Raw genomic sequence first — 72,089 nt, forward strand, 5'->3', positions numbered from 1 at the left:
ATCTCTTGATCTTTACCTGTGATATCCAGACAAAGAATCAAACGGAGGAAAGCGGAGCACTTTTCTCGCTTTGTCGCAGAGTTTACTGTAAGCGTAGGATCAGATCTCAAATTCCAAAGGGACAAGCCACCAATAAACAAACAAGCAAGTCAACAGAAACACGTTTGACAGAGAGAATAACTCACTGTGGTAGCTGACTGCAGTGGCCTTATTGTGGTCTGGCTTTTATCTGTAAGGCAACACAGAGACAGCATCAGAGGGCCTTTGGTCTGCAGTGCATACAGCGGATCAAACCAGCCTTATCTGCAGGCATTACTTGCCGGTGTTTGTCTTACCTTAACTTCCCGTAGTTCCCTTTACAGTGAGCTTAGTCCACTTTATCACTGCAAAGGATTTAGCCATATGCCACTATGTATTCAAGATTAACATTATTTGTGCATTTGCAAAAGTTCACAGTTTGACTCACTTGCACATCAATTCCCAGCATATGCACATAGCTCCATAGCCATTTCCTCAAAGGGTTCCACGTCTGACACTGGCCTTTCACGTCTCGCATGGTACAATTAAATGGCAATGGTCTCAATGGAAAAATAAAGAGGGCAGTATATATGTACTGTATGTATACTGCAAGCACTGACTATATCATTAAAGTATTTTTTTCATTGAATCAAAGCTGTTTTAATCAATATCTAAATACTGACCATGGATAAAATGACTACATAATATGAAATGAAATGATAACCCCACAGAAAAGAATCATCCAATTCTGTAGTTCCCCTGAGCTCTGAGGGACATTTTAGTGTCTTTCAGCTCATTGTCCAGCTACCCAACCCACAAATTTACTGTTTCGGTTCAGATCTCCTCAGCATTGTTTCCAGATGCAGCCGGTACCTGTCCAACACCGAACGGCAGACAAATAAAGTTAGCAACTTACATTTGCGAGGTGGATGACTCAAAACGATTGTTAATGTTGCTCTGTGTTTGCTGCATGTGTAGACAGGCAACTGTTTACTAACTGGCTTACCATATCAACTTTATTAGGTGATGATGTGTTAGCGTTATGCTTTCAGTTTATTCTGTTGCCCCAAGTGGTCCAAATATCTTGTTTTTGAAATAGAAATTCAATTTAATTGATCAATGCACATGTGGGCGTAATGCAAAAAACTGCTGGTTGTGTACAGCATTTTTGACTGGCTTTCTCTGTACTAAAATGTGGTGCAATAAATCCCCTGATCCTCAGATACAGCTACAGGATACAGGAGATGTTCTTCTTGTGTTTCTGAGTAACCACTTAAGGTGTGTTTGCTGCCCCCAGCAGCACATTTAACAACCAGCGGTTGTTAAACATGTTAATTCACATGGAAATCTGGCACCTGTATTATTAAAATGCCTGAATCTCACTAAAATGCACCACTACCCACAAGTGCCGCTCAATCAACTAGGAGTATTGAATGATACATGAAATTTACATACATGAAACGTAAATGACAAATCAGTGCAGAACACAGAATCCAAATGAAATATAAAGTATGAAATAAGTTTGAAATTGATTTGAAATGAAAGTGATGCATTGACTGACACTGACACTGACATGAAAATATGAAAGTATTTAATATCATACACCTTTTATAACATTGATGTTATTGTACTGTCGATTCAGCTCACTTCAAATTGAAATCATAAAAAATCATGTCAGACTAAATTTATTCCGCCAATAAAATGTAGGTACAATAAATTTATATGTCAGCCTTATTGCCTTCAGGGCAAACTGCTGCCTCAACCTGCCTTGCTGTTCAAGACTTTCCAACGTTTAGATTCAGAACATGCTATTTGGGGCGGTGTTTCTCCAAACTTCGTTATATTACAGCACCATGAATGCGTGCATTTTCAGCCACAAAGGACCCAGTGGGAATCAACTCGTAAATTTGGCTCTGTCATTGCACATCACATTTTTTTAATTATGCTGATTTTCCATCAGATAGAGCGTGTTCACGCTATGCTTGCAGGTAAAAGAAATTGGAGTAATGTCTGTTCAAAAGCACAATATGAGGTACCAGGGCTTACTGAGATAATATTATGATTGGCCAAGTTAAAGCTTTGGCTTTTAGAGGAGCCCACTATTAAATGAGCCTTGCATCAGATCAAGGAGGTCTGAAGGGCTGTAACAGGATCCTTCTGTTCAGTTGAGCTTCACTACATGACTCATACACACTTTAGACAAGAGTTCAGCATAGGTGTGTGTTGAGGGGAAAAGGTGGGTCTAAGTTCCAGTCAGATTCTATTTATGTTCATTTCAGCAATCCTAAAGAACAAGAGACACCAGATAATTGAACATAATGTTTATTTCTCACCTTATTCGCTGCAGTCCGTCCGGGAACCAGACAAAGTGACAGACAATATGACAGACAGACAGGCAGATGGTCGGAGGGGGAGATGTGAGATGAGCCGCAGTGACTGACATCCATCCAGCCCTGTTCGCGCCACATGTCACAGTCGTTCCCTCTCAGCCAGGCAGAAAAGCTCCACTCTTGTCTCTGCAGGCTGTGAGCGGCCAAACGCTGCACTTTTCCTCCTCATGAACAGGCCTCTGAACCCAAACCCTTTGGCCGAGTGCGAGAGAGGTATTAGGGCCCGTGTCAAAACAGCTTACAGCCAGACAGCATGCTTTAAAAGGCTCGGGCCTATTCATGGAGTCATTCAAAGTGACAGCACCCTGAGCCTCGTGCTCTCTGACAACCCTGTGCACTGGAGTGAGGAGGCCTGGTGCTTGGCTAATGTTGGGAACATGGCGTAGCTCTTTGTTAACGTTGGCAGCTGAGGCAAGGTTCTTGAAAACAGGAGTTTTCCTTTAGGAGAAAAGCTCAGCACATGCTGCTGGCAGCGTTCACATACATGGAGAAAGCCAGGTATCAACCGTGCTTTGGTTGAGGTCTCATTCTGCTTAAACTGTTTACTTGAACACGGCTGAGTTGAGTCTCTGTGTTGTCTTGGAGAAACCAGTCACTTGCCACATCCTCAAGTGAGCAACAGTGGGTTAATTCTAACAGAGGAAAGAACTAATCATCGTGGTCATGTGTGCAGGCTTGCTGTTTGCCACCATGTCGTTTGTTGATATCAAACTGTATGCAAAACCCTTTGAGACAGAACAGACGAAACCTGACAGAGCAAGATGTTTCCACGCCACTGTAACGCTTTTAACATCAGAGTAGACCTTAATCACAGTTCTCATAAACAGAGCATGTGCCTAACCCGGTTAACCAAGTTATGATGTGCACATACAGAGCACTGGCTCAACTTCAAGCTACCAAGTGAAGAAAAGCTTTTGCGTGTATTTATAGACACTGCTGGCAGCTCTCTCTTCCAAGAAGGTATTTCTATAGGTGCTGCATGTGCACTTCTATATTATAGGATTACGGCCAACAAGTTTATCATATTCCTCAGGGGAGAGCAGGGTAGTCTATGGGTTTAGAGGGCTGACTGTGATCATCAGGTGAACCATCAAAGGTAGAGATATCCAAACTTTTATGTACTAGTAGGTATTATGTGAAAGTGATCTCTCAAATCCCAAGGAAAGAGGCAAGGAGAAAAGGCAAAGAAATATTTCTTCATCAACAGCCTTCTTTTCTATTCATGAATATTCCCACCTGCGTTTCCTCCATTTGTCAGTATCCTGTGTCTCTGACCCTTGACCTGTTTGTCTGCTTGTAATGCTGCTAAACAAGGTGTTGAAGCTTCTTTGACGAGTCACTCTGGTCAGTGTGAACGAATGAAATGAGGCAACAAAGGTACCTGACAAGTAAGTTTCAGTGTGACATTACTGCTATGTATGGCAGAAAGGATCCAATATCGCTCGCTGCTGAGCCAGAGACAGATTGTCCTAGCAAGCTAAATAAACAGTAGTTTAATCTGTCTTCTTCCTGCGAGCTGACAAAGTTAGTCATGGATGAAATTGAGGCTTTTGACAGGTAGGCTTTCAAGATGAAACACTGATAGCGAGAACTTTAGAAGGAAACTCTGACATGTGAGGTTTCCGTCAGACAAATGGTGCAGAGCTTCAGGTGGTCATACTGAATTCAGAATTCTAATATTTTTTGACTTATTTTGAAAGACCCAGTTTCAAAGCCATATTGACGTACTGGGTCCATGCCACAAACATGTCTATATTCATAGCAGGAAATGTTGGTCAGATAATATCTATGTAAGGCTATTGACACACATCCCAGAGTACGAGCTGCAGCAGGTGTCAGGGGAGCTGCACAGGGCCGCCCAGGCGAGCAGCAGGCTTGTCTTATCAGACAAGGCCTCATGCTGTCAGCACAGCGAGTGTTGAGTGTGCTGCATAACACTGACATCATCCAGACGCCCACCAACTCCAAGACAGAACGGACTTCTAGTTGTCTCCTGTATGCCATGCTGCCTGAGTGCACGCTGTGATTGAAGGTCAGGTTTGACAGACGGACAGAAAGATGTACGGACAATATTTTTAAGGGACTGTACAATAATTATTAGCCGAATTAGGCTTTTCACTTTGTAAAAAAGAAAAAAAAAAAAAACCCCAAAGCTCTCAGGAATGTTAACAATGTTTTCTATCTCCTTGATTCATTTTTAATGACATGGTCCATAATAACTATTATTTATTAATAAATCATTGGATTAAAGCATAATGAATTTAAGGCTGTATACCCAAATTTAAATTTAAGAACAGTAATTTTCACAAAAATCAAGATGCACATTAATATGGTATCCAATCTTCCGCAATTATGGCCAACATAATGAAATGAGGGATTCTGTTCACCCCAAATTCCATCAGTTGTCTGAAGCTGTAAAAAAAGGCAAACTTGAGTGAGACGCCTGGACAGTGGCTCTAGCTCTGGTTTCTGAGTATAATATTTCAACCCGGTATCACAGTCCACTGTGTCAGTGTCACATTTTGCCTCTCCTTACTTTGAAAAGAACAGGCTCTCATTCCACAGTCAAGTGAGCGAGCAGAAATGGTCAGACTTTCAAAATAAAGCTTGCTGAGAAACATTTAAGGTGACAGCTGCAGTTTGGTTTGGTTAAAGGACTTCCTTAGGTTTAGGAAAGGATCACGGTTCGCGTTAAAAGAACTCTCCTGACTGATCGTCCAGATGGACTTTGTCGTCCTTTGCACTAAGCTTGTCCTTCGCTTCCACCATTATCACCCCCTGCTGGTACTGCGCCTTCAAACACGCATATACTTTTCGAGCCTAATTGCAGCAAAACAGGATACTGACACGTTATCCTCTTGTGGGTCTGCACGTCGAGTCCACACTTTGGCACTGTGCCCTGATTCCAAATAAAAATAAACGTATGTATCTCACATGGGAAGACTGAGATAAAAAATGAATCTGAGGTCAAAATAAATATCAAACTGGCCAAAAATGTATATTCCCCTCCCTTGAGCAAAAAGTACAATAACCTCCACCTTTTCTGATATGAATGTACATTATGAATGAATATTAATCGGTAGGTCGTAGCATATTCAAGCATTGTGGATTAGTGGCTGTAATTAATCTTCATGATACATTTCCAGAGTTGCATATTAGCTTCCACTGCTCACTGGGGGTTATTCTCCATTTTGTTTACTTTTAAATTTTTTTTTTTTTTTTTACTTTCTTATCCCTGTTTTTAAGTCCATTCTTTCTCTTTTTTACGTGAAGAACTCACTTGGGGCGTGTGATTTCTTTGTTGGGTGGATTTTAAACCCGACTCGTATAATTATCTAGCAGTGTTGAGTAACATACCAACAAGCAGCAAAGATTTGGTTCGTTCTCAGTGTTGTTTCACAAGACACTGTCATTTGGAGGCCTAGCGGAAGGAAACAGCATGTTACAAGCTAAATTCCAATGCTGAGGATGAGATACCAGGCGGACTCGCTGCATGGCACAGTACAACATGTGTGCTTCCCATCTGGTATGCATGCTCACTGTAATCAGCATAGGAGCGTACACTGTGTTTCGAGGGCTCAACCTCTTATTTGGACAGTTATCTGAGGAAGTGGGTTTCAGCTGCACATCTGAAGGATCCTCTGCCCGCTCCGTGCCTCAAGTGTTGCTACCTGTTTCAAACCAGATGGCTTTAAGTTAGAACAGCAGCAAAGGCACGTTGAGTGTGAGCTCTGTGCAGTATCTGATACTGTTCAGGGTGGGGGGAGGGGGGAGGGGTGACATGATGGGCAGCCCAGAGAAACCAGTATAGAGCATTTGTGCCAGTATCAGTTTCCTGATTTTATTTGATATTATCACAAAAACTCATGTAAATACCAAAAGCAACAATGAGTTAATCCTAAAAGTACTGTGTTTGTCATCAGAGCTTGATGCAGTAACTTAAACAGAACTTATTTGAAGCATCAGTGAGCTACACTGTTGCTCTGGGTGACCTGCTCCTTCATTACAGTGAACACGGACTCTGTGGTTTATTTTGATTCAGTCCTACATACACTGTGGTGGCGTAGTAAATACTCAGTTAAACCAATTATGATGGCAATTATAGAAGGCATGTCGTATGAAAATGTTTAAAACATGATAACAATCATTTCAGATGTTTTATGACTTGAGACCATGATTACATGGTATGGAGAGCAAACAGCATACACTATACAGTAATGGCACTAGACTGGAATGAAGTACAACATAAATCAGAAACAGTCAAGACAGCCCCTAATTTACATACGATAAAGTTATCTTAAACATACGGTGGATGACTGGTTTAAATAGTAGTTTGACAAGTAGCTTTCTCCTATTTTTAATTATGTTTGCTTTAACCCATTCAAACAAACATTTGTCTTTCCAAAGATTGAATACTTTCTGATTCCTATCCAAACCTTAGCTTTCAGTGACCCTGAGTATTCTGCTTTTGCTAGCTTCCAAGTTGCACAGAGCCGTCCTGTAATTTCTGTTTTCATGCATGAGCTTTCTAATTCTAATTCAACTTAAAATGCTAACATGCTTTGGAACTACAGTATGATGGTGGACAGCGTGTAGAATTCTGTTCACAGTGTGTGGTGGACTGTCTATCTGCATTTGAAAAGGTTTAGGGGAAATGTTCTTAACAGGTATTTTTCATCTCCAGGTGTAAATGATCCTCAATATCTGTACTTGATGTTGTTTGTCATTGGGTGTATGCAGTGTTGATGAACAGGGAGGAAGTATTATCACTGTATCTGTTGATGATTCTTTATGTTAAAGAAATACCTTTAATATACAGAATCATTTGTATTTTTTTTTTTTTTAAAATGGCTCGTCCTCTTGTAAGCTGCAGTGAAAGCTGCTTCACTTGCCTTTATGAGCCAATAGCTCAACTTAAAAGACTTTGATTAAAACAGTACATGTTTCATGGCACAGTTTTAGAGACCTGTGAACAATTAAATGTTGTTAAATGAAATTAAAAAAATTCTTTCAACAGAACATGCCATCAGCTTCTTCAGCACTGAAAGGACTGGAACCATCCCTCCCTGCTGCACGTGTTGTAAATCACTCTTGTGGAGAAGCTATGATGGAAAATGCAATCTCTTAATATCCAATGAAGTGTAAGTGAGGGGAATTATGGGTTGATGGGAGTTGGAGGACAATGCTCCCTGTGGCATGGGTTTGCAGGGAATGAACTGTCAAAGCCATCAGGATTAACTTCAGCCTTGTCTGCTGTCTGTCTGTGTGTCATCAAGCTGGCAGATTTGACAAATTGACTGACAGATAGATGCAGGTCTGCGGGCCACACACACACACACACACACACACACACACACACACACACACACACAAGCATATAAACACTGAGCAGAAGGAAAGTTGCAGGAGAAAATGAAAATACAGAAAGAACAGTGCTACTGCTGTCTTTTCTTTTCCTTACTTTTCTGTTAACCTCTCGCCCCCTCCAGTGGAAAGTAACTAAATACATTTACTCAAGTACTGTAATTAAGTACAGGTTTGAGGTACTTTTACTTAACTTGAATATTTCCATTTTATGCATGTTCATGTTTCTACTCCAACTTTCATTTAAATATTTGAGTAAAATTATCAAATGTTTCAAAAATGAATAAAGATTTGTGTAGCAGAACTTTGATTTTTCTTTTTTGTAGCCCATCAATCATCATCATCACATGACCCTTCAGATTCATCATGTGACTCCAAGGAGGGGGAATCATTGGGAACCAATGGAATAACAAACCTAGCTGTATATAAAGTAGTTAAAATTACTAAAAATCCACTAACACTTTTTTTTTGATACTTCAAGTACATTCAGCTGAGTGTTTCATGTAGGATTTTGAATACGTGACTTTTACTTGTAATGTATTTTTACAAATGTGATATCCACACTCTTCGGATCTCTCATTCTTGACTTTCAGTCTAACTTTCCGTCTTAAGCCTGTCGGCCTATAAGCCACCTCACAGACATGTGATAAGACAGTGTAATGAGCTCATCTTTAGATTACATGCTGTGTAAATGACTTGAATGAATCCCAAAACTAACAAGAGACCCCTAAACCTTTGCCCAGTCTAAGGGCCCCTGTTGATATGCGAGGGTCGGGCCCCTAGAGACAGCCTAAGTCTATAGCATCCAGTGTCATTGTTCACCGGCCCTGACGAATCAGGACAGGTGGAGACATTTTTTGGTCTTTGTCCCCCCCCGACCCCCCCGCCCCGACACCATTCTGAAACCAGATCGGGGAAGTCGAGTCATGCACCACCATTCTTCACAACTCAATACTACCATTGCTTGAAGCCCTGTTGCTCAGCAACCAAATGTTTTGCCACTGCGCTTTTATTTTGGCCTTTTTCTGTCTGCCCCACACCCCCACCCTCCACACACACTCATTCATACACACTCAAGTATCTGAGGAATTGCATCACTGAAATGCATTCAAGATCTCCCATGGATCATCATAAGGCTCATAATACGTCCCATTTTCTCTTTTTTTTTTCTTCCCTCCATCTGCAGGGGAGATTATCATGGACTCCGCTCCATTCACTTTCTGTCTGTCTTTCAGTCCTCTGCTCCTTTCTTCATCTTCTTTTTTTTCTCCTGCTTTCCTCCCTCTTGATCTGCACCCCAGCCATTGATCACAAGGCGTGCCCGACCAGCCACACTTGTTGATCGACAGGTCTGAGAGCTGCGGCTGTGCAGTGGGAGGGAGGGATCGAAGCCACTTGGTAAGAAACTCAGAGGCTGCGCGATAAAAGAGCAATTCCTCAATCTGCATCTCAGCAAGTTTGAAATGAGTTGAAAGGAGACATGATGAGATGAGAGGACATGAGCTCGCTCAAATAGCCTCCCAGCCTATAAATAGTCTGAGCCTGCCTCTCAGACAGCGCTTCAAACGCAGCAGGCCTGCGCTAATGATAAAGACAAATATGGGCTAGACCGAGGCATTACTGATTCTATCCATCACGCCTCGGGAGAAGCCACGATGGGAGGGCGTGTTGATAGCTCGCTTTGCCTTCTGCAAGGAAATCAAAAGAGCCGAAGGATCCTGAAATTCAATTCCAAAGAGCAAACCGCAAGCTGTCTTCCACTCGTGACAACAGCTCCTGTTTACTCAGTGGCAAACACAGGTGGAGAGCTCTGAGGAGAACACGGCTCCCTTTTCTTCTCCAGCCTTTTCTTTCCTCTTTCAATGGACTGGACACAAAACGAATGCCACACACTGATGCTCGCACACACACAACCAGCCGCTATAGGTGAAAATACTCACAGCTATTCATCGCTGAAGTAATTTTTTGAACTGCGGAGAGATCTCAAAGGAATGAGGACAGGTGGATGATGACACGTCTTTCAGTGACGCTCGCTTTTAACAAGGCTAAACAATATGGATGGAGAGGGTAAAAAAAAAGAAGAGAAAAAATGACTGAATGAAGATGTATGTGAGTGTGTATGAGCCAAACAAATGTCTGGATGTGCTTGACAAATAAAGTACATATAGCCTGGTTAGTTTAAAGGGATGATCACATGTGTTTTACACAAGAAAACTTCTATCTTTAACACAATTATATGACTCAAGGTTGGATTTGTTTGCATTTGGGTGGACTGAATTGCAAGTTACCTTTAAGGGCAGAAACAGGTTTCCCCTGTATGTCCTTTCATAATATGATGTCATGAAAAGGAACCAAACTGTGTAACTTTGATATACTTTGTAACTGCACCAAACAGCATTGACCATGGGCATCTCAGTAGCTCACCTGGTAGATCACATACCATCTATCAAGAGTTCTTATCGTGGCGGTCGATTCCAGCCCGGGCTGTTTGCTGCATGTCATCCCCTGTCCCTCCCCACTGTCCTCCTTCAGCTGTCACTCTCATAGTAAAGAAGAGATGCTCCAAAAAGGGAATCTTTAAAAAAGAAATTCTGGCCAATACCTCAAAGTCTTGATGCATGCTTTTCAAATAAAAAGGAAGAAAAAATGTATTTCGCTGGTTTTATCTATGAATAGTCCATTACACTATTCTGTACATAAAGTATTTTGTCCATAAACCTGTTTGTTCATAAGTAAAAGTATATGTTTATGATGAAGGACAGTTTGTTCTCTAACATCAGTTTTGATTGTGATATAGATCCTACATTGAACGCCACAACTACATTAATGTTCCCCAGTATTTAAAGATACTTTTTAAAAACACAAACATAGCTATTATTTAGCTGTAACTGTAAAGCCTAACATCATCGTCTTCCTTTGTACTTTCATATAAGTACCCAATAAGTATTTTAATGATACACCGTACATACTAAATAATTAGACTGTAATTTGTGGCTGTGATCGAAAGTGTTACCCTAGTTTCCACTGCGGGCCAAGTTGTGCCTGCTCAGCCCTTCAGACTTGGAAGAAAAGACCGTCTGTGCCTGGATGGAGGGGTATCAGGATGGAGCGATGGAGAGATGTTGTTGTGGAGGGAGGATGAGGTCAGAGGGAAACGGATCCATCCATTAGGGGGTATAATGAGAGGGAGCAGCTGCCTGCCGCTGGGTCAGACAGCACACAGATGTGAGGGAGCCTCAGGGCCCGACAGAGCCGAGGGGGAACACTGGAGTCTCAGTGCCATGACCTCATTCTCAGAGTCAGGGCTCCCACTAACACCAGCACCACTCCCAGCAATGCTAAGCCCTCCGCTGGCTGAAGCCGGAGATCATCCATGCCCTAAACTCACCTGAATGTTCTGTGTGGAGAACAGTCTGGGCTTTTGTGCTCCCGTGTTGCTCAGCTAAACTCTGGCCGACCTGGAGGGCGCAGCATGCCAAAGACTGATCTCAGCATCACCTCCGCTGCCGGCACTCGCAGCAGAATCAAATATTCTCATGGGTGGGTGAATTTTTTAAGCTTCGGTTGTGTTAAATGAGGTGCAGAGTACATTAAGTCCTCCATATATTTTTCTTCATGTGAGGAGGTCAACAGAAATGCCAGCTGGTGTCATTTTCACTTCTGGACATTTTGTCCTGAAGTTTGTTGCACAAATTCTGCTGCTAGAGGTCAAATCGATAATCTAGGATTTCAGTGCTTTGCTAACTTTAACTCTACCTTTGTCTATGTTTACACATTGATCCTATTGGTATGTTATATAGTTAACTGCATGTAACTTTATGCTATAAAGTTGCATTTTTCGAGCACAACATGCTTTTTATGTCTATATCTTGAGCACATTCGTGCTGAGTTTTGGAGCCAGATTTCAGTGTGGGAATGGCAGCAGGATGACTGTATTGTTCCCTTGGCAGAAGCCAGGAGATGTACCCTGCCTGTGAAAAAATGATGAGGCAGAAAGAGAGAAAGTGTGAGAAACTGATGTCCACAATGAAAGGGGAGAAACAAAGACGACAGAGCCAGGCTAGCTGTTTCCCCCTCCTTCCAGCCTTTGTGCTAAGCTAAGCTAACCTTCCTGCCTGTAACTTTGTATTTAATGTACCAATGTGAGAATGGTATCAATTTTGTCATCTAACTCCCAGCAAGAAAGCAAATACTGTTAGCATGATTCCCCCAAAATGTCAAAGCAAACCTTTAACAAGAAGCAGCCTGCCACTGGTTTCGTCATTACACATACGACTGACTGCTACATTCTGACACTGATTTTGCGTGTGCATAAAATCATGCATAGAACTTCTACAATATTTCCAGATAATGTAATGGTGCAGCCACAGTGTATCGTATGGCATCAATAAAGATTTGGAACAAGCTGATACATAGTATATTTCTGATACTGCCAGATGCTTCAAGAGAAATAAAAAGGGATGTTAAGGTATTAGTATTATGATTTTTACTTCCTGTTGTATTGTGAGCACCACCCATACCCACCATAATGTATGCGGGAGCACACATAGAGTGTGTAACATACGAAGTGTATGTACAAACACACTTGCCCATGTTAGTTTCTGCAGATTCTGTATGGTATAGTCGGAACACACTCGTGCAACTCACAAAAACATCTGTTATACACACACAGAGATACATGAAAGAGTCATAGATGATGATATACATGCATACATGCACACAAACACCTCTGTAAAACATACTGACTCATACCCCTCAGATCCCTCACTGCGGCTAGTGCTGTACGCTCAGGTGACAACACTCTTGACACACACACGCACACACACACACACATACACACACACACACACTGAAGAAGGAACAGTGATTCTTGGAGGTGTTGACACATGCAACCATTTCAGATGACTATTCGTCTGACTCTCAGTGGTGACTTCAGTGTTGTTCCTTCTGTTGATACAGGCAGCCCCCCCACCCCACCCCACCACCCTCTCTCTCTCCCTCTCTCTCTGTGGAGTGACATCCAGCTTAGCCACTCAAGTGCTCTTGCTTTGTAATGCTTGTTCTCTTGTAGCTGCAGTGTTCTCCAAACAAAACTTTCCTTGGAGGAGTGCGGCACTGTTTTAATACTTTCGGCACTGTTTTAGTACTTTCTCTCTGACATAGGAGGATGGAGGTACACATAAATCCTCATCTGCATTCTGTCTCCTCACATGTGGCACCTGCTTTTAATCTGGTGAATAAAATGTTCATTCTGGTACATCCTGTGTTTTATATTGAATATATAAAGACATCCACCAATTTTATGCCTTTATGCTGCCTGCCACAAAAACATTCTCTTCAGATATTTTTTGGTTTACGTTGCTTTTTGCATGTATTTTTGTGATTCTTCTTTATATATTCTTTATTCCGTACTTTGTTATTATTATTAGTTGCTATTATCAGCTAGATTCACAGTTTTTATCCTGTACTGTAGTACATTTCTTCAGGGGAGACTTACAACATGCTTGTTTTTTGCAGCATGATTACAGTCAGCCGTGGATGCGCGCGTATACGATCCACTTTTATGCCCTGAAAATACACAGGTATGTTGTTACTGCAAGCGATTGATATGTAGTTGCGTGGCAACGTTACCATTCAGAGCGACACAAGCAAGAAACACAAGCTGGCCTAAAAGAAAGCCAGAGAGCACTGTTTGGGTCATTGAATACCTCTGTGTTTACCCTAAGCCTTGTGTGGGATTGACGCTTCGATCCCCACCTCCTCCTGGGACTTTTTCCACCATGACATGTGTGATGGGGAAACTTAAGCCTCAGCAGATCTCCCAAACAGGAATTTTCACTTCTCCTCTTTATAATCCCATAACCCCCACTGCCTTAAAACTGCTGTGTGCATGTGTGTGAGTGTGCATGTGTGTGACAGGTCTAAGTCTTCTCCAAACAGTGAACCAGTACAGCCTACTGCTCAGTATAAGCACCCAACAATGAAGAGCAGGCGGCCAGCCAATCAGCACGGGGCTGAGCAATGATTGGACATGCTGCTTTATGACCTTTCAGGTGAATCACACAAAGACTGAAGAATATTTACTGAATAGCGATGGAAAGCACCTCCATTGCTGCTCTTGGCTGGCATGAATCAAATGCTAACGCAGAATAAACATGTTTCTTTTCTAAGAACTTTATCATCGTCTGCCTATGAAGAGCCCGCACACAGGGGTCATTCATCTGGGATCATCTGTGGGAGTGCTAAAATAAACCACTGCAAAAAAACATATATATATATATCCAATTTTAGCTTGGCAATAACTTGTTCTGTTTTTTGTTTTTTAGCGCAAAATGACCTTGTTAATTCAAATCAAATCAAGGCTCTTTTACTAATTTATCTATCTGAAAAATCATTACCTTCTTTTTTAAACAACTGGTGTTTGTACATATATTTTGTAGCGTGCAGGTCACTCAGGTGGGTATGTACTCCATCTTACCATACAGGTTTATGTGCAGAGAGCGTGGTAACGTTGCACCGTAATCAAACGGAGTGGAGTTATTTTGCTGCACACAGCCATTTATCTCAGGTTCAGGGACCTTGAAAAGACAACTGTGATTTGGCAGCAGTGCGAGCAAATCCATCTCTGACATCTGCCCGGACTGGCAAGAGTTTACACACCAGCTCAAGTACAAAAGCATACATCACAAACACTACAGAGAACGGCAGAGGAAAGCTCAGTTTTCTCTCCAGAACAACATTATTGGACACGGAAGAGAGCAGCTCGGTGATGTAATGAGCGTGCATTAAGCTCTTACAGTTGTATTTAATTCCTTTAAGGTCACCACTGAAGGCGCTCTCGGCTTTACGGTGAAAGATAACTGACAGATCAGGCCGCAGGAGGCAGAGAGAACATGAGGAGGAAAACAAGCTGTTTACCTCACACACACACACACACACACACACACACACAAACACATACACATTTTTACTGACATGTTGCCACTTCCTTTCCCCGTCATCACTGTATCTGTGAATGACCAAAACAGAAGAGAGGGGCTATTTTTAAATTCTTTCTGGCAATATGTCATTTAAATCAAATCACTGTGTTGGACTTTAAAAACATGTTGCCCACCTGTTGCAGGAAGTGGAAATTACACAGCAGGTCAGAAAGCAGATTGGTTGTTTTATTAGAATGTCTGCTGACAAAAGATCCCCACTGTCATTTAAGAGAAACATGTGTTTTTCAAGCAAATGAAATGCTTTTTTCTATTATTGTTATTTCATATCAGTGTTATTTTGTGCTTAATTAAAAAAGAAAAGCTCTTACACATCACAGTCATCTTTCTTTGGGAGTACTTTACACAGACATATGTGGGGAAAAAAAAGGAGTATAAAGGCTTTTGTCAGCTTGAGTCCCATAAATTGCCTCAAGTGATGTCACTTGAGTTACACTGTGGGTAAAGCAGTTTGAACAAGAAAGAAGAACCGGTGGAATAAAAGAGGACGTTGGTGAAAACAATGTAAGAAACAGTTCAATTTAAAATTATGTGATGTATATCATGGCTTGCCAATTTATCCAAGGATTTGATTTGATTTTAATTTTACTTTTTTTTTTTTTTTTTCATTTAAATTTACTGGCATGAGTATTTTGACAACTGACTCAAACAACTGTCTCTGGGTCTGTGCAACTTGCTGTCCTGACCTGAAAGTGTAGTGCTTTGGCATCTATCAAATATCATTCATATCATATCAAACCATTCCCCTTGAAAATTTGCTCACTTGCCGATTTCCAGCAGCGGGGCTTCAACTTCTACTTTTTTAGTCTTGGGTGAGATTTTGCACAAGTGAAATTTGCACACAAGTGGAGCAAAATAAATAAAGCAGCCTCAATCAGTGAAGGTGTTGATTATGCTAATAATCTAATCTTCACATTCAACAGGTTGAAAGAACCAATTTACAGTGTGTGATTTACTTTTGCTATACCCGACTTAACACACTTGTACAAGCAAGTCTCAAAACAAAAAGAAGGATGGTCCTGAGCACAGAATCATCTTCATCATCTGTGCAATCATTCATCTTCACATGTCAAAGCACACAGATGACACAGATCAACACAAACCTTTTCACTCAGATCTGAGGTAGTAAAAGTCCTTTCTGCACTGATCAATGGACAAATTAATATATTGAGAAAGGATTACAAGGCTTTCAGGTCAAAAACAACATCTCCTACAGTGCTTCAGAAGCGCCAGCTGGAGTGGAATGCCAACCTGCCATTACCAGGAGATTACCTGTAATCTCTTATTACTTAAAACAGGGTGGAGAAGCTTCCATGCGAGGCATCTTCAAAAATCAAATTGTGCTGTCATCCTGGCTTAAGACTCAGTTTATGCACAGACTCATATTTGTAGAGGAACATGCCTGCATTTGTACACTGGACTACTTAATAGACAGAGCCTGAAACAACCACACAGACATGATTTAGACTCAGCTCAGACTTTAGTGTCAACAGAACTCAAAATGAACTCCTGTTGTCTTTTGGGATAATAGCAGTCTCTCGCTGAGGGATCAGTTCATAAAGACCTCATGATCATCAAAGTGTTAAACAGTATTTATGCAAACACGGCAAACTGCCTGGAGAAGTTTACAGCGCAAATCCATGCACATTTATGAGCAGGAGCATACTGCCAACTGTGCCACAAAAACAGAGGCCGGGAACATGTAAAAACAGAACAGGGGGAACGTGAAAATATTGGTTGGTGAAGCTCTCTCTCTATCTCTCTCTATCTCTATCTCTCTCTCTCCTGGATAATTGCTGTTTTGTCTTGACTGCATGTGCTGTTATTTATTTGCACAGGAACTGAGACAGTTTCCCTCAGGGCGAGAGATGTTTTTTTGGCTAGGAGTCTTCCTGGTGTAAGAGAAACAATGGTATTATTTCCAGCAGACTTGACAAAAAAACCCCTCATAAATAGCTTATAAAAATCAAAATGTCACCAAAATATTAAAAGCTGTGCCATCAGATTAACTGACACCATACGAGGTCATTTAACGGGTAGTAGCTGCAGGGGGAGGACAGGTCGTTCTGCGTGAAATGCCCTTCAACGTCCATGGCTACTTTCTGGATTGAGGCCTGGTATTTTGAACTCAAACACAAAGCGGTGCCTGCAGACATCAGCCACAGCTTGAAACGTGGGCTTGAAGCGTTTCATGTGGTTGGAGAGGTCACATCTAACTTTCACTCAGCTCAATCCCCATTAAATTAAAGGCCTGAAAGGGGGAAGGAGAGGAGACACAAGGAGGCAGAGAGAGGAGTGAGAGCACAGGAGGAAAAAGGAAGAGGGTGGAAACAGGTCTGTCATAAATTAGAGCAAGCTGACAAGTATTTTGAATAGATGTTGATATGACAGCCTTGAACAATGATATAAACCTGTGTCGCAACAAGAGGAAAGATGAGATATGTGCAGCCTGTTACAGCTGTCACCTTGATTGTTGTGTTACCTGATATACTTTATGACAGGAGGAAAAGCCACTTTCCAAACTTGTGTCAAGACCTACACTCGCTACACTGCAGTATGTGCTTGCTGAGAAATGAGCCACATTACCCAGCATGCATCAGTGTGCTCCCATGTTTCACCTCTGTCTCTGCGGTCCAGATGTCAGCCTTAGCTCCAGCAAAGTGAGTGTACTATTGGGTCGTGTCTATAAGGCAACGGGTGTCTCTGACATGCAGGACGGGAACTTGCGACAGGCACATCCACGGACGAATGGCAGGAGGAGTGAGGATGAACAGGACTGCAGATGAAAGGGTCGGTGTGGCTCGACCCACGTTTCCATGTCCTCCTATCAGTCTGCCTGTAATTCAGCTGTGAATGAAACAGTGTGTATTTGTTGAAGCGTGTGTACAAGTGCAGCGTATTTCTATAAGAGGCATCTGTGTGATATTTTGGAAATATTTTACACAAGTCTGTACATGACTGTGAGTACATGGCATCACTTTCTGTAGACTAAGGATTGATTGGTTTAAATGTGAGGCTCCTGGCCATTCAGTATACTGTCCCAAAACCTTGTTCCAGTCAGGCAGCTTCAGTTGGTCGGATCAGGGTACTCCCATCCAATCTGTCAGACATCATCAGGGTAAATATAGAACCCTTACTTGAGAAAAATGGGCCCCCCTTCATCTCCCTCTGTGGGCAAAGGCTAATGTATTAAAGATGAACATAGTCCCCAAGTAACATTTTGTAGTCACTGCCTGTGACAGTCCCAGTGAACTATTTCCACAGGTTTAATCAGCTGTGTGACCTTTTTCTTTGGAATGGTAAATGAAACAGGCTGCACTTTAAAAAACTTAAAAAGAGGGATCAGGATTACTGCGCTCACTTCTGTACCACTGTTCCTCTTGCCTACAGCAGTTGGCACAGTGGTACCTCCCTCCAGAGTGGGCACCCTGTGGTTCAGTGGAGAAGCACACTCTTGCTCTGCTCTTCCCTTGGTTATCTTTCTGCCTCTCTACTCACAGGAGCCCAGTCTCATCCCAAACTGTCACGCCTTAAGGGAGTTTGGAAGAAGGCAGCATAGAGCCTCAATTTTGACCCCTTTCTGAACATGACCTCTAGAATATAGTACAATCCCTGCCTTGGTAAATCCTCCTTCTTTTGGAAAGAATGGGGGCATAAGGGTATTGCAGTTGACCTTGGTCACATAAAGCAAGACCTCAAATCCTTCAAGGAGTCATAGGCCCAATTTAAGTTGCCCAAACAACGATACTGGAACTATAGCACTATCAGATCCTGATGGGAATATATTTGGAAATGCATTTACAGAAAAAGAATGGGTCAACATTCTACATAATTTAAAAAGTGCATGTCATGCGATGTTTGTATTAGGCTACTGGTGTTTGGGCAGCACTTGAGAAGCTTAGTAGGCATATGCAATAAAGACAATTGGGAGGAGGAGGAGGCTTACTTGGAGGAGTCAGCATTAGTGTCACGATGGCCTTGCCCCCTGCTTGGCGGCGCTCCTGGCCATACTGAATTATTGAACATATATGTCACATTAACCTCTGTAACAGCTGGAACTGCATCTCTTTAATGATCATCTTTCATGACGAACTGAGTTTTTGAACAGAGCTGCTCTCAGTAGCAGGTCGTTGCTTTACAGCTCAACGATTTCATGTTGCAGGCCATCAGGCTCATCAGCTGGTTCCACATTAAACAGCAAATATGTTCAGTTCCTTTTGTTTCCTGTTCATGTTCTGACACCTCTCACCAGACGCCTGAAGGAGTTTTCACTGTCAGCAGCATATTCAGATGTCATAGCAGCTTTTGTTATTGCAGAGCAGGAACATGCACAGTGTTTCCTCTTGGCAGTTGCCAGAGTTTTAATTTTACTTCAAATGATTTCACATTTGAAAGCAGAGAGCTGAGAAGCTGCTGGAGCTTGAAGTTCAGCTCTCAGAGGTTCTTGGTCATGTCCACCATGAAGGCCAAATCACACAGACACATGCTATCACTGAGTTTCCACATCAGGTTTTCCTTCATCTCTCTGAATTATTCAAGACAAACTGACACTTTGGAACAGTTTTACTTTGTCTGGTGCTAGCAGCTCCAGAACAGCAACAAAGCACTCCTTCACAAATTCTCCTTCTGAATGGGGTTTAATCTTCTTTGCTGTTCACCACAAAACTTGCCTGCACAACACTGTCTCTGTCAGAATGTGGTCTTGTGAAAGCTGTTTGTTGGGCATGCAGACTCTGCCGAAAAGACCGTTAACTTTATCAAAGCACATTTGGTCTTGCAGCTCACCCAATTAAGCATGTTTGTAGTTGTAATGGTGCTAAAGATCAGCCTCTTTCATCTTTGTGAGAGGGGAGGACCTGTCCACCCTGAAATACACAGTTCCTTCTATCTATACTGAATGGGTCTGGACCGCTGTCATGTTGGGTAGGAGACTGCTCGTCCAACAATGGAGTCAGCTCACAGACTAGCATAATCTGCTTGCTAGGGGGGCGTCAAATAAACAGGTGTCCTAAAACAGCTTCATTAGAAACAGGAAAGATTTCTGCACTTCATTAATGACACTTAAAGAAAAACCCACTTATGTGTTAATATATAAATGGCTTATTGATGTTAAATGTTACATGCAGGACCTTTAAACTGAAGTACTCTACAGTAATAAATGTACTGAGTACAGAGAAACCTGATCTATGTTGAAATATCTACGCAACATTTCAGAGGTTGAATCTCGTATGATTACCAAACAATACATAAATCACACAAGGTTAAAACTGGGCAATATTCATTAATAGCAAACCACTGAGCCGGGCTTGTTTAGGTTTCCTGCATGATTTATCATAATAACGGCCGCTAAGGTTTCAATTGAATAATCAGTTACATGATTTTGTCACGCCTCTGCTGACACTTAAGTCTCAGTGGAACAATTTTTCAATTGGGTGATTCATTTCATGGAACAGACAAATTAATACCTGCTGTGAAGAGGGTCCTGAATTTGTAAAGTACATTGAAAAAGACTACACTTTATTTCGCAATTAATCTGATGTTGATGAATGCATCAGTCTGACCATTTGTTATCCAGTGAGGGAGAGAAAGAATGGGAGAGGTTCCACTGTAAATATGGATTGTTGGTCTTATTTTTCATGATGCTAGTTAAGTTAGTGTGCGGAGTCTGAAAGAGACCACCTGGGCCAGAGGTTTGTATTCTTAGAATAGACTTTCAATTCTGCATACAACTAGTGTTTCAAATCTCATAACTCTCACATGCACTGTGCCAAGATATCAAAGTGGTAATAACTCATCAGTAAAAAGTGAGAACTTCCACATGGCCTTAGGGCTCCAAGTAGAGTAGTTCGTGTATATGTAACAGTAATCTGAACTTTGATACCTACCATAGAAACATTGATATGATATATAATGAAATGTACCAAAATGAACATATCCGTGGTTTGCCGAAAAATACAATGCCAACATTTTATTCCGCTGACTGGGCTATAACAAAGTCAGAGGAACCATATCTGAGGGTCTTTCATGACTACAATTTATTTCCATCACACCTAAGACTGTAGCATAAGAAAACATGTCCTTTTTTTCCCTCAGCCACGTAGTGAGAATGATAGTTCATCAAGCAGACAAGTGAAAACACAGAAAAGTGTGTGTTTCCTCACAATGCCTGAAGCTTTTAGTTTGACCTTCTCCCCTCTCCATCTCCCTCTCACCTTCTCCCTCTCTCTTGCTCTCTCTCTCCCCACCCTGGGGCACCAATGGGTGGGCCTTTAGCAGAAGCAAGCGAGGGGGCCCCTGGCATCACCCATACCTCGGCTTGAAAAAAGAAACAAAAACCTCAAAGGATGATGGCTAGCCTTGACGTCGTTGAGACAGTACTCGGGTGAGGAGAAATGAGGTAAATATCAATGGCGGTGGTCTCACATAGCCCATTACTCAATGTCTGCATGCTCGCTGTCTGAGCATCCGCACAGAGCAGCCCCAGGGTTTGCACCACCACCACTGTCCTCCTGGAGACTTGCACCCAGGCAAAAATAAAGCAACCCGAGCTGGGCATAAATCATTAGGAACATTTGTTACCTCGGGTAATTGTGCTTCATTCATCTTCAGGGCTTTTTCCATTTGTCAACTCCCAGAGGCTGCTGGGTGTCAGCTGTGCAGGTCCATGCTGTATGTTAGCCTGACTGTGCCTAAGATGAACTACAGCATGCAGTGATACATTATACAGCAGAGTTATACTACACTAGGCCACTATTCAGACCTTTTTGCAAAACATCTGTGATGCACTTTGTGGTCTATGCATTGGTGCGTCTGTGACAGTGTACACAGGATTGGCCCTGGAGCACACAGGCTGGACAACACAACTTTTTGTCTTTCAAGATGACCACACATATATGATGGAGAGCTTAAAAACTTTAGAAAATTACCTCCTAGACTGTACACACACACACACACACACACACACACACACACACACGGAAATGTCAGCTTGCTCTTGTGCTGCTGTAAAACTTTTCCTTCCCAGGAATCAAGTTACACTCATCTCATGTCATCTTTGATGTGAAACACAGTCACTGTTTTATGCGACCATGTAAACACTCTGCATTTAAAATCTTTTCATACGTGCTAACGATTCTGTGGATTAAAGCTAACATTAGCATGCTCAGAATGACAGTGCTAACATGCTGATGTTTAGCAGTTAAGAACTGATAACACAAAGAAAATGGGATGAAGTTGAGATATGAAGGTTGAAATTACAGAAGAAACTGAAGCAGAAGCATGAAATGAAAGTCATCTGTTCCACACTTAGCTACTTTATTTTCTTTGTTTTCTCCCTCAAAGACCCAAGCGTCATCTGTGTCTCCCACATTTCAGAAGTGAATACAGCACATACTGCACATGCCTGTTGCTCTGCAGTCCCGTGCTCATGCTGGCAGGAAAATAAGTTTAATCAATTTGTGGTTAACACATAAACACACCCTAAAACACAGCTCGAGAAAGGCTGAAAAAAAAGCTGAATGAGCATGAGCTGAATGAGCATAGGCTGTGGGTGTGTTTTAATGTGAATTGTGATCTGCTCTTTAGGAAGGCATCTATTAACACCAATTGTAACCTCCCTGCCTTGAAACCTGTCTTCAGCTGTTAGCACCCTGCCACTTCCATTCACCGTAGTGACACACACGTCTTTAACACACTGTCGCCTGGAACACACACACACACACACACACACACACACACACACACACACACACACAGTGACTGATTTACGTATGCACTTACAGCACCAACAGCACTCTACTTAACAAAAGGTAAACTTAGATCTGATGATGTTTCTTGGGACTTTTTTTTGTCTTGAAGCTCCACAGCATCTGTTTTGCAGAGAAAAGTAGCACAGCAGGAGAATGTGATGCCAAATAAACAAAAGGAAAGAGGGAAGAGAGAAACAGAGAGAGAAGGAAGCAGAATAAAACATAAAATAAGAAGCAAAAATGTCTCCTTCACCATGACTGATGCATGTCTTTCTTGGACAGTCTTTGTGGTCTGATACTGTTTAATTGAAATTGAATGACAACAATTCAAACATGGGCAGGGATTCTTTCTGAGGTCTGAAACCAGGCTACATCCTTAGAGGGATACCACAGTCATTTAGTGCTGCACTTTATTAATTTGTGGGAGTCATTAGACACAGATGCAAACACAAGAGGAAAAAGTTGCCAGTTTTGAGAGACCAAGTGTTTGCTGTCGCTTCTTAGCCATGTGTCCCTTCTTACCTTCCTCCCTGACCACTACTATCCTGACTTTGAATCCCTAGTTAGGGTCAAGCTCCAAGGCTTATTTTCTCATAATGCAGCTCGATGGCATATTTTTGTTAGATCCAACTTGCCTGGTAAATGCCCACATCTTTCAGGTTCTTTCAGAATAATAGGAGTAAGGATGTGCATGAGAGGAGAAGAAGAGAAGTAACTAGAGGCAAGGGGAGCGGCAGAGTGTTGTCGGCTCTTCTAAGGATCAGACCCATGAGTGGCTGGGTGGCTGCTGCTGACAGGTGAGGATGTCTTTTATCAACAGGTGTTAGGAAGTCGGTGAAGATATGAGGACAGATAACACAGGCAGGCAGCACAATCCACCCAGGAAGAGAGAGAGAGAGAGAGAGAGAGAGAGAGAAAAGGAGAGAGAGAGAGAGAGAGAGAGAGAGAGAGAGAGAGAGAGAAAAGGAGAGAGAGAGAGAGAGAGAGAGATGGAGAAAAACCACAGTCAAGGTGTACGAGTAAACCACAGCCACATTCTCAGCCTGCAAACACCCTTTCACCACTTCCAGTCTCACCTCCCACATGTCCCCCCACACACTTATCTCCCCCAAATCTGAAGAAGGCGGATGCTCTGATGATCAACACATCACCAGCTCCAGCATAATTAGCAGACGGCATGCAGACAGCCGTTGCCCAGGCTCACTATCACATTTGGTCCCAAAACAAACAAGCACCGATCTATAAAAACAGTGGCAATGCCCCCGAGCCAACCCAGCCTGTTACTCCTCACACACTTCCAAGCGCTATGCGTGGAATTTGATTATTGGGTTACATCAGAATGATACAAAGCAACAGGCACGCAAAGTGGACAGATGCAACATATGCAAAATGCAAGCAGGTGAACCGTGCTGATGTTGTTGAATTTTTAAAGATAACATGAGTTTATCCTATTATCCCTTTTGGATTTTGCTGTTGGAAAAGGGCAGACTGCACTCAGTCATTAAGTAAAGAAAGGACATTTATAATGTATGAGAGACATAAACAAAGCTACATCTGTGATAGAAATGATCCATGAAGGGTTTTTGTATAAATACAAAACATGCACTCTTCAAAATTGCATGTAAAAAACACAAAACACAAACAAAATGCATATCATGAATGTATTCCATTACAAAGGACAGGATGGATGGGTCAGGACAGAGAACAAAGCTTCCTGTCTACCCTGCCAGATGGGCACCTTCACTGGTGTGAGACATCCAGGCTGGCTTCAGTCCAGACAGCAAGCGCGACCACAAAATCTGTCCCCAGGGAAACTGAGCTATCTCTTGGTGTACAGGTAGCGGGTGCCAGGGGGTCAGCATCCTGCTTCTAAACCTGGAAGAGGAGACTAATCCAGGGTCAAAGAGGGCCACAGTGTTGAGTGAAACTTCACATGGGGACGAGGTATTCAAAGTGTATTCCGCTCTCTCTAACTACACCATCTTCATTAAAAGTCTGCACCTGGGCCTGAGACTGATCCATGGGGAACCCCCTCATGGCCACTGCCAGTCAGGCCCCTAAATCTGTCCCCAGCCCCTTATTCATTCCCCACTTATCCCTCCTTCCTCCCTAATTCTACCCTTTATGCCATTTTGGGTCAAGTTCAGAGCCATAATATTGAGCCAATGGGGACAGGAAAAGGATGAGATGGGATTTGGGAGATAAAAGAAGGCCAAAATTGTGTTTGTCACCCGCAATACATAAAATAAAAGGTCAAAAAAAAGATCTCTCCTGTTGCTCTCACAATTAATAATGGGATGCAATCAGAGACATTTTCAACACTTCTCCTGGGTTTCAGGAGCCAGTTGTCATCCGGTGTTGAGAGGGCAGGACAGGCCCAGATCCAGCTAGCACCTGATGACAAGCCTAAGTTGGCGTTCATCTTACAGAAACAGAGACACAACTAAGTGGTCACATTTGGGATAGAACAAGAAATTCTTAAGCCCTTTTCAGATATGGAATAAATAACACTGCTGACTGCAAACGTCTGTTGAGGTGATGGCTTTTTGTCAATCATGTCCATGATGTAAATGCTTATTGAGGCATTATTCAGACATGACAGAACCATTACAGTAAGAGCAACAACTCTTTTAGACTGATCTGGTGCTGTTTCCTCACAGGCAGCATCAGTGAGGGATTCTGAAGCTTATTTTTGCTGTTGAAACCTTAAAGGTGCCCAGTGGACAAACACAGTTTCTGTTTACTTTCAGTGTTTTTCACCAAAACATATGTGTGTATCCTTAAGGCCTAACAAATTTGTTGAACAATTTCCTTCAGTAGAAAACATTTGCATCTGATTTTTTTGAAAACTTTGAAACCTACATTGTTTACGTCCACATTTACTGGCTGGCAGTCATCTTCACTAGCTAGCATGAAACAATTGCCAGGAAGTGTGTTGCGTGTGCATGGGAACAAAACAAAACAGGGGCCCACGCATGAAAACATTGCTGTTGGTCAAAATACTCCACAGGGCGCCTTTAATTAAACTGAATTCTAATCCTAGCTACTCTCACGTCAATAACCTTGCTTTTATTAGATCTTAAATCTGCTACCTTGTTGGAATTCCTATGTGTTCACACGCTGTATATAAAGTTTTTTGGGGGATATTTGTCATTTCAAAAGTTGAAAATAAGCAGCTATTTTTTTTTAGAGTGGTTTGGATTGTTTTGGAGGGTGTTTTTTTGTTTGTGTGTGTTTTCTTACCTCATTCGCTCCAGCACCATGACGGAAGATAGAAGAATCTCAACAACTTGAAATCGGCTCACTCACAGTGCTTTGTAGTTTAATCAAGTGGTTTTACTTTTTTTTGTACTTTTGAGACTATCAGAAAGTGATACATTTATAGAGTAACTGTCAGCCATTCATAGTGGATATACATACATGTACATATACATTTTGGAAGTATTACAGAAATGCTGCTCAGGCCGACGTACCAAGATTACTGTCATGATGTAAAGGTGACTCGGGTGTTCATTCAGACATGGGACCAACACGTTACATTGCTGTTTACATAAAGAGGTGCATGTCTGAAAGTGGCATACACTTAGCTTCTCTTTGACCTCTCCCCACTAAATAACAGTTTGATCACACAAATATTTGTTAAAATTGTCGTTTGTGTGCCAGTACTCATTAGTAATTGCTGTAACGTTGGAAGTGTTATCTGATACTGCCATTGCACTCTTCGTCTGGATAAATGCTTCTCCCACATCTGAAATGAAAACGTGTCTGAGGTGTGGATATTTACTGTGAAGCCCACTACCTCAAAGCTATTTGTGCTAAGAGGTGAATGTTATTTAGCCGTCATTCCAGTGGGTTAATCTGCAGGTCCATATGTCCTGCCAGGAGTGTGTTTACACCAAGAACCATTCCCACTGCGAAACTCTCAGCAGCCAGCCAGGCCAGCAGTGGCGTCACGCAGCTACATCAGCCGCTGCCCAGTCTGGATCTCTGTTATTGTTACTGGTAGCATTACCACGCTTAAGTGCAACAACATAATTTGTAACAATAAGAACAAATTAGCTCAATGCCATCTGTGCACAACATGTACTTATAGCTCTGTGTGCGGAGAGAGCGACACAAACCAAACGCACACACACGAACGAGCCTGCACCCAAAGCACATGTGAGTACAACGTCTCCCTACAGTTTGTCTCCCAAACACAAGCAGGCTCAGATTTCAGGCCTTGTGGTCTCCTAAATATATATCGAAGTACACATCAGGCTGTGTGTCACTACTGTTTACAGGAAAGTGATTTATGGGGCTTTTTGGGGAGAAGAGAGAAGGGTGATATGGTTTGAAGGAGTTTCAGAGAGAAGCTGAGGGGAGGTCAAGCTACCGTGGCCATTAAATAATCACCAGAAAATTCATTAATACCAATTATTTACCCAAGAGAAAAATTGAGAGAACTTACAGTATTTCATGTTGATTATAACACAGAAGAACCATTAGTGAATTAGTCTACAGTTTTTTGTCTTGTGGTTTGCTAGATGTGGAAAGTCTGCATAATGCTTGTGCAAATGCCAGGCATAACTGCATGGGAGTAAGACAAACATAGTTTGCATGTTGTCAAATAAAGCAACCATACCAGACTGTGGGAGATCCATGTGCCTCTATGCTGTCTTCATGTGACAGGCTCTTTGTGTTGGACTAGTCCGACTGGTATGGTTCCATTTTATTTAGACTAAATGCTTGTATCCATGCATGTGTGCATAGTAGGTTTGTATCCTTGCACACACAGCCATAGCACACTTCACAGGTCCCTAACTGTGTATTCTCAAAACACTGACATCTTGGGCTATAATGGAGGCATGGTGGCGTATTGTCAGTGGAGATAGGGAGTGAGATAAAACCTCTTGTACAGGAAAAGGAAAAGAACTCCGCTCACAGCTTCACAGATGTAATGGGATGTAGCTTTTCACATGTGGGGGTGACAAATTTGGACCTGAGCCTTTTGAAATGCATACTTTCAATACAAAGAACAGAGCTAGGAGAGATGGGAAGGCTGGCAATTAATGATCTGTATGATTGAACTCTTTTTGGAACAGTTAAGGAGGCAACAAGACTGCCGACAATGTTTTTTGAATGGTTAAACAGAAAAATAAACTCAGCTACTGTAACCAAAACATTAGTTCTGTGCCTCTTGAAGTAAAGTGAAGTAAAACTGAAATTTGAACTCTACTCACTTTTTGTGTACTTAAATATAGTAATACTGCTATTGTGCACATTTTTCAAAAGAGATTTTTTTTTTTTTTTTTTTTTTTTTTGTGGAAACTTGTGTCTAAGCTTCAGGCCTCTGGGTGGGCCTTTCCCATGGCAGTGGTTGACTGACTCTGAGAGCCAGCGTTGCTTACAGACATGCTGTCAACCTCCGTGCTGCGCTACTGACTGGAGGACGTCTTACTGCATAGCCTGAGAATGCTGATGGAAGACGTGTAATTCCTCTTTTTCAACAGCCCCACACAGCATTGGACTGTTTATTTGATTTAACGATTAGCAATATCTTCACAACATTCAGCATTTGGTATGAGCCATTGTGCTGTTAACTTTTCATGTATTCTATTCAAAAAGATGAAGCTAGTTGGCTTAGCTTGCTAATGCTAGCTCTGAGTCCGACAACACATTGTTTTTCCTTCATGTAGTGAACCTGCTGAGTCAGTGGCAGCTATCGCACACTTTTGTCTAGCATTATACAAAGGAGGAGGTGCTCTAGCTGCGTTAGCTGTCTTTCTTTCATGAGTCCAGCTGCAATGATGGCAAATGACCAGACTGTCAAAATTCCCAACAACAGTAACATTAGCACCCTGTTCATTACTCCATCATTCGACTCACAACGCCAAGTAACTAACAGCCGTGTCATTGAGGAACATATGGAGAGCTCAAATCACAGCATGTGATAGTAAAGTATTTCAGTAATCAGCTAATGATGTCAGTCTTCGACAGTACCGATACTGTGAGTTTGAAGGACATATACTGTGTATAGATATTTTAGCAAAAATTTATTTTAGTTTGAGTTAAATTCTTACTTCTGCATCAAACTCCATCTTGTCTGCCAACCACGTTATCCTCCATGACTGTTGATTTTTACACATGTAGCAAATGTCAAGAACTTGTACATTTTCTCTCTTTCTGATGTTGAGCCTGTTCTGTAGTCACACTGTGTTAAAACTAGCACCATGTGCATATGTATATGTTATTAGGTAACCTGTTGATATGTCATCAGTGCCATTAGCACAGATTTCACTCTATTTATTGTACTTGGCGATTAAAGCAATTTCAATTCTGATAATGACTTTGATGGGGGTCAAACTGTGAGCAGAACAATATAAGCCACATGTGCTTCGCTGCAGTTACAAACCACATGAAACGAAAGAAGGTGGGGGTGAGAGGAGGAGCGGAGCACCAATTCAATCCAGATATGTCCAGATTCAAACATTCAGCGGAAGGTGGCCTGAGCTCAAACACCAAACGACCACCCCAAAGTCACCCTGTGGTCTCAGCAAAGACAAATGACTCAGTGGCATCGCAGAAAAATGGATGTAATTATGGTGATATACGGAATAGCTCAATCATTCTCTGCCTGGTGTTTGGGCTTTAATTGTAAAGTTGCACACTGCCTACTTCCAAATATGCAAGGAATTTCAACAAAGACGGAAAAGAACTGGAGGGGTAAAAAAAATCAAATCAATCCATAGTGCCTTGTGTGCTTTGGCAGAGCAAGAATGGCCCTTTTTTTTTGTTTTTTTGGGAGACAGAGAAGGAGGTATAAGGGTGGGAGTGTGGTGTTTATTGGTTTCTGCCAAGCCAGTCAGAGAAGCAAACACAAGCAGAGTGAAACCTGATCAACTGGCACTGTGCCTGGACCAGCGGCGGCGCAGTGCAGCGTCAGGGGAAAAACACTGACAAACATACATAAGCACAGGACCCAGGTCTCCAAATAATCACAAGATGAGCAGGCCAGATAAAAAAAAAAAAAAAAAAAAAACCCAAACACATCAGTGAATTTAGGGCAAAACCCAAAAATGTCTCAGCATGTTTTATGGAGCAGACAGAACAGAACAGGAGCGGCGGGGATGTTTGTGAAAGTCTGATCGAGGATGACTTTTAAGCGTCTCCTCGGATGCGGGGAAGTTTTCCGATTGAAGTTTACTAATTCCATCCCCTTGATCCCATCCCACTTTGCTCTTCCACCTCCCCACCCCCCCACCCCACAAAACACATGCGCACACACATGCACACACACACATTCTCTGGCCCAGCAGGAAAATCCCTCTGTGGCCAGGCATTTCTTTTTAACTTGATATGCTTGTGAATCACCCCCAGTGCTGCAGTGCTGCTCCACTAATGAACACAGGGCCCACAGACAGAGCTGTCCATGCCCTGCTACGCTCCCCGGTCGCACTGGAAAACAGGATCCAGCTGCCCAGCACCCTGTCATTATATAAAAAAAAAAACCTCCCAGAACACCCTCCGCTTGCCCCTCGACCCTTCTCATCCTTTGACCACATCTCATACTCACCCATCATGCCTCCTGCTGCTAACCTTGGTCTGGACTTAACCTCGGTAACCTGCCTTCATCTTCGGCCCTGCCCCAGCTGTAGTAATAACCTGCACCTCACATTATTAATTTCTTGTTTTGATCCCTTGTTTTTATCACCACCTTTCCCAAGTACCCCCTTGCATGTCCACATGCTCCTGAAATTCTTGCTGTGCAGTTGTTAAGTTATCTTGGCGGTGTATGAATCCATGCTTATCCTTGTCCTGCTGCTCTTGATGAGCTCATTGCCTAAAATTCATTTTGTTTACATCTAGTGAAGAGCATATGACATCTGCTCAAAGGCTATCTCTGCTTTCGCGCATACTACTGATTGTTGTCTTTATTTGTGTTTATGCAGTTATGACTACATACTAGTGAAAGCCATAAATCTCCAGCGACGGTCTTGGATCTGTATCTGTGCCAGACACCAATATAAATATGAACGTGATGTTGACAGTGTGTGGAGGAGATGGAGGAGGAGGGGTTGGCATGAAATCCCCATCTGATAAACTCATCAAAGTGGTGTGCTTTTGGAGTGTGAGTCTTGGCAGTGTGATGGCATGGGAAGAGACACACGGACACACGGACACACACACACACACACACACACACACACACACACACACGCCCAGCTGATACCAGCATCAGGGTAGGGTGAAGCCATACCTAATATGCTGAGTGAAAAGTAAACACGGCACTGTGGCATCAGGGCTTCCCGCTTACTGACAAACCATCTGACTCAAAACAAGCTGGGGGCCAGAGCCCTTCCAGGAGTCCAGGGTGGGGCTGCAAGGATGAGGCTGGCTGGCCATAAAATACAAGTGTACACAGTCATCCATACACAAGAGGAACAAGAGTCAACTAGATATAATTGCTCTGCTGTCATCTGTCAATAGCAATTATGGCAGTACACCAAAATGATTTACAGGGGGAAACTGGAGATTTTCAAATCGAAAATTCCTCCACTGGGAAAGGCTGTAAGTTGGTGCTGGCTGTTATCACATTCACCCACCACTGAGGCAGTTAATGCCAGTTATTAAATTGTTAATATGGAGTTGCATGCAACCTCACTGTGTCCTTAAGTTCCATGTGTCAATGAGCTGTGATTCAAGTCAGTCTTTTAAGTTACTTTTAAGCATCCGACAAGCGATACAGAAGTATCTGCTACTGTACCACCGGACTACAGAGCAGCTTCTCTCCTCAGGCTGTGAGACTCCTCAATTCATCCTACTGCTACAGCGTGCATTTCATTGTACAATCCTGTGTTGTAGAATGATGAATAAACCTTGACTCTGCAAAACTGCTTCACAGCACTTTACAATCCATACAGCAAACACTAGCATTTTGTTCTTATGCTCTGTCAACACAGAAGGTGTTTCAGACACACTGTTCAGGTGTTACATAAATGCAACCAATCAACTGCATTTTCAGACTTCAATTCTTTTGTCTTCTATTTTAAATGTGTTAACAACAGTGATTGTGTGTTGGGCTCTGAGAGCTGCCACAACGCAGGTGACCTACACTCAATACTGTGCCTGAACGCATTCCCGTGTAGACCCACATGGAGGACATATCCCTCCTCCAGGATGTACAGACATGCAACAGGTATCCAATTTACAGGATAGACACAATATTAGGTAGATACATTGCAAACGCATATGAAGATTATGGCTTTGGGAACAGTGGTAGGACAAAGGCCACATGATTCCCTGACAACCACAGTTTAACCTCCTCAAAGTCTTTCATTTGAACAATTCTTATTAGCTCAAAGAACTAAGATTCAAGAAAAATCTAAAGAAATAAACATAATTTGTGTAGTTTGACTCATTAGCTGCTAGTCCAATTATTAGCTTTTTCTGGAGCTTTCAATCATATCACGGGGTCTTCACCAGCTTGCTGAGCTGTGATGGAGGAAGATCTGCAGTTTTTATGAGTTGATCCAGAGTGCTTTTTCTGAGGACTTATTCATAATTCTATATATTATTATATTTCAGTTGAATGACAGGTGTTTTACTAACTTCTTTGTAATTCTATCATTGATCCGTTCTGTACTAGGAGCACTGGTCTGTGCTTCTGCAGTGATATCATCTTGTCACGTTTGTTGATGTGTCAAGAGCAAACACCTCGCTGCTCCGTGTTATTTTGACAATGAGCCTGTGTGTGTGGCTGACTGGCATTTAACAGACTCCCCTGCTGGCTGCTGTTGTAGACACAATAAAGGAACCATCAAACGTGGCACAGGGGGATCTGACTTCTTCTCCACCCACACACGGTGCAACTCTCCGCTTCAGTCTGTCTTGTGGTCTGAAAAGTTTCACAAATCATGTTAACAAATATCCCAGACTGAGCATCCTGTGGTTTTTCACTCCCGAGTACAAGGAGTGGTGCACTTTTGTTGTGGCCGTGGAAATTCAAGATGATCTCGGAGGATGCCAGGAGCATGTGAAAAATATTTGTAGCATTAAAGAAAGGCCAGTTGGTATTAATGGCGCAGTAGAGGCCACAGGAAGTTTGTGTTAGAGTCAGTGTGTGTGTGTGTGTGTGTGTGTGTGTGTGTGTGTGTGTGTGTGAGTGAGGGAGCATGTTTGGTCTGGGTCAGTCAGACACACTTGTTTCCCAGTAGGATGGATCTGATGGAGGCCACAGGGCAAGGAGCAGACAGATTCATCAGAGTCGTCATCTCAGGGTGTCCGGTATCCCAGAGTGCAGCGCTGCAGCTGCCAGGCCTGCAGTGGCTGCCATGATGGGCTCCAGGTGGACAGACAGGCAGCTTCACAGAGACAAGACCTTCAGCTAGTGTGTTCTGCGCTGAAACGCTGCTGCACAATAGTTGAATCTAAACTTTATCAACTGCCCTCTCAATGCTATTGCCATTAAAAATGAACAATAACTTATTTGAGCAGCACTTTCAGGCACACTCTTTAGGCTGCACGGTAAAGGATATATTCTCGACGCCTTGTGCATCACTTATATACATTTTCCCCAAATTCAGCTTGGCATAATTGGCATTAATGTAAACTTTGTCCATTAGATTTAAAAAGGAAGCTGTTTGGCTGCACATCACTGGTCAACTGGTGGGCTGCTACTTGCTAAGGGTTGCTGTAATCAATTAGTATAATATAGAATTAAGAGTGGTAGATTTTAATTGTCTATCACAGATTGTTCCAGAGAGTAAGATACTTGTTTATTGCTGCAGTATGTTTTGCAAGTGCCTCAGTCATTTGATAGATAATATAATGTAGTGTGCATAGGTTTTATCCATTGGTCCGTATGTATGATGCAAAACAGGTGTTGTATCAAGGCTTAACGGGTGAAAGTGGAAAAAATTACTCAGGTATTACATAACTGGTTTGTTCTAAAATATGAAGTATGCATGTGCTTAATCATAAAGATTATTAGCAGAGAAAATAACCAGGAAAATCTGATGTTTTGAACACAGTGGACTCAAACCCCCAGCGGGATTGTAAATCCACCAGAGGAGCCTTGACTTGACCTCTGTGAAGCTGTGACAGGAAACACATTGGTCATTTCTAACCAGTTGTATCCACTTTACTCCCTGCTGATTTTATAACAAGAAATATGATCAGAGCCAAAATGTCTACCATGAAAAATAATTCTGTGATGATCAAATTGAATTGGAAAGTCTGTCAAAACATCTGAGTGAGTCAGTTTAAATGGTTTCTTATGGAAAACTAATGTTCTGGAAATATTCTGCATTCATTTTTCACCCTCACAATGTTTCTCTATCAGCTGCAGTAAAATGCATCCATAAATACACAAGCTATATGTTAATTTGCCTGCCGTGTGAGAATTTTTCTTAGATCCTTATCAGAGATTTGAAAAGTAACCTTTAGCAGAGCTTATTCATAATAGATTTCTGTCTCTCTTCTCCTTCAGTCCGGGATGCCTTGTTAAATCCGGAAATTTGTGACAAGTTTGATTTAGGGGTGTTTGGACTGAAACAGCAGAAGCTCCTCTTAGCAATCAATCAAATCAAACTGAAGGCAGTTATTTTTCTAACCTGACATGCATCGCAAAGGTATGAAGGCAAACCTATAAATATACCACTTCATTCACCTCAGAGACAACTTATACTTACTCATGGAGTGAGGCACAAACACGGCTAGCTTTCATTCTCACAGCTTCTCTTTGGTTATGCACAGAACAGTGTTATCAGCTACTAACTGAAGTGCAAGAAGACAGTAAAGTACATCATCTGCAAATCAGTAAGAAATGTATCAGAAACGTTGCTCTGAAAATCTGTGTTTACTCATATTGAATGAATTCTTGGCATGTTTTGTGCAGTCGTAGTCATCAATGTGCACAAAAATCCTGTAATTGATGTTCTTAACCCTTACTCTTACTTTGTGCTTGCACACAGTCACAAATATACAGATGAGTCTGTGCATCCCCATATAATGTGCACCATTATATTGCAAATATATAAATATATTTGATAAATTCCTTGTTTTTGCAAGTCACAAGCAAGTCAAGGCATTCATAGCTATTCAGTTCCCAGTCAAGACAGGTAGCCAAGTCCTAGGCCAAGTCTCAGTCCTAAACTTTGTGTTTTGAGTCTTAAATAAGTCAACATGGGGCTAACTTTACTGCTAACCACCCAGATAGATGGACACTGATTGCTAGGTCCACAACTCTGGAATGTACTAGTCAAGGCATCTAAAATGTGAATTTGTACTGCAAAGCTACAAAAACTGATGCATCCACAGTTGTATTTTTGCTTTATACTGTAGTGCTGCTATTTTGAATCTGTAGGTGTCACACTACAGACGCAAACTTTTACAAGCAAACCTCCACCAACATCAAACCACTGAGAAAGATTAGGATAGTTGTGGAAGTGCTTGAAGCTCAACCAACAGTTCAGCAATTGACAGCTCCATCACTTTGAGACACAACAGGAGATCAGATCCTGGCTTAAAGCAACAACTGTGGCATTTGCAGTGCACATTCTCCAGGATATCCTAAAGAGTGAAGACTGGTGCCTTTTTTTCACTTTGTAGTTTTTATAACCTCAAAGCAAAAGCACCATATAGCAACGGGGTATGAAAACAGTGCTAGCATGGCATGGCACATGGCCAAGACCAGGCAGTGTGTAATGCTCTGTACAGGATGCTCAGCTTCCCGCCCCTGCCTAAGCAGGTGCTGAGAGATGGTGCCGAGGCGTAAATGTGATCATTGTACTCTTAAGCTTGTCTGTGCTAATGGCAAGGCTTTGGAGATTGACAGCGAGTGAAATGTAGGAAGGCATTCATCTATTTCTTCAGTTTGTCACACAAGAGGATGATGGGAAAAATTCAGTCTGATGGCATCCTTGTTTTTAATCTGTTTTAGCTTAGCTTTGGTGTATCCAATAGACCATTTGAAAAACAAAGTACACAACAATGCAGAGTGCAAGCTGTCAGTGCAGTGCTGACAAAGCCAAACATAACTGCAAGTTATGCATAGTTACTAGTAGTCAGTCATCAGCAAGTAAAGAAAACAACACAATAACAAATAGATAGGAGAAATATATAATAATTAGATGGTTTGTACCAGTACCAGCCAATGCTAAAAGGGCAAGTATTTGCCTTCTTTTAAAACATTACACTTGTAGTCCCACTGCAACCTCACTGTAATAAGACCCACATCCACAAACCACATCGATCCAGATGGGACAGATGTGCTTCAAGAGGCGGATAGTAAAATTGCCCCAAGTGCCTGACAATGAGATGAGAACAAGGCTTCTTCAAACAAATAATTAAAACCTTAAGATCTCAAAAGCTTTAAAAGCATTTGTGGTGTCAAGATAATCCAAATATTTTTCTTGAAAACATCCCATTTTTATTCAGATGCACTCTCCCTTTGGGGATATTTTGAATTAATGTGGGATGTGGGAATTGTTTTCATAGTTGCCTCGTCACTCCCAAATTACAAATGAATAGAACGTGATATTTAGAAATTCAGAGGCAGTTTTATGTCTTTGTTAGACATAGAAACACTCTTATAGTATTTACTGGCACCAAAATGAACTGATTCTGTCCAAGACTGCCGGTCATACTGGTGACAGTGCATGAACGAATACCACCAGATGCAAAAAACCTTTCTGGCTGTCAGGCACCACCTCTTATCAAGGGACTGTATGAAAGTTATTGTGGTTGAACTGTATGTTTCACTTTTTAACAAAGTGGGACCCAGCATGATTAATGTTTTCTTGGGATACTCCACTTGACTTCGATAAAAACCATTGACAACTAAAGGAGATAAAGCATAAATATTCGTAAGATGGTGCACCCCGGCTTAAACATTTAAGTGGCTATAATGAATTTTTTTTTTTTTATAATGTATCAATGTATTCTACAACAGGAAAACAATAGGACAACAGAGGTCTCTCATAGTGATAGGCAGCTATTTTCCTGAAAACGTACTGTACACTACCTGCTCAGCACCAAACAGCAGCAACTATCTGGTGAACATCATGGAGCGTTTGGTAGCTAAGAGTCAGATATTTCTCTCAGCAGTTGGTGGAGACCAAACTAGAGTTAAAAGAGGGTGAACTAGTAAGACTACTAAACGCTTTCACCTTACCACCTTCGGAAAAATAATATGAAAAGTGCAGAATCAGAAGGAAATTAGTGATACACTGACATAATGTTTTGTGGCATTTCTCACTATGACAAATATTTTGAGATCCGTGCTCAGCCCCTTGGCAGCTGGGGTGCACTGAGGCTGGCAGTTTTACTCAGCGGAGGAAAACATGCACTGACATGTCATCATGATACAAACACAACTGCAGTGTTAATTCAATGGCAGCTTGTATTTCTTCTCTTAACAGGGTGGATTTGTAGATCAGCTTTTCTGACCTAGAGCAGTGTGTGAGAGCAAAGCCAGAAAAGGGGGAAAGCATATGTGTGTGTGTGTGTGTGTGTGTGTGTGTGTGTGTGTGTGTGTGAGTGTGTGTGTGAGTGTGTGAGTGCGAGAGAGAGTGGGAGAATGAGACAGAGAGAGAGAGAGTGAACGTGGGATCCTGATCTCTCTGGGACTTACTCAATCCCAACTGTAATGTAAAACCTTTGGGACAATGAGGGGCTATACAGTGCTGAGCCTTAGCCGGGCCAGAAAGTCCACCAAACATGTTGTCAAACCATGAGGAATTTATTACTAATGTTGGTCAGCTGTAGCGACAGGGGCGGCAGCTTTTTTCCAGCACTGAAAAAGAGAAATCATTAATTATCTCCACCACCACCCTTGATCATTCCCTGAATTTCAGCTGAGTTTATCTGCGAAGCGTGCATTTCCATCCTGGCTGAGTCTCTTCAGCTAGCGTGTCCATTTATAAAGCTTGTGGCTTAACAGCGGGGTCATCCACTGACCTATCCATTGACAGCCAGTGGTGTGAAGGATTGAAGGTAGAGAAGGCAGAACAAAGCAGACATGGCAGAACAAAGCAGACATGGCAGCAGCACATGTGCTGTCATCCAGACTTTGCCCTTCACATTGGCCTTCGGCCTCTTTCTCGATGGGAAACAGGGTCCGGTGCACCAAACCAACCGACACAGAGACAAGCACAACTTCTGACCTGAAAACCGGAATAACTGCAACTCAAGCAAAAGCAAATTAGTACTTTTAAAAGGGTTCATTGAAGTAGCTGTTGTGTCTGAACTGCCACTGACACTGCAGAGAACAATGGCCATGAAGAGGATGATGTGTACATTCGTGGGCGCTCAGACCTTCAACACCCTATGTTTAGAAAATGCAAGGATCTGTTTTAGTCGAGGCAAGTTGTTTCAGGTACCTGTGAGATGATGAAATACAATTCAGTAAGTACTGGATATCCTTTAGTTTGAAGGTTTTTAGATGCCAATATATTGCAAAATCACTTATATTGCGAGGAAGAATTTTATAGCTCTGAAAAGATATCAGAGTGGCAACCACCTTATCTTTCACTGTGACAGTCACAAGAGGAAAACAGCAGAATGACTGCATTCACACTTAAATATAATCTACCAGGAATGGGCTGTTGCACTGTGTGGTGATGCTATCTTGCGTTGTGGGAGAACTTTAGCCATATTCAACTTATTTACTGGACGACAAATGCAGTTGCTGCACTATTTAATGCAATGTTGTCTGTCTGAACAGTCGTTATTAAGGGAAATGGGATGAAGGTCATTCAAAAAGCTGACATTGAGGGAACAACTTTTCACGGAGGCACCTACCATTATGGATGTTTCATTGGTGAATCACATTTCATCCCAAAGGCTCAGCATGACTTCTGTTGTCCCACATCACTTGCTAAGTCATCGTCTGCACACCCAGCGGCCACTGTGAATACCCTGGGCCTGTTGATATAAGAAGAGAAGCAATAAGATGGTCAACACTGCCAACTTAGCAGTTCTACACTGAACTGCACCATCAAGCCATTCTATCAAGAAAATATCAAAGAATAAATATACCAGCAGCCATGCTGCAAACAGTATGTCATCTAGCATACAGCAGACAGCCTAAAGCTAACAAACCAACATATACAAGCTATGCATCAGTCTGACGAGCACCTCATGTTTAACCACACAATTTCTGCAGCAAACTTTTCTTTTTTTATATAATCTTTTCAAGGTTGGGACAATTTATTTTTCTTATTTTGCACCCACTGAGATTTGAAGGCACTTTGAGCAGAAGGCTCTAAAATACTTTTCATAATAACCAGAATAATAACCCTTTGCAGAAGAGATTAAATGTGCTCTTACCATTAGAAAAATACTAACCATCCATATACTAATCCCATTGTCTGAAGATGTCCAACCAGGACTTGTCCACAGCCAGACTTTTTCACCTGAAAATGTCTTGTTTGACATCAGCCATCATGCTGGGAGCTTCATTTGTCATAGCTGTCAGCCTTACAGTTGCTATCATTGCAACATTGCTTTACACTTTGCAGGTCTGTCTGTTTTAGAATGGCTCAGATTGTCAAAGCTGACTGTGGTGTCACTGTTTAGATCCTCCCAATTGTGTGGGATTGCCCTTTAACTCCTGTGTTACACTATCAATCAATGTGGCTCAGGATTTTATGGGTTGCTGCTAAACCTGGCCAGACATGTTTAACTACATCTAAAGTTAATTCACATTCATGTCTGAGCAATTGTGTTTATTACCCCAACGTCAGTTTCCAGGTTATTGGAGGGCAGTTAAATTTAGTGTAAGAAGGGAGGGGAAGTGGAAACCAGCTGGGAGAGACATGATTCAATCCATCCTTTGTATAAACCTCAGATATCCTAAAGAATATGAGTCCATGCTGCTACCGGCAACAGCTTTTTCTGCCCTGAGAATATTATTGCACAGTAAATAAGTACCGACAAAGAGTTTCATTTCAGAGAGTTTGTTGCCCAAAACCATATTTTTTTATTTCTAGCCGGTGGCCATGGCATGAATGTAATAATGTGTTTCAACTTATGCAGTTACGGATAACTCTAATATTCTTTAACCACACTATAAGTGTGAGGCTGTAATGCTCATTGTAAAGGGTTAGGGTCCCGAATTAGTTTAGTTAGGTTTGTCCCTTATATATCTTTTTTAGAAACAGTGACGCGAGCAAGTATCATTAGTGGCCATGGTTATCTGCAGCATCTTCAACGCACAGTAGAAAGTAGGGAAGTTGGTAAAGGGCCTCAGTGACAGGCTCAAGGACAAACCTTGGTGTTTGCTGTGTGTTTGAAGTCACTTTGACTGAGCTTTGATTAGATCATCCTGCTGCAGAGATATTTCTAAATGTCTTATCAGGCATGCACAATATGTCAACTGCCTCTCTTTGTATGTATTTACTAAGGTGACAAGAAGAATTGTTGTGAGTCTGACCGTTATCAGTCAAGCAGGCAGACAGGCATGCAGGTAAGCTGCTGGCTGCTGTCCAAAAGCTGTGAGTCACAGATCACAGACAGCAGATGGTGTGATAGCTCAGCTCCTTGTTAACTTTGGCAGAGAACCACCGAGCGCCTCACTGGAACCCATCCCACCCAACCCTGAGTTCCTCCTCAGCACCCAACACCATCAACAGTGTATCATAAAAACAGAGTCATAAATCACAAGAAATCTAAATGAAGTTTAACAGGAAACACAGTGTTAAACAGTGTGAGAGCAAAAGTTATTTTTGGACTGTAGATAGGGCACGAAGAAGACGGGAAGAAAGTGATGACAGGGAGGGAAGGTGATATTTTCTTAGCAAGTGTACATGGCTTGTGTGTTTATATCTTAATTTGTTATTGTTGTGCATTGCAATATAATCTCTATACAATCAAGAGAAGTTTGACAAATGAGTCTGGAGTGCACTGCCAAGCTCACTGAGCGATTGCATAATTCTCACTACTGAGATTCATTAATAACCACATAATGGAAAAACAAGGAGCAGCAGCATGACACTGCACTGACAGAGAAATGTACAGCTTTTTCCTCATTTGACATCCTTGAGAGGTCTTGAGGCAAGACAAACACTGTGCGTAAATAACCATTGTGCTGCGGGCCAGCACATTCCAGATGAGACGACAAATAGCCATTACCCGTCAGGTTATCAATCACGCAGGTACAGCACACTGTCACTGGCTCTTTTCATGCATTCTCAATGATGGTCATAACTTTGACCTGACAAAGCCAGTCAGCTTGAGCAACTTCCCCATTCTATCACAGCTGTCAGAGGCATAGCATGGCTTTGTTCTGATTAATTACACCCTTTCTGGTAGGAGCTGTCAGTCATCCAAACAAGTGATATATACACACTATCTAGCAGCTGTGAATGAGCATGAATAAGGGCGGGTGTCATGAGTCAGCTGCCAAATATTCAAATGAACATTATGAGACAGAGAAGGAGAGAGAGAGAGAGAGAGAGATAGATAGATAGAGAGAGAGAGAGAGAGAGAGAGAGAGAGAGAGATACAGACAGGCAGAAACAAAACAAGGAAACCATTTGGTTGCCCTCAGGCAAAACTATCCAGCCTTCACTGTCCAGGAAAGCAGAAGAAGTGCTACCAGTGTCAGAGGATCAGAGCTGCTGCCTTACGGTGACGAGTGAATGCAATTTCCCCTGAGAGAGATTGTATCATAATGATGTCAGTGTCTTTCTGTACACATAATATGTTTGAATAAACCTGCAGGGGACCTCATGGGAACTCAAGCATGCAGCAGAGTACAGTAATGTGTTTAAACTGGCAAAACACACATCGAACCACGAGTTTCCTTGAGAAACATTTCAAAGCTCATAAACTAAACATTCCTCCACATACATTTCTGTTCTCTGCCTGTCTTGCAGGTCATGTTGGATTGCTCCAAATTGGACACATTAGCACAATAATCAACTATTCTGTGCGTGTTAGCAGATAAAGTAGTAGCAATGCAGAACATGGAGTGTGCATGAGTGCGAATGCCCGCTAGAGAGTGTATTCATGTCTTACTATTGTGTGCACGAGTGTGCATGCATGGGTGTAAGTATCTGCGTGCTTGTGGCCTTGGCATAACACGTACAGTGTCAGTGTGCAGTGTAGGAATCCATGCTCTGCTTTGTTCTTCTTTCATGATTGTTTTTACATTTGAGAATGTAGCACTGAACAGTACATTGAAGTCAAAGACTTCCTTGATCCAAACATGGCAATGCACTGCAGTTGCCATTTTTAGTTTATTACTCATCTGGTTACCATTTTTGGTTTATTAGGTCACTCATCTGGTTGCCATTTTTAAGTAGCAATTTCTAGACTGCACATATTTAAGGGAAAATGTTTTTGTATTGCAAGTAAACTTGTTTTTGGCTCTGTCAGGCTGTACTTAAGCCAAGAGCAACTTTGAGCTGAATGCCAACGTTAGCATGCTAACGTGCTCACGCTGACAATGCTACAATGCTGATGTTCAGTAGGTAGAATGTATATCATGTTGACCAGCTGTGTGTTCTGTTAATGCACTGCTGATATGGCATTTTGGAAGCTTTTGATCTCTATGCTCCTGACCTGTGAATTAACTCCGGTGCCTTGTCTCTCTGTCCTAGCAAAGCCAGAGCCATACATCACCTGGACTTCCTGCCAAGGTGAGCCAACTCTCTCTGCCTCACCTCTCTATACAACCACTGTCTGCCATTCCTCCCAGCCAGCTCAGCTCAGCTCAGCTGGATTGCACATTTCATATTAACTGTTCTGTTCAACAATAACCTGCCTCATTGTTCTGCTTTTGGGTTCAGAGAAAACACCCCATTATGACAACCAGTCAGGTCTGTATCAGGCTCATGTATAGGCCCAACTGTGTATGGGCCCAAATATGAAAATGGTCTATTCAATGGGACTAACAGTGTTGGGCCTTGACCTGCTCAATTTGACTGTTTTTAACAGAGCTCCGGTTTTTGTTTGCTTGTTGAAACAAGTTACTTTGTTAAAGTAATCCTGGTGTAAGTGATGGGAGACAAAATCCCCGGTCCTCATTCTGTGCAAAAATACATTCCAACTTTAAGCTGAAGCTAATTGAGCCTTCAGCAGTCTGAGACGAATCAAGAAGAGTATCATCCAGACTTACAGCCTTTTTAGAATGGAATGATTACAGCAAGCAAAACCTGTTTCAGATTATTGTTTCAAGCCAGACATGAAAAAAATGTGAACCTGTCTTCTAACTTTAATAAGTCCCAAACACTAAAACAATATTTTCAGGAGATGTGCCTCTGCCCTACTTACTGCAGTTTAACATAATCAGTGAATCAGTAACTCCTCTACTCTACCATAATGCTGAAAAGCCCTGTGTGAATCCATAACACACCTTTCACATGAATCAGCAGTATTCACAGTGATAATTACACCTGTTTAGTGTATATCTGTGTGTGAATGTGTGTGTGTGTAGGTGTGTGTTTGTCTATGTGAGTACTCATGTTGTAGGGTCATAAATGTGTTTATCCAGTCACATAGTGGGGAAGACTTGGGCTAAGGCTAGTGTAGGGTTGGGTTAAGGTTAGGGTAAGTCTCCAAGAAATGAATGTAAGTCATCAAAAGTGATGGACACTCAACTTGTGCATGTGTGTCTGTCTGCCTGTACATAAGAAATATCCATCTCACCATATACTATACATGTAGGATGCAAAGCTTGATGTGTGTGGGTGTGAGTTTCGTATTTACAGCAGGTCACGCTCACCCTAATCCCCTTGTCAGTTACCCACAACATCCAAAACTACTCAAACGAGAACTTCCACTGTAACACACAAGCAGATTGTGGTGCAATCCAGTGGTGGCTTGCACCAGGTGCAGCTGCACACAGGCTTAGTGTTTTACTCTCCACTGCACTTTCCACAACACCAGCATTCCTACAATAACCATATTCTCATGGCAGCACACTAACCTTTTAATGTTTCATGGCTTGCAAGTCTACTAGAAGGTTTTCAATGAGGCAGCTGCTTAGGGAACGGCACATGAACACTTTGGACAAGGACAATGTGTCTCAGTTGGACATTACACACAAGCACAGTGGCCTCCGAATGCTTAATGTAGACCACCATGATTCAACCGCAGGTTTTCAGTGTTAAAACATGTCTGGGAGCAAACTGAGACATTTCAGTCTGTGTGCTCAGGTTGTCTACATGCTAACACTACAAAGCTCACAGTACAATCATGCCTCCTGATCCTTATCTGAGCACAGACCTGCTCTAAGAAGCTTTACTATGCTCCGCTCCACAAGCAAAAGCTTTTTAAAGATTGACTTCTTTGTGGAGGGGAAAAGCTCTGAAGCTCAAAGAAGCAGCACTGGCTGGTGTTTTATTACATTGTGTTTCTTCAATGGCCTAGCGCTTGAAAACAACTTTCCAGCTGAGCAATCCTAGCATTAACAAGTCGTTCATCTTTGATGAGCTCCATATGCAAAAAAACAGGAGGGGAAAAAAAGAGCCTGTGATCAGAGAAATAAAATCATATGTATATTCTGTCACGCCTCACATCCTCTGGAGCAGTGCAAAATGTGGTGTGCCTGAAGGAAAACAAATAGCATGTCCCGGCACAAGGCTGTGTTTGTTTCTGCTGCTTTCATTGGAAACGCATAAGCAAATGTGAGCCTTGAAAACGAATGTGCAGCTAAAAACTGCTTTTAGATGATTTATTTCTTTTATGGCAGATTGCAGGAATACTTTGTCTTATCTTCAGGAAGTCTTCCAGTCTGATGCAGGGACATGTCATGGATCTAGGATCTCTCTTGCTCGCAAGCCATGTCGTTCCCTGCAGCTATTTTCTCAACCTTGGGTGGTCACTTTACATGTTCTTATGCCTTCTTCCCACTCCCATTGTTTCAAACATTGCAACACGGTGACGGTGAGCGGTGGTTTTTATCTCAGTTTGACGGGCCCTGTTGTGTCTCTATCTCAACTAAGAACCCCCCCTCTCCCCCACACACACACTGTCAGCATGGAAGACAAATACATTCATGTCATACTGTATCTGCAAGACAAAAAGCCTCCCATCACCCAACCCCGCCCAGATTTTCAGCTGACAGTCAAGTTCTGGGTCAGTCAAGCTGGCAGGAGCTCACATCCGTCTTGCCTTTTGACACACGTCACCAATGAAAAACGAGAAAAGCGAGATTTCCACATAGGCGGTTGGAGGTCTCATCTTCAACTTCTGAATGAGCCTGAAGCCCCGAGTACAGACACACAAGAAAAACCCCTTTTTAACTGTTTAAATGGCTGTATTTTCCACAGTTCTCACCAGCAGCTATTCTGTGCATACAGTATGTACTACGTAGTGTGTGTGTGTGTATGTGTGTGTGTGTGTGTGTGTGTGCCAAGCCAGTGTGGCAGAGCCCAGGTCACAACAGTTCTGCTCAGTTTAGCTCAGCGATGTTAAAAGGACACCAGCACCCTGTGGTGAAGTTTATGCTTTGGTAGTGTATACTATGTGCCAGTGAAAGGGGAACTGGGGATAGAGTCATCAGGATTGTGGGATGACCCTGGGTTCATAGCGTACCCCCCTGCTGCTTGCCCCTTTCATCAAGCAGCCCAGTTGTTGGTTTAGCTCAGGCCCTTCTCAGCAGGCCTTGGCACAAGGGAGATCCCGTGGCCAAAGAGGATTTGGTGAGAGGAGAAGGGAAGTCTGCTCACACTCAGCAGCAGCTTTTCGAGCATCAAGCACCACCTACTTCCAATCATGCATTACCCCCAAATCCCCCCTGTGCCTGCAAAACCAGCAGGACCAGACCTAGCAGAGAAGAGGTCTAGTCTGAATATAACAGAGAGGCAAAGAAACAAACTCTCAATAATGCACAATCACACATTCCCAAACACTTTAGCATGTGTCCAACAAAGTTAACAACATCAATCACATTTCCTCAGAGACGTCTTGGATGTTATTACAGCATTTATCTTTTAGTGGTGCTGTGGCACATCACAGGCGAGGAGATAATGACACGCTTTATTGAAATGGAGACGAATGCACCCTCTCCTCACCATGGGTGGTCTCGTCAGGAGCGTTGCATGGAGAAGATCCCCACAGGCAATTAGCATGCAAGCCAGACTGAACATCTCTGGTTTATGCATTACACACAGCTGGGCTCAAGACATAACTCAAGTACAAGATACTACAGAGTACGTGCATGTTCTTAAGCAGGAGTAACATTGTGTCCTAATGAGTGCACGCGCTGCATGCATCCAAGCGGTGGTGGCCATGAACAGCAGCAAGTCTCAACCAGCAGAATCAAGGAGCCCTGTGGGCCCTCAACTGGGAGACAATACTAAATACAGGTAGACTAATTAAAATAACTATATGAAGACATACTTGTTGCACTTGATGGTCGTGTTCCTGGAAATTATCACTTCAATCAGTTTTACGTTTACTTGCCAGAAGCAGACAGGAACAAGACTAGCAGTCTCCAGCCATGCCAGCAGCTCTGGAAGGCTGTTTAGCAGCGATATGAGCTTAATTTTAACAGTATACTCACAATGACAACGCTAACATTGCTATTGGTAAGCAGGTATCAGTTCTTAATATGTTTACTGTCTTAGGTTAGCATGTTAGCATGCTAACATCTACTAATTAGCACTATACATAAAGTAGAGCTAACACAGTATTGGACAATTTAAGTTTAATTTGATGGCACTAGATGAAAAGTTGAGGGAAGTTTTTACAACTCATCCTTCATAAATGTCTGTGCTAAATTTCACGACAATCCATCTAGTAGTTGTTGAGATATTTCTGTCTGGACCAAAGTGGTGAACCACAGTGTGGCTACACAGAATGCCCAGAAAGCTCTGAGATTACTCAAGGGATGTACTTGACTTGACAAAGCTCCTCCAGAGCCACAGACGACATTATACATCTGTTTTCACAAGCTGTGTAGCAGGCCCATAAACTCACAAAGGACATTTAAAATATGTTAAGTCGCTCTATAAACATGAGGTGTTATTTCAGACCAACAGCAAGACTGTTCCTCTTTTTATTGCAAACTTTGACAACGAATCAGGGCAAGATCAGTGAATTCTGCAGTTCTCCAGTGAGTCTGAAGAGCAATACCATCAACTGGTAGGAAAGAGAGTGGCTTCACGGATGGAAAAGCAAAGAAGTCTGCAATTCAAACTGTGTCCAGAGGTGTGCATTTTTAATATACCTTCTAATTACGTAAACCCTTGCCAGAGGAAAGAAAAATCCATATTATGATCTCAAATTTACCAGGACAGATTTCTCCTATTTTCTTAGAACTTCTTAAAGGTCCAGCAAAGGTCCAGTGTGTAGGATTCAGGAGAATCTATTGGCAGAAATGGAATGATATCAATAATCATCTTTTCATTAGTGTATAGTCACCTGAAAGAAATGTTGTGTTTTCATTACCTTAGAATGGGCTCTTTGTACTGTATCTGCAGAGGGAGCAGGTCCTCTTCCACAGAGTCCACCATGATGCACTGCCATGTGTCTACTGCAGCCCAGAGAGGACAAACCAAACAACAGTGCCTTTGTCATTTTTCATGGGTTTCACAGCCACTATAAGTATTCCTGCATGCTTGGAACGAGAGGATGGGAGAAGATGCATTCAGTTTCTTGTAATCTGCTGCCTCAACACACTAAATCTTCCACACTGGTCCTTTAAATTCCAAAATAAGAAAGAAAGCCCCTCCTCTGGCCATTGTTTCATCACATGTATAGGCTCTTGCTGCTCTTGAGATTAGACAAATAAGGCAGAATATCAGAAATTTGTCTCAGTGATCAAATTCAAGTGTTACCAGCTGCACAGTCTCCAAGATACAGCTTAAACAAATATAATCCTCAAAAGAAACTCCCTGTGGCATTAAACTTCACTTGAGACAGATGCATATACAGACAGAAAGAAAAACTCTAGATAAAACAGCAGTACAATATCAGAGAAAAATGATCTGCATAACTGCCTGTGAATGTAGAAATCCCAGGTAGCAGGTTTGTGTGTGTGGCCGTCCTGCTGGCAGATACCACATCATTCATCATCTTATTAAAGAGGCTTGTAGGACGGAAGAAAAATGGATGCTTGGGCATACTTTGTAGACACTGACAGTCATCATCATTGGATGAAAATGGCAAGTGGGTGGGACATTCTGAGCATACGCTCCTCTTCATTGGTAGCCTGCTACGGCTGCTGGTGAAGGCAGCTGATCTCTGGGATTGTGCACGGTCAGGTGCAGCAGTCAGTCAAAGCCTTGGCTCCGCTCAGCAAGTTGGCAAGCAGCCTGAAACTCTCACCCAAAGCCACAAGAGATACCTGCAATTTGTCACCCCTATGAAATAACATTTTCCATCTAAATTGTCATTTCGAGGCAGAATGTTCCTACAGAGAGTGACACTTAACACCATATCTGTGTATCTTACAAAGCATTGTATTATCTAGTAACTCCCCTCACACCCACCCCCATCTCTCCAAACTCCTAGTCTGGTGTTTTTGTAGCAGTTGGCAGAGGCAGAGGAAGGTTTTAAAGAAGTAATCTTTCCTGGCTGCAAAGCTTTCATACTAGTCAGTGTAAAGACGGGCAGGAAAAGCCCAGAGGGCAGTGCATCAATTCTTTGTTTGACGACAGGCTTGGCAGATCGCCAGGACCTGATTTCTCACACCATGCATGCCACAGCACACCTCAGGCTTAGGAGCCAGAGACTCAGATGGAAAGGTTGACGACTGAATTAAGTTCTTGAAATTTCACTCCATTTACAAATGTTGCTGACCTTTTTGTCAGTTGTGACAATAGAGATATCATGTAATCTGACTAGGGTTCTATATTTCTATTTAATTAAGTTCTGTTAAGTGCATTCTTTGCACATTGTTTACTATATGTTAAGTCTAAGTTCAAGTTACTTTTTATGTCAGTTGGTTGCTGGTATAAAGAGGCACAGGCCTGAGAATATTGAGTTATGTTACCTCAGTACTCGCAGAACCTTTTGACTTTTTCAGGGAACACTGACAGGATGTGCCAGTACTGACTGGACGAAAAATAAGTGATGCTTTATCATCCTTCCAAATTATTTAGTTGTAGGCTACATTTATCTATAACTTATGAAATCATGGCATGTTTTGCTTTACTTGCGGTCAATATTGTGGTAATTCTTCTTCTGTATTGTATGTGACAATAAATCTACAAAAATCCACTGACATGTATGTGTGTTGTACCTTGAAAATATGAGACAAATAATAAACAAAACAAGTATTTAAATTAATATGGAAACCATTTACTAAGACATACGACAAGTAGTTGCACTATCAACCAAACCACAGGTAAGACTTGTATCCACAGGCTGATGAGCGTGGATCAATGCAGTGTCTGACTCTGACTCTCATTCGAATGAATAAGAGGGATGTGTTTGTTTCTCACAGAGCTTAAGCTGGTGTGAAAGCAGCCTAAAGCTGTAATGCTTCCATTTTGGTTGTTGGTGGTTAGTTTGATGACATATAAAAGCAGAGTAGGCAGGAGACAGTGAGAGTTTTCATCAACGTCAGACTCTGACAGTGTTAGAGTGCAAGGCTGTGGCTATGTCCTGGAAGCAATACCTACCAGTGTAAACCCAGTACACATGGATCTCCCCCAAAAAAAAGTCTCAGTAGAGAAAGATCAGTTTTTTGCCAGCACTACCTTTCATTGTATGCCATGACAGACTGGATCATGAATTATGCAAATCTATAACAGAATACAAAATAAGTACAGAAGTATTTGAGCGAGCCAAGTGCAAAAAAAAAAGGGTGAAGACAAACACAAAAAGAGGATGTGCTGCATCATGCACTGCAATGAGTAAAGCCACTTGAGTTTTCCTGAGAAAGGAGGGCAGGAGGTCTGGTCAAACTGTGAGCAGCTCAAATCTGTATTAAGGAATGTTTTTCTCCTCTGCTGTCCTCAGCTTTGGTTTGCATGGGGCATCAGTTGCTATTCTGTCACTGTGAATAAGCTTATATGTGTTGTCATGCATCTCCATGAATGCTACCTCACACATCTCTCTGCACAGAGCAGTGAGATTATTCAGTGGTGTTGAGTTATACATGACATACCTCAATCAATGGATGCGTTGGCTGTGTTATTGTGTTTCCTGTTGTAAATGTATCTTTGTATCTGGTGTCACTCCTCTCTCCTGCCGGATTTCCGTCTTGGTGTCAACTGAATTAAGCATTTCAACATTTACACAACTAATTACCTGGTTTACACACGCCATTCGTCTATTTAACACACCACAAACCCTCTGCTGTCTATTGCATTGTGGCAGGAGGCCAGCTTTTCAATGGAAATGTCGTATGTACTGTGTGACTACAAAGGCCACCTTTTTAATGCTAGACAAACACCCGTGTCATGCTCCGAACTGTCACACCAAAACACACACAGGGACTAGTCCATTCAAATATCAGTCAGATGAGTGTGGACAATGCTGACGATGCAGGAATTGTCGTTCCTGTGTACTGATTTGCCAAGTGACACCAGGTACAATTGTGTAAATGTGAAACCAAAAATCAGCCTTGACATATTTTGACTCACAGCCATACATTTAATTATGTAACATAGAACCCCAATCCTAAAAAAGCGCCCTTTCATACCCAATCATGATGCTATCAGCTGTTAGCAATGAACCTGTTTACCTGTGGAATGTTCCAAACAGGTGTTTTTGGAGAATTCCACATCTTTCCCAGTGTTTAGTTGCTCCTGTTCCAAATTGTTTGAAACGTGTTGCTGCATCAAATTCAGAATAAACATATATTTACAAAAATCAATGAAGTTGATGAGGCACAACATTAAATATATTGTCTTTGAAAGTTTTCATTTGAGTTTGTGCAATTTTTTTTCATGGTTTGTGGTCAAAATGATGGGGAAAAAACTTTTCCGGTGGTTACTGTTTGTTCATGGATATGAGGCTATTGGTGTCAACAATCTTTTAAGTTTTCTCATTATAATACATTAACTCTTGTTTCATTCTGGTGGAATCTTGGCATTAAGTTTCACCCTCTCTGTTTCTTAAAAGTATTCAGCTCTGCCTTGTTACTATCAACCTATTATTACGCAGTGACACATGATGCTAGTTATCGGTAGACCTTAGCATTTCCGCTCAGACTGAAGGCATGAAACGAGAAAAGCCAAAATGTAGAATTTGCAGCCCCTTGGCCAAACTTCAGATGTTATCACACAATGCCTTGTTAACACAGCAGTGACAGCTGCAGACACATGAATTAGTGACACAAAGTCTTTGGGAAAAGCCGGGCAGGGAATCTGTGATAGTTTCTCATCCCTTGACAATATTATCATGTGCCACGCATGTGTATGCAAGATTATGAAACATCGCATTGTCAAACAGAAGCATGTGTACTCAGCAAACCTCCCTTTGATGAAGACGGGTTAAGAAAATATGTATGTACACACAGAAATGGAGACACACAGATGTGCAGTATAGAGTAGATTGTGTACACAGGTGCAAGCAGAAGTGCTGCAGGTTGATTCTGGGGAATTAACTGAAAAGGCTTATGGCTGCTTTAAAAACAAATGACTAAAACTAAAAGTGCTGACTAAAACCAATTCTGGCATTAGCATGGTACTCTTACCCTCAGCACGAAACAGCACTCAGCAAAAGTCATTTTAAACATAACGTGACCACATGTGTATTAGCTTCTATATATAATGGTGTGGGCTGGTTTTGTCTATGAATTATGCACAACTCAGTTTGGTTCAAGTCCAACTCAGAAATAAACCATTAAATCATTTCTCCTTGACAAACATGCATGTTAAACATGCGATTCAATTTAGAAGGTGACTCAAATATACTTCAGTACAGTCAAATAGCTACTTAAACTACAGGAAACTATAAATCCCTTCTTTAGTCATCTTTATAGTATCAGTCTGAAATGTTTCTGTGAGAGCTAATGGTACGGGCCTTCAAACGTGTGTGTTGGTTTAACCCCGACAAGGTACATCATGACACTTGTGCAATGGAAATACTCAACAGCATGAGAAGAGCCAGATGATGATTGGCAGGGCCCTCTGCAGGGCAGATCAGCCGGCCCATTCGCTGACAGGCTCGCTGGCCAACTGGTTTGGGGTTTTCCTCGTCTGCAGCTGGAAAGGAGAGAGACATATGGATGAGGAGATTGTACCAGGGTGAGTGAAGAAGAGGGAGACGGAGAGAGAGCACAAATGGGTGAAGAGAGAGAGGAGAGGGGTGGAGAGAGCACAGTGCCAGCCATTTGCTCTGCTGTTGCCTTGGGATTCTTAATAAACACATCCACACACCCGCTGTGTCCCCCGCTTTCGTCTCCTCTTGCCAGCTGACCAAGTCAAGACACATAGTGGAGTGCAGTGTGGGTTAAGTCAACCAAACACTGTTGGTGCACCTTTTTTATTTCTACAATATAGCTGACTCAGCTTTCTGTGGAAATCAAAGTCAACATTTCTGGAAAGAACCTTTTGACAAGGTCAGCCCAGCCAGTGTTGTGTTGTTTGAAACTGTTCAGAAAAACTGACTTTTCTACTTGAGATGTGGTAAAAATGTGATTTTACAGTCGCTGTTGTTGTTGGGTGAATGCTAAGTTAATGTTAAGATCTTGCAGACACTCACCTCCTTGCAGACATTGAGAAGTAACATCTGTCACGTGAAACTAGATATTTCATTCACATTTGGCTCTCAGACCAAATGCTACAACAACACATTTAGAAGTAGAATTACCACCTTGCTCAAACTACACTTTGCATGTACCAAGACTGGTGTCACCAATTCAGCATCTGACCGAATGTGAAATATGGTCACGGTCTCCCTTCTGTTCCTTATGAGTTATGGTGTTGAATAACGGCAAGAAAAAATTGGTTTTGAAAAACATTATGATGTCACAGTCAAGCTGACCTTTGACCTTTTGGATATAAAATGTCATCACTTCATCATTTATCCTGTGAGACATTTGTGTGAAATTTTGTCATAATTAGGGACGGAATCCTTGAGTTATGGCCAAAAACATATTTCGATGATGGTCCAACTCAGCTCCACCTCAGACATCCACATAGACTTCTTTCGCTTAATGCCTTTCTCTACTTGCCCCTTCAGCCTTGACCTGGAAACACCCTGTCTGTAACACACACCCACACACCCACACACCCATACTCAGACACTGCAGCTGTCCAATCTCCCTCCGGGGTCAAAGGGAACATCCTAATGCTCATCCCACTTGAGACGGGCACCTGTTGGTCCCGTCTTAGCCTGGCCTTCATAAAGACAACAGAGAATTCAATAAAGCAGGCTTAGAGCCACGAGGCCTGATGGTGCCTCTGTTCACCACACTGTCGCTGCTTCCTTCTTCCTCCTCATGTTTAAGCAGTGAGGTGGATTTGAAGCAAACATGATATGTCATTTGAAAGACTCAGGGGGTCTAGTTCTCTGGAACAACAGGCAGTTTATATAAAAAGACGACCATGATGAAAACTGTGAAAGATGCATTGGTTGAACCATAGTGGCTTTTCGACCGAGAGTGAGGCTGAGTGCTGCTGCTGCAGGGACTGTCCATGCAGGGACTTGTTAAGCAGTGGAAAATGTTGTTGGGAACTTGGTGAGCAATTTGTCTTCCTGTATAAAATAACCAGAATCTGTCATTAGGGCTTGATTTTAAGATAAGATCATAAAAAGCAAATGTAAAACCATCAATTTAGAAGCCTGCTTGTTCATGTAGATTTTTATAGGTTGGCTTTCTAAAGACAGGCAGGAAGTTGACGTGTTGCCAACACATGTCTCTAGCAGGTTCTATACCCGTATATGCACTATAAACTGTATACATAGCAGTCTTTGCAGTATTGTGCACATCTTGTAGTAGGGACAGCAATGGCCCCCAAAACCAACCTGCCAGCTTTCACTCTTTCGACCTGTTTTTGCCACAGTGTGATGGCCCACTTCCTCACATCACCGTCTTATTTTTAGCTTAATGCGCATTCAGCTGTCCAAGAGTGTAATTAGAGGACAGATAGATCCTACTGTCAAGCTTACACATTGAGGCTGGAGGAAAATTGGTCTTATTGTGACTTGGACAATGTGTGAGTCACTGCTCTGATCCCCTCCTTCATTAGAGCAAATCCCTGCCACAAAGACCAATGAAGAAGAGATTTACTGTAGTCTGGGAGGTCCGCCTAAAAAAGTCTAATGTGCCTGTGTGCAAGTGTGTGTGTGTGTGTGTGTGTGTGTGTGTGTGTGTGTGTGTGTATTGTATCTGTGATGTAACTTGAAATGTTTCCAGGCTGTTTTTTTTTTTCCCCTCCTTCCGCTGTGTTTCTATATTGCCTCTTCTCGCTGTCAGTCACACTCAAACACCCCTCTGCCTGACTTATAATTAACTGCAGTTGTTAATGGGCTCAAGAAGAATTTAGCTTGTAAGCTGATCCTACAATTAGGGCTTGTTGACTTTGCATAAATGTTGGGGGCTGCCCTCCCCAGGGGCGCAGGGCAAAAGAAGGGCGCCTTTGAGAGGCTGCCAGGCCTGTCCGGACCTCCTGAGATGTTGGAAGGGGAAGCAGTCGAAAACACACACAGAGGAGCCCCTTCCAGCAGTCTTCCCTCGGATCCTTTGGGGTCACACAGGACATCAGGTTAACCTCTGGAAACTTGGATGAGACCCCACAGACCAGCTATGCTCAAATGTGCATCCTCAAGAGGCCAACCATGCAGAATTATTTAAAAGAGGAAATGTGCTTGAAACAGCCTGGATATATTGTATAGGACTTTTTTTTTTTATCAGAATGAAGAAATCCATGTTTTAGTGATCAGTGGGTGAAGATTTATGTAGTAAGAAAACATTATATTGTGTGTTTAAACATGTAAACATTTTAAGACATTTAAAACTAATAATAATAATAATGCTCAGTATCCTGGAACTGGCAGGACTTTAAGTTAATCAAGTACACCTGGGTCAGTATGCTAATCTCAGTTTTCCCTCTACGTATCATCACAAACAGTACAATAATATTATACATCTTCCATTTTCTTCATCTTTTTATCTTTCTGTACGATGCGATCGAAGTCTCTTTCACTAGATTTTTAAGGATCCTCAAATTTGCTGCATCTGATCGGTGAAAATACTTATTTAGGAGTTTCATTTGTGAATATAGTTGATGATATTTAAAGTGGCATGCAAGTTTGGGAATCATTGCTAAAATTTCTGTTAATATAAAAATGAGTAAAAGATGATTGATTTCCAAACAGCATTAAGTTAAAGAGGACAAATTTCTTTGATATTTCAAGCGAGCTTGAGCCTCATAGGGTGGTCCATTCTGGATTTTGAGGTGTGTTTAGGATCCTGCTGTGAAGCCATGATCTTTTCATCTTCAGCTTTTTATTTGTTGTGATATGTGTGTGTGATGTTTGCTCCCAGAACCTGCTGGTACTTAACTGAATCCATTCTTCCCTCCACTAATGAAATCTTCTCCATGCCACTGGCTGCAACACAAGCCCAAAGCATGATTGATCTACCCCGGTGCTAAACAATTGAAGAGTCCACAGGACTTGTTTCCAAAATGCATCAGGCTTGTTTTAATGTTCCTTTGCAAATGCCTAATGCTGAATTTTGTGGTGAAGATGGTGGAAAGTTTTATTCCAATCAGTCATCTATGCAGGTCATATTTGTGCAGGTGTCCCTGCACAGTGGAACAGTGCACCATCACTCCAGTCTGCTGAATGTTCCTGAAGGTCCTTTGCAGTCGCGGTGGGGGGATGGGGTTGATTTGCCTTTCCAGCAATCCTAAAAGCTCCCTCAGAGAGTTTTCTTGGTATTCCAATCCTCAACTTGAAAAGTGTGAAAATAAAGGTTGCATAAAGTCTTTTGTTTCTCCAGAAAGAGCTGTGTGGTCTGATAAACTGCCTCTAGTGATGTCACTTGAGTCACCACCAGTTAGGACTGAAGGCAACAAGTTTGAAAATGAAAAAAAAAATCTGGGGGTGTGGTGCTAAAGAGAAGCAAGCACCTGATCCTCATCTCTGCTTGAGAATATTGTTTGTTGATGCAGACATGGAAACCGCTGTAGGATCCTCACCCAGAGCTGTGGGTTTTCTTCAGAAACCACGCTCTGTAATTGCCTGTCCTTTTACTTCACGCTGCGAGTCGTGACAAGTGCCAGAGCTCTTTCTCTTTTTCCCTGTTGCTTAACAGGGAAAATGATTCAGCAACACAGAGAGAACATGCTGTAAAATAAGAGACAACATGATGGATACATCTCCAGGGCATGTCATCACAGCTTCCAGCTACAGATTAGTCACTTTGACTGGGAGCGCTGCCTGAAAGGGATGTTTGCATATACATCTACTATTGTGGTCATTTTGATTGGACTTTAAAGTGCGATTAAGTCATTTTTAAAAAATGAAATAACGCAGCCTTTCTCTTACAAATGACAAGCTGAAATCAATTGCGATAAAATTCACCCTTTCTCACTTCAATAAATGCAGAATTTCGCTGCTACAACCTTACTTGCTCTGGGATAACCAGCATCTTATGATGCTAATCTTAACCATAAAGGAACGAAAGCAGACACATAGATGCAGTGCTCAGCTGTGACTTCTTATTGTCATCGTCATTTTAAAACAATTTAGATTAATTCCTCTTTACTCTCGCAGACAGTGCACAGTAAGTTTTAGAAACTATGATACCTGGAGTGATCTTTCTGTCTTTCATACCTCCAGTGAGGTCAAAAGTCAGGGTCAGCGAGAAAATAACAGTCCTGAGGCTCATTGGGCGTCTGTGTTTTTATACACTACCTGCAGACATATCATTGTGTCATGTCTATGTAACTTCAATTTCACTTGACCGTGATGTAAGTACTAATCTTGTCTTCTTCCTCTTTCCTCCGTCTCTGTCCTTTTCACACTAGTCTTGTAAGATAGTTGAAGATAACACTGGCCATTACTGTTGAGACTGATTTATGGACTTGTCTTTATTTATAAAAGAACCTGAAGTAACATCTAAGAAATGATCCCCTCATAAATCAGTGTTTCACCAGTTTGTTTGCACAGCGTTTGATGGTTACAACTGTGCAAGCAAGCACACACGAATGATAGGCCCACTTCATTTCAAATAGTCTGTAATTTATGGTGGTCTTGCTGTGCTGTCAGGTCAGAGTTCAGAGCTAAACAGCAGCAGAGACATGGATGTGTGAGTGCAGACGTATTGCTCGTGTTATGGGGAAATAAATCTGTTTACACAGTCACACTGAGGGGATTCCTTGTGGTGACAAAATGCAAATCACCATAATGTAATCAATCAATACATTTTAGGGTGAAGTCTGGGGTTAAGGTTAGGGTAAGGTTATGCTTAGGGTAAGGTTAGGAGAAGTCTCCAGGAAATGAATCTAAGTCTATGTAATGTCCCCTGAAGTGATGGAAAAACAACTCTATTTGTGTGTTTGTGTGTTTTTGTCTATGAGCAATAGACACTGGCAGTGGATCAGTGCAAAGGCTGGGAATCCAACCCTCAGCACACACACTCTCACAAATAAAGTCATACTCCTCCATTCTCCAGCACTGCCCCAGCATACTGTAAATCAATACTCTCAGCCCACTGAGAAGCATATGAGAGGCTGCAGTGGTGGCAATAAATCAATACCAATAAATTGTACAGATGCAACAGAAGAGTTTCTGGCGTGGTGAATACCTCTGAGCATTGTGGTGTTAAATTCTTCACGCGTTGAAATCACACAACAGCCAGTTTGTCAGGCTGGTTATGTTCATTAATCTGGTTGCCACTCTGTTTGTGTTTGTATTGGTAGTGTTGTCAAGTGTGGACACGATGCACTGCCTTGTAATCACAGATCACACATTACATACAATAGTTTTTATCCAAACATGGTGTCTTGCAATGAACATATCATGAAAAAGTGTCCAAGATATTACAAGTCCGAACAGCTCCTTTATTTCCTCCTTTTTCAGCCTGTTTTAAGTTTTGGTCAGGTGATTTCCGTGATAAGCACACCTTGACAGCACAGTGAAATCACCTGCTGCGGTGTTCGTGTGGAATGAAACCCTGCAGGTTGTCGGCTCCCCATAACACATGACTGTTCATCCCTGCAGAGCGATTATTAGACCCGATGAGTCCCAGTGGATGGCAGCAGAATCTTGACAGTACAACACCAGGATTGAATGGCTGGCAACAGACATTACAGGTTGAAGGCTTCCTTTGGCTTCTTCTAAATATAAACCTGTCTGGATGCAGCCTGAAAATGAAAGCTGCATTAGACCTTATTATATTTTCCAGAGCTGCAGGGTGTGTGCTCCTCCCAACTGATTAGGCTTCTGTGTGCACTAGTCTGGGAGGCGAGCTGTTTTGAATGTGGGTGATAAAAAATACTGTCTCGGAGGTGTTAATTCAATTTTGTGGTAACTTATGAGACTGTAGCTTAAAGGTACTATTTGGGTCTTACTTTTGCCATAATTTCTATTTCTAATAATAACACTGCACTCACCAGAGTAATTACTGAGATCTGAGAACACAGCAACGTTGCTACAACAAAGTCTGATGGGGCAAAAAACACGAGCAGTCTGTGCACAGATAACCACCTTAAGATCATTAGGTAAAAGCTGAAGTGAGAAGCTGATCTGTGAACTGTGATGGGTGTTTACCATGGACAGTTTGGGTAATAGTTTACACCCACTGGGCTTAATTTTTGTGTTATTACCATGCTACCAGATTTCAGCAATTAACTTGGTGAGTACAGTGTTCCTATTAGGAATGAAAGCCCAACCCTCTCTCCATGAAATTATATTCGTATATTTCTAAATTGTTTCAGCAATTACATTGTGGTAACAAACATAATCGCTGCCTGGATTACGTTCAGAGTGAATGAAGCATTCCATTTATCCACAGTCAGAGTCACAGTCTCGGTCGGGGGTGGGCGTACAAAACGTAGGACTTTGACTCCAGATTTCGGTGTTCATGTCTTGAATGCCCTCTGTGGTTAGATTTAAGTAACAGAAACAAGAGTTTTTCTGTATTTAAGCAAGAACACAATCCACCCCTAATCTTAAAGAGGTGCTGTGACTGCCTAAACATAAAAATGTTGAATAATGTGGTCGTCACTACGAGTGGATATTGTAATGCAGGATTGCATGTTTTAGCAGGACAAAACGATTTACTCTATCATTTTTTCACCTTTTCAGATATGGACGACATTTCCACTTAATGTTAGTGTAAAAAATGTAATCCAGAGATTATTATGCTCCTTCAAATCATATATGCTGTTGCAAATTAGTTGTATATAAACATAGCAGAGAGGGTTGGATGGCCAAAACTATATGAGCCAGGGTGTTTTAAACTGGAACTTCCCACTAAACTGAACTGAACTGAAATTAGAATATACTGTTGATAAGAAATTAGCACATATATCCTGGCTGTTGCTTTATCCGATCTGTGATTTGAGCACCCAAATATCCAAGGATGGCACGAGGCTTACGGCACGGGCCACCAAATTACTGGTAAGTGGTAACATCGTCATGCATAGTGAAAGTGAAACCATTCAGCGGTATGCTAGTACACTCTCATCGCTTTCCTCATATTCTGACTAAAAGCACACATAGAAATCACTTAGGTGTGAATGCAAGGACGCACATTTTACATTGACTGGGGGCTCCAGTGCCCCCTAAAATCAGAGAGAGAGAGAGAGAGAGAGACAGAGTTCATTGACAGAAGGGTCGATATGATTAAAAAAATAATACTTTCTTTGATCATGAGGCCTGATGTTACGCTTCAGTTCTGTGGTTTATCAGTGAAGTGCATGAACCACACTGCAGACTGGAGTCTCTGTGTCTTTCTTGTGACTGCTCTTATGATTTCAGACTCAAATGCTGACAGTTTGATGGTTGTTGAAACCTGCTCAGATTTATCTTGATCACCATTCATAGACTTTATTTTATCATTCAAATATACGAATAACAATTAACACAATGAATTGTTCACATTTTAAAGAATTAATTAGACAACATGTTGTGGAAAAGTCAAACATTCAGGTTACAGTTTTAAGAAAGTCAGTACTGTTTCACCCTGACTCCATATTGTTGATTGTTCACTGTTTTGTCTTCGTTTAATGTAATTATCACTTATTGTTATCTCCCCCAGGTTTTGGCCTTGCCCTAAAAATGATCTAATTCCAGGCCTTCAGTGGTGTCATGGTTTTTCCAGGCTTCTCTGAGTTTTAGAGGCTGATTCTCTGCTCTGAATGTGAGCCTCTTATGAGCTTCACTAATTGCCTCATATTTCTCTGAAAACATCAGGCCTATTTTAAAGCTAACACAAACTTATCAGCAAGCAAAGTTAAAGGTCATGTCATGCTGATTCCAGTATTTGTTCACCCCTTTTATGACTCGGGAATGTTATACTTTACCATGTGTATAGAAGACAGATGAACAGTTAGTCCAGTCATTATATCATATCTCCCAGAGAGACACATGTTTACAGGACAGCAAATCGAGCTCTAATGAAGTCATCGCCAGGAGAAATGCTGGGATAGGCCCGCAGCGAGCGTGCGTGTCCGATGCCAAGTGCTGCTGTACAGTGATGAACGACTGCAGCCGTATTTTGCTAATGATCATTTTGGAAAAGCAAATAGATGTATCCAGCATCAGTATTTCTTAATTACCGTCGTTTCCTGTGGAATTCTCTGTTGACGAAAACAGGGCGAAACAATCAATCAGGCAAGAGAGAGAAAGAGAGATTCTGGGAAGCAGGAAAGTAAACCTCAAAGGATGGATTTCATCATGCGCAATGGTTTTCACCTTTTTGAAAGTGTCTAAGCGTGTGTGCGCACATGTCTGAGAACAGTAAGGGGAGTGACACCCACATTAAAGAGAGGAAGTGTGTGTGGGGCAACCAAGAGAAAAACACAGTGACTTTCTCTGCCCTCTAAATCCCCTGCAGACTACATGCCAGTGGCTACATGCTGCTCAGAGTGGTTTATGCCCTGTCAGCTGTGCCAGACGCGCACACACACACACACACACACACACACACACACACACACACACACACACACACACACTGTTAACCCCACAGCACAAAGGGCTGCAGCTGCTGCCAAGAAGCACATATGAACTCTGAGAGGGAGTGTGTGCTTGAGGTTTGGGGATGGTGGCACGACATGTGTATACGTATATGAGTGATCTGTGTGTGACTGGAAGCAGTGGTGCTGCTGGAACTGTGACTGTGCATAAACTGAATGTACAGTGATTTGTTTGTATCTTCTAGTTCAATGCTGTTACAGAGAAGAAGGATATATTTCAGCTGTCCAATGTGCCGGATGTAAAAGCCCCATTAATTTAATATTCTAATAAATACTGTTAATTGACTCACAGTTGGAGCACAACGGTTGGTTTAGACATGAAACAAAGCTCTCATAAACCACTGCACACTACCCACCACACACCAAACGGTAGACACACAAAGTTGGCAGCTAGCTGGTGAAGAAACTGTGCTACTTAGCAGCTAAAGAGTGCATATTTTGGTGTTGGTGGAGACTAAAACAGCTCCAAATGAATTCTCATGTTTCTCTGAGTCATCAGTCATCGATCAGACATTTAATAAGAAACTCTTTGCTATATTGACAGAAGTTACATCAATACCAAACATTTCTAAGGTGATACTATGTCAGTCTTGTGTTTGCAGCTTGTTGAACAGTTAAATTAAATTTTTAAAAAGAACTACAACTCGCAAGGAGTGTTTTGCTAAGGAATATACATTGAAGAGTTTCAAGCAGTTCGCATTTAGATTCTGAATTTCTTAACCATGGTGCAGCTGTCATTCACACCTCTGACTGGTTTCTTCCTCATAGCAGCCGTAGTTAAGGTTGTATTTAGAGATATCTGTCATGCCAAACTCAGAGGGAAAAAAAACATGAAATGCTTAAACTGATGGCCATAACATAAACATAACTGCAGTAAAGTTTGGTTATCCGTGAGGCTGTTTCTGTGTTGAGGAACATTTCGAGTATCATTAACAGGAAATTTGAAAATGAGAATTTACACTGAGGAAAAATACTTATGCAGCCAGCAGCTCCACTGACTTCAGAACATTATAGGCTTGAAGTGGTTTGAAGCAACAAAGTTTATACTTTCAAATCCTCGCTATGTTTTCAAACATGTGCTATCCAATCATAGTTCCTCCTTCTGCCACTCCGGTCCCTACCCACCCACCACGCTCTCTGTTAACTAGACTCTCCAGTGTGAAAGGCCGGGATTAACCTTGGATTTGAAACAGGCCACAAGCCCATACACTCACCAATCCCTCTGTCGGACCCACCCTCGTGAGCTCATCTCTCTCTGATGAATAGCCACGGTCACAGGTGAACACACACGCAGATAGACAGGGACGCACACACCACAAATAAGAGCAAATGAGTGCTCATGTGTGCCTTTACACATGCAGACACACACTCGTAAAGTCAGCATATTAGTTCTCTCTCTCTCTCTTTTTGTGAGGTTCTTCAGTCAGATTTGATGCTATTGTTGCTCTGTTGAAGACATTTCTTGTGAGGAGGCAGCGATGTCAGTGAGCATGCCCTAACCTCACACACACTGCTCACACACACACACACACACACACACACACACACACACAGAGCCAGGCTCAGTATGAAAGCATTTTAGCTGCAGTGTCTTTATTAGAGCCATTCCTCTGAGAAATACGTGAGTCTGGCTCAGAGCAGAGACGCCTGATTTGTCAAAAAGCCTTTTGGGAGGAGAAAGCTCAGCAAGTCACTGCTGCAAAACTGTGTGTAACACTGCTTTCTAACACACACTGATTCAATGTAGTAGGCAGTCTCTGCCCTCTCGTGAAGCTGTGGCTTTGTGGGCATGTTGCACTGAGCATGTAATTTACATACTGTGCTCTGACTGGACAGTTTTTTCTGACAGAGCCACCGTACCACACACAGGGAAGCTGTTCATCCCCTTTTGTTTTCCAAAAACAGAAGATTTTTGTTTTTTTTGTCATTTTTTACCTTTCAGTACTGAAACTGTTTTAATACAACAATGATGCCTGAGTGCACAGGATTGATTGGTTTTGTATCTGTGCTGGAAGTGATCCTCGCTGCGCTGCTGGAGCAGAGTGGTAAACAAACGCTTCTATTTCTGTGGGAATTGAAATGAGCACGATTGGCTCAGGCCTCGTTCAAGCTCTCACTGCATCAGAGTACATTTGCATAAAGCTGAGCTGTTCTCAACTTTCCCCTGTAGTGCCACTGGGCAGTGCTGTCCCAGCTTTTGCTTCTGTATGTGAGAACTGCCGAGTATCTGCTCTCATCTACATTTCATCTTCTCTCCAATAGTCAAAATTGAAACATGCTATGACACCTGTGAGAAAATGTCTATATGAATGTAATCTATAAAAGATAGCAGCTCTGTGCAGCACTACAAATGGGTAAATATGTGTTGTTGTGTTGGCCAGTTACTGATCTCCAGACTGAAAATGGAAGAAAAAGACCTAAAAGTTTCTTCGATGGCACAAATCGGTTTGACCCACAGTTTGACCCACATTCTCACTGGGATAAAAAATATATATATATATATATATGCTTTTGGGGTGCATTATGGGAAATGTAGGAGCCAGCAATTTATCTTGATCTTGACTCTTACTGCTCCACATTCCTTTTGTAAATACTTAAATGTTCATATTATTTTACATGATCTTAAACCAAAGACACATAAACTGTGTGTATTTGTAAGTGCACATTCTTTGTTCATTTTTGTTCCTTTCTCCATCTCTCTCTCTCTAACACACACACACACACACACACACACACACACACACAGTCTTGCAGTGTGATCTGCTGTGGAGATAGTGCTTATTAGTGTCCTATAAATCTTGTCTACCTCCCAGTGGGGCCCTGAGTCATAATTTACAGCAACACGTGCTGCTGTTGTTCAGGCTTCAGCCATTGCGAGCTTTTGAAGTTGATGGCTATTGATGGGCAACTTTAACTTTATGAAAGAGATGATAAAGTCATCATGGGATTAACTTAATCCAGGTTTAATCCAGGTTTTCATTACATCAGAGGAGGATAACTGAAATTTCCCCTCGCGGGACAAATAAAGGAATATTGATTGATTGATTACCTGGGTCAGATAAGGTTTTTATTAATAAAAGGATCAAACTGGACTCTTACTGTACTCATGTCTAACCATGGTGCTGTTTTCCAAGGGCAGCAGTGAATAGTGCACTGCAAGAGTAAAATTACTACAATCAACACATACCACCACCTCCATGGGAAGATGCAGAGAGGGGGGAAGAGCAAAAAAGGAGGGGCAAGGGAGAGAGGAGTTACAAGAAGAGGAAATGGAAGGTGAAAAAAAGGAGGGGAAGCAGGTGGAGAGGAGATAAATCTTGTCTCTTATGTTCACAGCAGGCCAGTCAAATTTGTAACATGACATTTATGTGGACTAGTATTGGTCATAACTCTAATAATGGCTCCAGAAAACACAGACTATTTGTAAACATTTGGCATTTGGAAGCAGCCACTGACATTTGGAGAGAACTATTGTAAAGCGTGAGTGACAGTAAAGCAGCGCCCAAAGCCTGGGAATAAACCTGTAATCTGGGGTATCAGATTCATCGTGCTGGTAAAACGCCATGCTGGCAGTGAATGGGGTCTTTGTGGAGGCTGCGGCTTACAGGCTCATTTGCATGCAGTGATAAACGTTGTTTACACTGGACATACAGCTCTGTGAAGTGGTAGGTAAACGCAGCAGGAATGATAGATTTACTGCCTCACATGGGAGCCAGACGGTTATGTAGTAAGCACACACACCCACATAGCTGCACACATACACACACGCACGCACACAGGCCAATTCATGCAACAGGTATGCAAACATAAGCTACACAGAGACAGATGCGCAAACACACACACTCAGACGGATCGTTTCATCCAACAGGGATGTAACATACACACACAGGTACACACACACATGAAACCGTATCCATCCTGGTGATAAATGCCCACTTCTTTCCACTATGGCTGACGTTCATATTTCCAGCCAATCTGTCAACATCACGCTCAAACAATGTTTATTTTCTCCATGTAGATTTGATAAACATAGAGATATAAGCTAGAGCTCTTGTGGGTGAAGGGGGTGGAGGGGAGGTAAAGGCCCGACCAGGTCCACTGCCTCATTCCAGGATGAAGAATCCCCTCTCTAAGCAGACAGGGCAGGCTGTAGAAAGGGGACCTGGGGCCATGCAGGGTCTCAGCCCTATTTAAGGAACTGAGGGTGATTTGTCATCTTCTGCAGGCAACGGACAGGAGGATGGCAGTGTGTCGTTGGAGAAAGGTGGAGGTGGGGTTGGTGGTCAGGGGCAGCAATTTAAAGCAGTAAACGGGTTTCGGGTCACTGACATCGCACAGTGGGCCAGTCACTCAGCTCCATAACTGGACAAGGTAGAGGGATCAGGATGGAGTCAGGCAGTGCGCAGTGTGGCGGCGGGGAGGAGGGGCCTTCAGGTCAGTGAAAATGGCAGCTCACAAGTCTTTGAAATGAAGTTACTGCCGCTCAAAGCAAGGCTGGGTATGTTTGTTTTACAGTGCCAGGTAATGTCATTTGCACCGTGCTGGGTGGAGAGCATGCTGCGCGCCACCCGATGAGGAGGAGTTGCATGGGAGCTCTTTGCCCAATCTGTCTGTATCTCAGCTGTCACTGCTGCTGTGGCGTAAAATGAACATGACAAGCACAGAGCCCTCCAAACATCACTCCACCACAATCCATCTGACCCCCTTGTGTGAAGCGTGTCCCCCTGTTGGTGGGAGAAATAATATTGAGTTTCCTTGTTTCCCACCGAGATTCATGGTGGCAGAACCGTGCGGGGGTCAGACATTTTTCTCATGTTCTACCAGTCAGCTACTGCAGTGAAGGGCCAATAAATCAGCTGGAGGTAAACACACAGACTGTGACTGAGTGAATAAGAACAACAGATGACAGCACAATTCACCCTCTGTTAAGTGGATAGTGAAGCCTGTAAGGTCAAAGTTCAAGTGAGGATGCAGTTTTGAGTTGGATAATGGAATCATAACTATAGATTTAAATGGACAACTACGGTTGGGTTCCACTATCTGGTTCTATTTTGTATGTGGTTCCTTGCTGGCAGCTCCAAGCTCTGACAGTTACAAACCTCTTATTGAAGCCTTTATCTCTCAAACAAGGCCCAACAAAGAAAAAAACTAGAGCTGGAAATACAAGCGTTTACATGATAGAAACAATATATTTCCAATTTTAAAAGGTCCAGCCCTTCCCTCCCCTCTTTCGTGGGTACACATCCCACCACAAACCTTTGCCATTTAGGGTCCTGCGTGCATGCACATAGATAGACAACCACTCAGATTAATTTTGTTTTTGTTTTTTGCTTTGTGTTTCACATTTCAATGTATGGGTTCCATGTTTATTGAGAGAATATCGGCAGATTTAGACCAATTAGGGATTGGCTGATGACGGGGATGGTGATGCTTAGAAATGCAGGCTTATAGATGAATTAGCTCTGAGACCCAGCGACATACATTTTTAGACGCACATGTGCAGATACACACAGATGCACATGCACGCACAAACACACTTGACTTGACTTGATTTAGCCGCGTCTGACGGAGGTCTGATTGCTGTCTCTGTCTCTGGGTGGGCTGATTTAAAGTGTCCCTGAGGTCTCGTTCCAGGTAGGGAGACAGACAGGGGCCTGGAACTCCCCCGCTTCCCTCACACCCACTCCTACTGTGGCTCCCAGTGAGCAGACCCTGCCCCTGCCCACCCCTCACCCCCCAGAAAAACACACACGCACACTTGCTCAACCCAGATTCCTCTTCATCCACACAGAATCCAGGCTTTCTCACACTGGCTCGAGCTGTCTGGGTTCTTTGGGTTGCGTGGATTTCTCACCCCTCCCTCCACCCGTCTCGTCCCCAACGAGCTGCCGCACATTCCAGCAGCACCCGGGCTTATTATTGGAGGAAATTTATAGGGCCATTTATTAAACTGGATCTGAATGACATCGTTTCTGGATGAGTGGAGTTAGGGCAAACTGCCGGGCCATGTGGTCCAGGGAAAACAGAGCCAGGGATAAATCAACTGACTCGGGGAGAGAGTGAGAGAGAGAGAGAGAGGGGTGGTGGGTGGGAAGGTGGGAGACAGATACAGAGACAGGGAAATAGAGTAAAAGTGAAAAGGGAAACCAGACCCGAGAGAAAAGAAAGTCACAAAAGAAGACTAGATGATCAGTAGTGCGGTTGTATAATGCTGACCTCTGAAATGAGCAGTTAAGAGACTGCGGGGCAATTTGCTGTTGTGCCCCAATTGACTCCCCAACACGTACTTGTTCAGGAATATGTAGCATGCTAGCACAATATAAACACTTGTGTGGAAGCTAATCAAAATGTGGTCATAGAGACTATTCCTGTTGTCATGTGGTGCACTAGATCACCTAGAAAATAAAGGGTAATCAAAAATGGAATTATATATATCTGATCTAATGTGTGCTCGTTATACCACCCTAGTTGCAATCAGGAGCTGATGATGAGAATCTGTGTCATGTCTTGATATTTCTTTTAACGTGCATGTGAGGAATGACTTTCTGCTCACTTACACACAAACCACACAACTGTGCAACACTGAACATTCAGGAATGCTGAAATGTAAAGAGAGGAGGCGCATTACATAGCCAGGGGGTCTCACAAACTGATTTGTGTGTGTGGGTGTGTGTGAGTGTGTGTGTCACTTTCCAGTGCTCACAGGTGTCTTGGTGATCATCATATAATCTTAGAGCTGACAGGGATCAGACACGGAAGACACCATGAAAAGAACATGCTCTAAAATAACTGTTGTAATGTGAAATGGTGTCAAAGTAAATGGCTTGAAAGGACAGTTGAGTTGGAAAATTACTTTATAGATGTAGAGAGACAGGAGGAGCAACTATGAACATATGAGCAAGAAACTAGAGTTCCTGGTAAGTTTTAAAATTAGTCTAAGCTTTCTCTCTCTCTCTCTCTCTCACACACACACACACACACACACACACACACACACAGAGTGCCACGTCTGAGCAAGCTACAACAAACATCTGTACTGTCACATTTCTTTTAGGTAAGAAACACAGGCTGTGTAAACATCCCAGTGATCAAATCCAGGTGAATAAAACAGAAAAGATGAAAAAAAAAAAAAAGTGAGTTAAATCTGCTTTGCATTTGATGAGAACACATGTTTAGTGTATCAGTTGTCTTTTTCTTTCTTCTAAAGTAAGCAGAAACATAAAAAGAAACACAATAGTTCTTTTCAAAAACAATGACAAATAATTGTCGTTATGGTCAACTGGTATTGATTTGATTTTCTTTGTGTTTATTTTCGCAAAAATGGCCGACTAAGAGGCCGACTTCCACTTATAAGCCAACTTTCTGCCCCCCCGCTCACATCATACATGATTTGTCATTTGTGAAACCTGTTTGAGTCTCACTGTAGCCTCCGAGGATTGATCATTATCATTTGATAGCAGGTAACATGTGTGACTCTTGTTCAAATCACGATGTAATATGTGTCCTACAGCAGAAACAGCATTTTATATCTCAACACAAGCAGTCAGAGAGACAGAGCTGGAGGTGGCAGAACGAGGCCGCTAACCTGCTAACGTGCTAACCCAGCAAACTAGCCTAGATTAAGCAGAGTAACAGGGTCTGATTGTCAAAATGTGTCCCACTATTTTATTGTTTGCCCATATTCAATAAACAATTTGAAGAGAAAGAACAGGATTAACTTCTTTTCTGTAGTTTAAGCTTTTAGCATAAATAGCAAAATTCCTGAAAAAGGATCTGAATACATGCAGACACAGGACTTTTTTTTGTGTGTGCATGTGTGCGCATGAATACAGGCTGGAGTCTCATATTCTCAAAAGTGAGGGATGACTAAAGCGCATATCAAGCACATTAAAAGGGCCAGACAGCATGCTGAGTTTCATCCATGGATGTAGAGTGTGTTTCATCACATGCCAGCATGTGAGCTGACCCCTCATTGTATGTGAAAACGAATGTGATCTGGTGCTACCAAGATACTCCCCCGTCATCCATATGATATTTTTCCACATTTAAATTGGGATGGATGATATGGAAGAGTCTTCAGAGGTAACCTGAGCCCTGTTTACTCAGCCAGCCCTAATGCAAACAATCCTACACACACATACACACACACACAAGCACTAAGTGACTGACACTGACGGCTGTCACAAGCTGTTCGGGGGAAGGGGTGATGTGGGGGTGGAAGTAGAAGGTGGTGGGGGGACAGATAATCCCCATCCGCAGTAATGACCTGCCTTCAAGGCGCACACACACACACACACACACACACAGATGTAGAAATCTCATCCCGGGTGTATAACACGCAGACGCTCCTGTACTGTCCAGTAGTTTGAAATCAGAAAATGTGCCCATCGCTCACAATATGCTGCTTTGACGAAATTTAGGGAGTTATGTGCTCCACTTCAGCTGTTTCAGTTCTACACCAACTGGCCCAAAGGGGGAGCTACGTCACACACTGTAGCTTGTGCGCCATTGGCTGTGTATTCACCAGATGTGATGGAATGATGCATCTCATTACTCTTAGGTCAAGAGAAGGGGGCTACAAAGTTTGTTTTCTTGTTTTGGATATGTTGACATTTCAACAGATCATCAGTCATCATCTGCTTTTCTACACAGCACAGCTGCATACACACGTGCACACACACGTATGCGCATGCATGCACACACACACACACACACACACACACACACACACACACACTAATCAGAAAATGTTAGCCCAACGCAAAACATATTGACTAACACTTTTCACAATTTCTTATAAAAAGAATCATTTGTCTGCACACAAGCAAATACACAATTTCTACATTAGAGCTACAATACACAGCTGCGTTCATCATGCACACACACACACACACACACAATACAGCTGTACATGGCAGGGAAGTGTGTTTGGGACAGTAAGTGGGAAAAGGTGGAGTGTGGCGTTCTCACCATTGAAAGCAGCAGCAGCGGGGATCCCAGCAGAGTGTTTACTCTTCTTATTTGGTGGAGCAAACGGCTCTCTGTCGCAGTATTAAGCCCATTCCCATTTCCTGTTTCTGCTCGGCACGAACAGAGTACCTGACATTGGAAAACAATGTGTAATTGATTTTTGCCAACTGATAATATCATAACTCAAATGTAAAAATACATTTAAAAAATACAACCTAAAATTGGAAATTATTCCTGATAGGGCCTCCATATTGCATGATGTCACCATGAAGCTATCGCAACCATCTGTTTTCATACTCATACTCAATGATGGTATGTTGTGTTAGGGAAGTAAGACTAATGAATGAATGGGCAAATGGGCAAATATGGCCACTTCAGTTATAGATGAGGATAAAAAAAAAAATTGTATACTTAAGAAACATCAAATAAAGCTTTCATTGCTGCCCTGTGAAAACCGCATACAGTATGTTTGAGCTATTAACATTTCACGAGCTTTTTGACGATGCAGTAAAATCTAATGAGTTTTGAAATTGTTTATTTAGTGTTATATATAGAATATTCTCTAGCAAATTTGCAGATGCATGGTTTTCAATGGCCAGGCAGTAGTGCGAGCCCCTCTGAAGTCCACCAGATGACCTAGGCCCTTCCACCAGGTGAGTCCAGCTGAAAGCATTCCTTCACTGGGAGGGGGGGTTGTGGAGCTAGAGAGGGGAGTGGATGGAAGAAGATGAGTTGCAGTGCCGTGTTAGAAGGAGGACCCACCACCCACAACGCTGCCACGCTCTCTGCTCCTCTGAAGCTCTCCTACCTGCTAATTTGCACCAGTAAACAAGCAGCCAACAACTTCAAAGTGTCAACACCAATGGGGCCTGACGCGGGAATGGACCGCTGTTTAAGCATGTGTGCAGGTATGTGTGTGTCGGCATTTATCTACCAATGTGTGTATTCAGTTTTATATGGGAACACCTGTCTGAGCATTTGAGAGTATTTGATCGAGAACAACACTGGTTTTCATTAGAAAGTCGTTATTTTCACTTCATAGTGGGTAGTTTTAGACTCACATGCTCTACGTGCTGTTTCTGAGGATTTATAACCTTCTCAATGGTCATTTCTTTTTTGTACTTATTGTGGTACAAAAATGTTCTAAGTAAAAACATTATCTGGCTGCTGGCAGCTTCAGCCCAAACAGCATCCATATCAGTTTTCAAAACACAAATCAGTAAAATCCCTGGTGTGTATATCTGTATGCTAAAAAGAAATCCATCAGTGTGAATGTGTGTATACATGTTTCTTTAGGTGGGCCACCACCCATGGAGACATGTCAGGTAAATATTTGGGGGGTGGGGGGGGTGAAGTGTCCAGTGTCCAGAGAGGGCACATGCCATCTGAAGCTATCCATCCACTCCACACAGGCATCTGATATGGACGGAGACACCTGATCCTGCATTAGGCCACCTCTGAAGCTACGCACTATCACGGCTCACCCCAAACATCAACTTGAACCAAGGGGCCTCTAGCCAAATAACTCTCTGTGTGTTTATGAGCATGTAGCCTACCTTGCATGTGTGTCCTCCTGCTTGTGCGTAAACGTCACGTTAGCTAAAAATCACAGAAACTTCAAAGACTTCATGGATACTGGCAACACGATGCTGAGTAATTGTCTTTCACTTCGAGTAATTCCTGTGTGGATGTGTATGCATGCAGGCGTGTGTGTGTGGATAAGTGCGTGCAGCCATGTGTGGTTGGATGTGTGTGTGTGTGTGTGTGTGTGTGTATGCAGGCGTGCAAGCGTGCGTGCATGTGTGCGTGCGTGGTGGGTATTGGGGGAGTTGCTGTCATTTGTCACATGGAGAGGCGAGTGATGACAGAGGCTTTTCTAGGTGTGTTTTCAACAACAAGAACGCAGGCTGAGGGTTAAACACAGAGGGTGTAATGCATGTAATATGTGCATGCTAACTCACTGCAGCAGACTAGATTGTAGAGATACCAGCAATGCCTCACTCCCCATTAAGTAGCGGCTTCCACCCAGGTAGAGTCAGAGATGCATTTGTGTCAGTGGCTCATGACAGGAGTCGAAGTCCTACCTCTTCCCGTGCCGCTGGAGGTGTGCAGGATATGTCTTAGTACCCAAATGCCCACCTCTCCCCCTGCCATGCCAGGTGCTCTTACACCAGCAAACCACACAGGGGAGCTACTGCTTTTTCCAAGGCCTTCAACAGAGATACACACACACACACACACACACACACACACACACACACAGATGCACACACTTACTCAAACTGCCTCTCCAGCCAAACATTCTCTTCAGTCAACCTGCTGCAGGGTTCAGTGCGGATCAGCAGGCGAGCTGGAAGCGAGGACGGCTGTGATTTCTCTCTGCAGCCAGCAGAATAACATTCTATAAATAGTATGCAAGCTTCACATATACCGTGTTTTGCTTTTAATGCTGCCCTTTAATTCTGATAAGTGAATTTGTGACAAAATAGATGTCAAAGCATCGACTGATTCCTGCTGATGACTTGCTACTAAATATCAATAATTAACTCAGCTATCTTG

The sequence above is a fragment of the Chaetodon auriga genome, chromosome 5 (assembly GCF_051107435.1).
Source record: "Chaetodon auriga isolate fChaAug3 chromosome 5, fChaAug3.hap1, whole genome shotgun sequence".
NCBI classification, from domain to species: domain Eukaryota; kingdom Metazoa; phylum Chordata; class Actinopteri; order Chaetodontiformes; family Chaetodontidae; genus Chaetodon; species Chaetodon auriga.